This window comes from Manis javanica, chromosome 3 (genome assembly GCF_040802235.1).
Source record: "Manis javanica isolate MJ-LG chromosome 3, MJ_LKY, whole genome shotgun sequence".
In the NCBI taxonomy this organism is placed as follows: Eukaryota; Metazoa; Chordata; class Mammalia; order Pholidota; family Manidae; genus Manis; species Manis javanica.
Genome location: NC_133158.1, coordinates 134,846,364 through 134,918,452, shown reverse-complemented (window position 1 = coordinate 134,918,452; position 72,089 = coordinate 134,846,364). Strand labels below are relative to the sequence as shown.

The 72,089-nt window shown below is 38.2% G+C and overlaps 2 protein-coding genes across 2 annotated transcripts in view; both read left to right on the top strand.

Moving 5' to 3' along the window:
• SKIL (SKI like proto-oncogene) overlaps positions 1 to 23,293 on the top strand; it is a 29,094-nt gene extending 5,801 nt beyond the window's left edge. The window contains exons 3-7 of the mRNA XM_037003078.2: positions 12,956 to 13,053; positions 14,472 to 14,704; positions 17,545 to 17,786; positions 18,087 to 18,311; positions 18,963 to 23,293. Coding sequence (XP_036858973.2) covers positions 12,956 to 13,053; positions 14,472 to 14,704; positions 17,545 to 17,786; positions 18,087 to 18,311; positions 18,963 to 19,121 — 957 coding nt within the window. The 3' untranslated portion in view covers positions 19,122 to 23,293. The remainder of the gene's footprint in view (positions 1 to 12,955; positions 13,054 to 14,471; positions 14,705 to 17,544; positions 17,787 to 18,086; positions 18,312 to 18,962) is intronic.
• A 20,241-nt stretch (positions 23,294 to 43,534) lies between these two features.
• CLDN11 (claudin 11) lies at positions 43,535 to 58,453 on the top strand. Its single transcript, XM_017654614.3, has 3 exons — positions 43,535 to 44,024; positions 47,511 to 47,675; positions 57,183 to 58,453. The coding sequence occupies exons 1-3, from the start codon at positions 43,799 to 43,801 to the stop codon at positions 57,413 to 57,415; spliced, it is 624 nt and encodes a 207-aa protein (XP_017510103.1). The 5' UTR covers positions 43,535 to 43,798; the 3' UTR covers positions 57,416 to 58,453.
• Positions 58,454 to 72,089: the final 13,636 nt, after the last annotated feature.

Below are 72,089 nucleotides of genomic sequence, written 5' to 3'. Positions count from 1 at the left end.
CACATGCTTGTGGTTGTATAACTGGTAGGTGGTGGAATCAGGAGTTGAATGCCGTTCTTCTAACTTGAAGTCTAGTAATTTTCACTACTTTTCCCTACAGCAAACTTAGTAGCAGAAACTGAATTTTGAGAAACATTAACTTTTCTTATCAACCTACCTTTTAGTATAATGGCTCTTAAATGCTGTATTAACTTGCATATAGACCAAGGTATTTAACTGGTGAGAGGATGGCCTTGACTGGGGAACATTTTTCATTCTCCTGTGAGTCATTTGGTTGCCAAACAAATCAGATGACCCAGAGGAAGCTCATTTTAAAAAATCAGGATGGGCTTTTTTTTTTAAAGATACACTAAATATATTAATCCCTTATAAAGAGCCTTCTGTTTAGTGTGAATACTAATGTAATTTGACATGTTTATATAGTTAATGTAGGTGAAGTATTGTTTCTGGATTTTAAAAGATCCTGAAACTCAGTAGGCAGTTGTTTGAAATGCAGCAACTGTTAAATTATTTCTAAGGGTGGAAATTATATTAGTAATGATCACCAAACTGTTTGCATAGCTAATAGGTGTATTTTGCATAGTTAGTAGCTAATATTTAGATAGGAAAAATAATGGTGTTAGGTCAGTTCTAAGTAAAGAACTATTTTTTGTAGACTAAAGGCATGTTTTGAACTATTTCTTACTCAGGTCACCACAAGAAATACAACTGATTTTTAGTTCTGCCTCAATTGTTTTGCAAAATGATATTATCAAACAGTCTCTTCTTGTCATTTGAGTTTTCGGGACTTTTTATTAGAAAAATGGTTATTGTATTTTACAGTGTTCAAATGTGTGCAAGAATAGCATATTCTTGATTTTTTTCCAAATCTTCATTGGGTGTTATTTATTTGATCTAATTTTGATTTTGTTGATTATACATCTATTTACAGAAAGATGGTTGCTAAGCAATTTGATCATTTATAAATAAAATTTGAAGGGTGATGATTACTTAAGACTGTTTTTAAGCATATTAGAAAAGTCTATCTAGTCAGTTGATAAAGTAATTATAGGTGATTGTCTACTGTTAACAGCATATGGCTTACATTCTCCCCTAAGTTAATGATATATGCCCTTAAAAGTATATATATTTTTTAAATTAAAATTTAGATTTCTAACATTCAGACTTACTACTCTTGGGTAAGTAAAATAATACAGTGTTTTACTCTGCTTAGGAAAAAAAGCCCTGTAGGTTATCTGTGATGCAAATCAATGACCTAAAGGTAACAACCGAAAGTTTTCCTCGTGAAGCCTAGTAAACATTTCACAATTTTTAGTTTCGCCTTTTCCTTTCACATCACCATTTCTGCAGAGATCCTTGGAATAATAATAATAATACAAAAAATTTCTCTCTTCTTGTAAACTCTTAATACTTCTGTTTAGGAACAGTGTTTTTTTAGTACAAACCTAAGTATAAGGTAAGGAATACACACCAGAGAGGATAGGTGACTAGAGAGAGTAGTATTGGGGCAGAATGTGTTCCAGTAATAATTGTGGCAGATTTAATGGTAATTTTGTTACATCAGTGATGTACTTTGATTTTGTGATTAGCATAAATTTTGATCAAGTTAGAATAAAGTCAGAATGAGATGAAGTATTGTGCTAATATGAGGGACCAATATGAATATTTTTGTCTAGCTTTCTAAAACAAACTCTTTTCATGAATTCATAGACTTTTCTTGCTTTCCCCGAACATAGTTTGGTGCACAGTAACACCAAAGACACTTGGTGATACCTTTTTTTTAACTGAACAAAATTTTGTAAAATTTCATTACGTTTTAGAATATTTGGAGTTTTTTTTGAAAAATGATTTACCCTATAATAAATACATAATTTGCAAATAAACTGTTGAATAAGGTAACATCAAATAAGAGAGTAGATGTGAAAGCATTTTGCAAGTTAAGAGTCTAAAATGTGGAGTGGTGCTTCAGACTGTTACTGAACTGTTTACTAATACGTATTTGCGGATTTTTCCTTTCCCTAAACGTCTACTTGTCTTATCTAGAATTATGTGAAGGTATTTCTAAGACGAAGGTTTCAAATGTATCTCTTAGTTGTTTGCACACAGTAATTATACTAATTGGATATTTATTTACTTACTAAAATGAAGTATGCAAGAAGAAAGTGAAAAAGGTTTAAAATATTGAGTGAAATCTTCAGAATGGCTTTGGGAATAGTGCCCTCTTATGGTTTTGTAAATACAATTAAATAATTATAAATAATAGTAAATACAATTAAAAAGTTAAAACATTTAAAAATGTTAACACATTTTAAAAGGCTTATGATGAAAAACTTAGAAGTTCATCCTTTTGGTCTGAGAAATGGGAAAAAATTAAGAAACTTCAAGGAAGAGAAGGAAAAAGGTAGCCTGGAATTAGTGTTTCAGCCAACAGTGTTTTCAAATCTATGCATACATTATAACTTACGCTACTGGAAGAATGAGGAAGTAATCAATAGCTGGGTTAATTTGAATCCCTTAGAATTCTGGGAGTGGAAGTAATTGTGGAGCCAGAACTTTGTTCAGGTAGAGGTATAACTTATTTGGAAATAACTTTAGTAATGGCTGGAACCTTCATTTTGTCCACATATAGAAGTTTGTTCTATCGGTTTATGTATGTAAATAATAATCCAAGGATTTTATTAGACTGCAAAAAGCAAAAGGAATGTATATAATGAAACCATGAACCTTTTTAGGCTAATATTAATAAGCCTTGTTATGGTTTGCTTCAGTCATTAAAGTATTACAGCACCATGCTAGGTAGAAAGAGGAATGAATAAGAAAGATACAAAATAAACTTAAAACTCATTTTGATTTCTAGGCTTGGAAGTGGGTCACAGAATGCACGTAATGACTGGAGGGAGGCCCCCTAGGGCAGGACTCTATCTTGCAGTTTACAAATCTAGAATGTGTAGATGTTTAATAAAGGTTTGGATAACTGAATGAAAAATTTTAGTAGCCCTATAAAGAAAGTTACCAGTGATATTCAAGGAGGAAAACAGGTTTAGTTTTAAAGTAAAGCAGTATTTTGTTTCCATTTGTGGTATTGAATCTATTTTGAGATTTCAAGTAGCATTAAAAGTGCATATGTTATTTATCTTAATAGGGACAAGGAATAAAGTTTAAGGAGCTAACAACTGTTTTGGTAAATAATACTAGGCTTCTGTTACATGTTAAAAATGTTTTTTAGTGTGATTATGAAAGCAGTATGGTCCTGTTGTAGCAAATCCTTGAAAAGTGCAAAGAAGAAAACAATTTCCTCCTGATTTCAGCAAGAAGTGATAGTTATCCATGGTCCTTTGCATTTATAATGCTTTGTAAATCTGTACAGAAGCATCTATAGAGTGCACCAATGTTAATACCAGGTATAACTGAAATAATATTTTGGACCAATTTTAAGACAGTTCACTTACAGCAGATTGCAATTTGTCACCTCTGCAGCCTTTCCCATCTGGGGTTCCACAGGAGGAGAATTACACCCTACAGAAAATGATTTGAGTGTTGGTTTCATCAGTGCTCCCAAGGATGGTGTATATAGCTGACCCTTGAACAACATGGAGGTTAGGGGCACCAACCCCAGTAATATCAGAGATCCATGGATAACTTTGGACTCCACCAAAACTTCTGTTGACCAGATTACTGATAACATGAATAGCCAGTTAACATATTTTGTGTGCTGTGTGTATTAGAAACTGTACAATTAAAGTGTAAGCTAGAGAAAAGAAATATTTTTTCAAATCATCGTAGATTTCCAGAAATTTTCCCAGTGTACTTATTGGAAAATGTGTGTATAAGTGGACTCACACAGTGCAAATCCAAGTTGTTCAAGGGTCAACTGTAGTACCATTCTAAAGGCTTTGGAGAGAAGTTAATTAATTGTGTGTAGTGGATACCTGAGGGCATTTCTGCTTAATTCTTTTGAAAACCCTTTGAGAAGGGCCAGCAAGGTCATGAAATCAATTTAGTGGGTCACCAGCATTTTAAAATAGAGTAAAATAAAAAATAGAGTACATTGCACATAGTGAAATGAATCTACATTTTAATATTATCAATTTATATTAGTTGAAGGCCAAAATAATCCAGGATCACAATTTTTTAAAGCATATATACTGAAATGGGGTAGAAAAGCAAAGCATTAAATTTATACAGATTTAAAACTTTTGACAACAAAATATTTTAGTGAAAAGATGTGTATGACTTGGGTGTTTCCAAGTAATTGCAGTATTAAAGGGATTGGACACCATAGAATTCAGCATAAAAATTTTTATTTTTAAAAGTCTCAGGAATTAACAGGTTTTTTTATCAGTTCCTTTTCTTCAAGTTGTAAAGGGAGTGATAATCATACTTCTGATTCAACATGACTTTTTCCATGAAGGATTTAAGAGAATAGTTGCACATTTCAAGAATGAGTTTTCGCTTTCCCTGTGAGCATTTTTAAATACTTTAAATCTAAAATTGGCTTTTGAGGTAGATGGTATGATCTTTCAGCGTGGGGGAACAGCAACATTGCTCTACCTCCTGAAGATGGTCTCTTCTAAGTCAGTGAAAGTGTGTTAATCATTGTTTCAATTTGGCATTAGGTTGATTCTAATAATTACAAGAAAATGACCACAAGACTAAACCTCAAATTCTCTTAAGTAGCTCTTTGCTTTCTTGTAACACTATTCCTGTTTAGTTGTTGAAGCACTCATTCACAACATGTTGGAAGTATGGAGGAAACCTGATCCTGCACTGAGATACTCAGTTTCTTTCTCTTAAGAGTTGTTGGCAGCTGTCTGGTAGGGTGTCTTTTGTGTCCTTCTGAAATCATTTATTGACCACTTGAAGGTCTTAATATTACTATACACAGTAAAAAGACCCTGACAAGTATATTCACATTATACCTAAGGAGTTAGTGCTTAACTATGTATTAAGACATGTATTTAGTAAGGTTGCTGATGATTTATGTTGGGTTCATGCAAAGTAAAGTGTATTTAACTTGCATTATATTTTATAAATAAATATTTATTATGTATCTTGTGTAAGCACACCATTAGGAGAATACACTGTTAAACTTACCAAATATGCTAGCCCTTTATATGCTTGCTATCTTAATGAATAGCATAGTGTAAAAATGAATATCTTCTATAACACTTTCTACATTCTATTTTAAAAAATATTTTTTTTCCACATATTTTTTCAAAGATTTATTTCTGATTTTAGGGTGGGTTTGGGAAATCCCACCAATATTTTGGGGAATTGTCTAGATTTCTTCATCAGTGTGTGTCATTAGGATTTAAATATCATAATGTTAATACTGTAATTAAAAACTAGAATACCACCTAAAAAGCAAAGTTTATTATTGAAGATAAGTCTAAGAGTTTAAAAGGATTCGTTATTTTTTTTTAGTACAAATTGTAATGTTTTCATATGGATAATGCTGAGTGGGTAATTTTTTATCTAGAAAATGGTGACAAAAATGCTTATTGGTTTTTTTTGTAAATGAAATCAGCCTAGTTACTTGTCATTGTAATAGTAAGCATTGTACTACCAAAACACAATGGTTCTCTATTAGGAGATCTGATTATCAAAGGGTCATATACATGTAATACTGTAAGTTGAAATTTAGAAAAACTTTCATAAGTCATTTCTTAATTTTTACTTATTTAAAATTAACTCGCCTGTACATTTTGGGATTATATAAATTTTGCATTCATAGACATTATTTGTTGCTTCATGACTTAGAGAAAGAACCTTTGGAATGAATAATATGTCTGAAATTTTTCCTATGTGTTTCAGATGAGGATGCCATCTGTTCAGTTTGTGGTAGATAATGGTGAGGAAGTTGGGTGATAAAAGCATTTTAAAATGTTAAGGCTTTAACTTAACCTACTAAGCAATCTACTCCCCTCCTTTGCCAAGTAGTGTATTCTATTTAAATGTTTAATACACAAAGGGAGTAAATTATTCCTATATTGAAAGGTAAGACAAATGGCAATAGATGCTCATATCTTGGTACCTAATTTTTATTCCTGCTTAGTTGCATTACTGCTGTACCATTTAATTACATTGTTCTTTTTTTGAAGACCTAATTTTGTATGTTGTCACAAATGCAGAATAGATGAGAAAATCTGGCATGCCTGTGAATGTTCTGTTGTATAATGTGTGCTTTTCTTAATCGTTTCTAGCATGCAGTTAGGGTAATTTGTTATAAAGGTATTTATGGCTTACCACAGCATATTAAGTAAAATTCCAGCATTTTATCTTGGTAGTGTTGTGCATTTCCCCATCATTTATATTATTTAATTTATAGATCTGATCTCTGAAAATACATCTCAGAGACTGTTGGTTTGTCTTTGGTACTTAATGGAGTAGGATATTGAATGTGAAAAATACTATTTTGTGAGTTTCATAGTAACAAAAGTAACCTTATTAAAGGGCACCCTGGGATTTAATGACCTACATTATCATCCAGAATTCACTCCACAAATATTTATGGAGTCCCTGCTAATATATGCCAGGCATGGTGCTAGGTACTGAAAATACAGAAGTAAGACAGTTCTTGACCTCAAAGTGCTGTTAAGGACAGGCTGGATAGCCTCTTGTCAGGGATTTTGAATAGGGAATTGAGATTTTAGCTCTGAGACTCACTGGGTAATCCTTAAGGAGAGTTTCTTTAAAACCCCAGTCTGTGACTGTTAATGGGAATGCTGTGAGATGAGGCAACAAAGGACGTAAACTAGAGAGGCTGGATGTTTAAAAATAAATGAATGTGCTAGCAGTTATTTAAGGTGGCATCTGAAGTTTAGAGGCAGCATAGAAATAAAGATACACTGAGCTTGGATCATGAACAAAGAGTATAATTTACACAAATCAAGCTGTAGAGTTTTAGAATGAACTTGATCAAAGTTGAGTCAGATTTCAACTCAAGATCTTTGGCTGAAGTTTAGAATTTGCTATTCTGAAGATTTGAGATTCCACATATAAGTAATAGGAAAAGCTTTTTTTTTTTTTTTTTTGAGAGGGTATCTCATTTATTGATCAAATGGTTGTTAACAACAATAAAATTCTGTATGGGGGGGGTCAATGCTCAATGCACAATCATTAATCCATCTCAAGCCTAATTCTCGTCAGTCTCCAATCTTCTGAAGCATAATGAACAAGTTCTTACATGGTGAACAAGTTCTTACATAGTGAATAAATTCTTACATGGTGAACAGTACAAGGGCATTCATCACAGAAACTTTCGGTTTTGATCACGCATTATGAACTATAAACAATCAGGTCAAATATGAATATTCGTTTGATTTTTATACTTGATTTATATGTGGATCCCACATTTCTCCCTTTATTATTATTATTATTATTTTTTTTAATAAAATGCTGAAGTGGTAGGTAGATGCAAGATAAAGGTAGAAAACATAGTTTAGTGCTGTAAGAGGGCAAATGTAGATGATCAGGTGTGTGCCTATGGACTAAGTATTAATCCAAGCTAGACAAGGGCAGCAAAACATCCACGGATGCAGATTTCTCTCAAAACGGGGGGTGAGGTTCTGAGCCTCACCTCTGTTGATCCCCAATTTCTCACCTGATGGCCCCCCTGCGACTGTGCCTGTCTTAGGTTGTTCCTCCCTTGAGGAATCTTACCCGTCTCTGGCTAACCAGTCATCTTCTGGGGCCATACAGGGAAATGTAAAGTTGGTAAGTGAGAGAGAAGCCATATTGTTTGAAAAGGTTAGCTTTTTCTTCTTTGCAGATTTATGCCCTGTGGCTTCTATGCCCAGCACTTGTCTCGAGGTATCTTTACCACCTGGAGGAATTATGATACTCGGTAAATTCGATATGAGGCACGAATTCTATATAAGGGTTGTAATTAGGAAGGAAGAAGAAAAGCTATAGAGGTAGCATATGGAAGAAAACATGGGAGGATTGATTATTTCTTTGACATATCTTCTTGTAGAGTACCTTAAGTATGTATAGGTTTTAAACTACTAACTAACTTGTGCACACATATTAACATAATAGGAATACGGTGACATAAACAAAGCAAATCTATAATTACCATCCATAACTAGGCATTTGTGAAAATTTGTCTATGATATGATGGATATTGTCCAACTGTACTTGAACAGTCTGAGAGAAATCAGACAAAGCAACCCATTTCTGGGATCTGTTCACATCCCATATGTTCTTTTAACCGTAGATAGTCTATAGTCATAAGATTTTGGAGTGCTACACCTTGCACCCCTCCCAACTTCTGGTTGAGTTCCAACAGTACAGATCTGGTCAAATTCTTGTCTCACTGTATGCACATGCCAGCCTAGACATCTCCCTCCTCATTCCAATGGCAAGTCCAGGAAATGGTGGGGTGGACGCAGCCACAACCCCAGCATCACCCGGATCCCTGTGGAGGCTTTTTGATGATCATCCCCCGGCACAAGTCCTCCAGAGAGTGCTGATGCCGGAAGCTCCTCCTCATATCGAATCTTAGTTCATTTTCTGGGTAGCCAAGCTAGGCCTTGATCTTCTGCATAGAAACAAACAGACCCTTTGCTCACACTTTGACATGCCCTCTATACCACTGTGTAGAACTCATTGGAGGTCAGCACACAGGAACTGCCTTTTTTTTTTTTTTTTTTATTAAGAGAAAGGAATATTATCAGAAAAGAGTACCTCCATAGCTGATCATCTGACACCCTTTAAGTGATCAACATTAAGGATATTTAAAGCATGCGTTGATCTTTGATTTACCAATAGTTTTATCCTGTTAACGAGTAATCCCCCTTTTCTTTCTTTCTTTCTTTTTTTTTTTTTTTTTTAATTTTTAATCTACCCTTACATGAAGAATACTATGTTTACTATGCTCTCCTCTATATCAGGTCCCCCCTAACAACCACATTACGGTTACTGTCCATCAGCTTAGCAAAATGTGGTAGAGTCACTACTTGTCCTCTCTGTGTTGTGCAGCCCACCCTTCCCTTTCTCCCTCCCCGCCATGCATGCTAATCTTAATACCCTCCTTCTTCTCCCCCCCCCTTATCCCCCCCTGCCCACCCATCTTCCCCAGTTCCTTTCCCTTTGGTACCTGTTAGTCCATTTTTGGGTTCTGTAATTCCGCTGGTGTTTTGTTCCTTCAGTTTTTCCTTTGTTCTTATACTCCTCAGGTGAGTGAAATCATGTGGTATTTCTCTTTCTCCGCTTGGCTCATTTCACTGAGCATAATACTCTCCAGCTCCATCCATGTTGCTGCAAATGGTAGGATTTTTCCACTTCTTATGGCTGAGTAGTATTCCATTGTGTATATGTACCACATCTTCTTTATCCATTCATCTACCGGTGGACATTTAGGTTGCTTCCAATTCTTGGCTATTGTAAATAGTGCTGCGATAAACATAGGGGTGCATCTGTCTTTCTCAAACTTGATTGCTGCGTTCTTAGGGTAAATTCCTAGGAGTGGAATTCCTGGGTCAAATAGTAGGTCTGTTTTGAGCATTTTGATGAACCTCCAAACTGCTTTCCACAATGGTTGAACTAATTTACATTCCCACCAGCAGTGTAGGAGGGTTCCCCTTTCTCCACAGCCTCGCCAACGTTTGTTGTTGTTTGTCTTTTGGAGGACGGCAGCTATCCTTACTGGTGTGAGGTGATACCTCATTGTAGTTTTAATTTGCATTTCTCTGATAATTAGCGATGTGGAGCATCTTTTCATGTGTCTGTTGGCCATCTGTATTTCTTTTTTAGAGAACTGTTCAGTTCCTCTGCCCATTTTTTAATTGGGTTATTTGTTTTTTGTTTGTTGAGGCATGTGAGCTCTTTATATATTCTGGACGTCAAGCCTTTATCAGATCTGTCATTTTCAAATATATTCTCCCATACTGTAGGGTTCCTTTTTGTTCTGTTGATGGTGTCTTTCGCTGTACAGAAGCTTTTCAGCTTAATGTAGTCCCACTTGCTCATTTTTGCTGTTGTTTTCCTTGCCCGGGGAGATGTGTTCAAGAAGGAAAAGCTTTTGAATATGTAAATGAATTTTAGTAATTTTAATTTAAAAAAAATCTCGAAACAATTGATTTCTTGGGCACTATATCCAGATCTGTTTGCTATGCAAGTGATTAAAACAACTTTTTAAAATTTCTAAATAATGAGTTTAACAAATGACTTCTAGAAAAGAAATATTATTTCAAGCTGGTCTTATAGTTTATTGATGTGTAAGACTGAACTTATTTAATCTATGCTCATTAACACCTCTTTCATCATACAGTGTTGTGAAAAATGTGAGTATTTTAGATAGTAAGTTCCTCTTTTCAGCACTGTGTTTTTCAAAACTAACCTTTTTTGTGACTTCTGAAATGTCTTAGATTTCAGTCTTTCCAAGTAGTGTATAGTATGGTATATATGTGTAAATATAGACTAACTTAACCTGTGTCATGTTGACTCAAAACTTCTTAAACATCAAATATTATACTCTGTTGTGATGAGGGTAGGGGACAAATGAGATATATTAAATTATTTGCCCTGGCTTGTGATAGATTCTGAACTTAGAATATTTGATCAGGATTGTGAGATTTAAAAAAAATTCCACTTTTATATATAGACTAGAGGCCTTCCCTGAATGTACAACTCTTTAAATCCTTTCAAAATAATATTCTTTTCCCTATAATCTTCTGGTCTTGTTAGTCTTTCAAATTCCTTGTCCAGTAATTCTTAACAAATATCTTGATTTCCCACTGATACAAGTTATCACATTTTCATTTTTGGCTTTTAATTGACCTTAAGTCATCTCCTGCTTGATCAAGTGTGTGTGTACTGTGTGCTCCAAAACCTGCTTCTGTTCTCAGACTGTCTCGTTGGAGTAGACAGTGACTTTCCAGGCCTCTCCTGAGTTTCTTCATCCCCATTCATTTCCTCCACTAGCAGGATCTCCCTGATCAAACCATGGACGGTTTATGATTTGATTTTGCTTTCATCGTGACTGCTTAGCATCTGGAGATTCTTTCCATTCTATTTTATATAGTTTATTGGTTCTGAATTGGGCTAGTTTGGACATCAGGTGAAGTAGTTTTCCGAATCTTGGTGGGTATGCAGTGGCCGTCCCTGAGTGTGGTGGTTATGCATTATGGGTTAAGGGTATCATTCCCACCCACCTTGACTAGTAACTGAAGGGAGTGGACATCTTCAGAGGCAGGGTCAGAGGAACATATGGCTCTCCTTTTTGTCTCATTTTTCCTTTATCTCATTCCCAGTGCTATCCTCTCTCACTCCACTGGGTTTTTCTGTTAACTTATTTTTATTGTTCACCCAAACCATGTCTTCTTTCAGCTCCTCTCTCTCCTCCACCAGTGATTCTTGCCACTCTTTTCAGATAGTCTTTTCCCAAAAAAGCAGAATGTTTCCCAAACATATTCTCATAATAGGAAATAACATGTAGGGGAGACAAAGTATAAAGCAAACAAAAATAAGGGAGCATTTTGTAACCACACGTTCTTCTTTTTCTCAGTTTCTGAACCTCAGTTTTCTAATCTGTGAAATGGAGATCATGACACCTGCTTAATGAGGTATTTATTAGAATTAAGCAGAATGTGTAAGTTCTTGTCAGGTAGATACTCACTAAGTTAAGCCAGTTACCACCTTTTCCCTTAGTCACAGGTACAGATTATAAGGAAATACAGTTCACTGATAAGTGTTAGGAGACAAAGTGGTTTCAAGTTTAGTCTGGCAAAGGGTGTGTGTGTGTGTGTGTGTGCACATGCACCCAAGTTGTTAGTGATTAATACCTGTGAAACGAACGGGGTGGGGGCAAGATTGGGCAGAGGGGCGATAAAATTGTGCATACAGTCCCAACAGGCATGTTTTTGGGACTGTGGAGTGAATAATGTCCATCAGAGTTGTAACGGCTGCTCCGTTGAACTCCTGCTTCACCCATACCAGTCACCAACCACATCAGCAGCCAGGGAAACGCATGACCCAGATTGAAGAAGTTTCCTCACAAGCATGTGCTGATCAGTACTCTGCTGAATTCTTGATGTGGACTCTGCAAACCTATAGTGTTCTCTCCAGGCATCTTTCGCTGTCTTGCACCTTGATCTGCTTTACTCTTCCAGAATATTCAGCTTTGTTTCCTCAACTCAGGTTACTCTGTGAGGCTCTGCCTGGGTTCCCTTTTCTTTTGCTCTTTAACATTTCATCATACTTGTTTTATTACATATCTGTCTGTTTTTCCATCAGTCCACCCCTCCCCTAGTTTTATTTAGAAATAATTGACATATATCATTGTACAAGTTTTAGGCATACAGCATGATGGTTTGATTTACACATTGGGAAATGGTTACCCCATAGGTTCAGCTCACATCCATGCTAATGCAGTCTCTCTGGGTCTCAGAGGTACAGTGAAGTACTTCACCATCACCCCCATGTTCTTGGATTCTTTCAGTGGTATCTTGGTCTTGAATAAAAGTTAGTTCTTATGAAGGGGAGCAAAGTCAAGAATGACTTAGGTCACCATCTTGATGATATCACTCCTCTGGCAAATATTTATTGCCTTAGAATATTATCTGATATGCTAACATACTGTGAAGAAAGGGTATATTCTAACTGATTGTTGCAGCAAGAAGAAAAATCAGAGCTTAACTGATGCTGTACATTTGTGGAGTACAGTTATTTAAAATGGATTTTAAAAATAGATACCATAAGTATGAAATTTAAAAATCATTTCTGTTCATCCAGGTTAACATGCATACTGAAATTGTTCTTGTGATGGAATAGTCCATGTAGCAGTCTGCTTGAGTTTCTGATGACTAGACTTGGTACTTTAAGGAAAGACTGCTTTATTAGGTGACTCTTAAATGATGTAACTCTTCTTTATTAGTCAGGCCTTGTCAAGTTGGCACACAAAATTAGCCACATTGTCCTTTGATAAACTTTTTCCTTTTATATTTTTCTATAGATAGATGCACCATCAGGAATGGAATTACAGCCATGGTATCCTGTTATAAAGCAGGAAGGTGACCATGTTTCTCAGACACATTCATTTTTACACCCCAGGTGAGTGGGTATTAGCTCATTTGTTGGTTCATCCGTTCATTCAGCACCTGTGTTTGTCAGGCACTGTTCTAGGCACTAGGAGCTCATTGTTTAGTTTTAGGCTTTCTTGTTAATCAATGGAATGAATTATAAATTGTGTTGAATATTTGAGATAACATTCTTTTGGGGTTTCTAGGGTTTTTTTGTTTTTTTTTTTGTAGAAATAGGTTGTTTCCTTTCTGCCCTGAAGTAAAAAATTCAGCTTTGGTATTTTAAAAGGAAACTTTTTTGAAACAGAAGCTTTTAGGGTAATCAATCTCCTCAATATCATGTTTTTATATTTTACAAACTTTATATTAAGTCCTAGATTTATATCTGCTGCTGTAAATATATATTCCCTCTAAATGTGATGATGAAGAATCTCAGTCTTATTTACACTTGCTCAGTTCCTACCATTCCTATTGCATTTGAAGTAAATCTTGGGCAGTATTAGACCTGTCATCTTCTTAGCAAAATACTATGTTTTCCTCCTCAGAATTAATGTGACTGATAAAGAAGAACAACAGAGATGTCCAGTACAAAGAAATTGAAATATAAGAGGAGATTATTTAGAGTTTAGGGAATGAAGTGTTCTGTCAGTTAATGTTTGTATCTTTTGGCTAAAGGTTATGTAGATTAGAGTTTATAATATGGTTCTTAAATATTTAGCTCAGATTTGTTCCATGAGTCTCTCATAATCTACTGAACAATTTTATGTGAGCTTTGAGCAAAAAATTGGTAGTTATCTCTTTGATCTTAGTTTTATACAGTTTATTATTGATGTTTTATCAAATAGGAAATATTAAATTGTTTTAGGAAGATTGCTTGGGGCATTCAATACAAGGAGCATTCAGAGCACCTGTTCTCTCCTGAGAAGGGTGCTAGGCACTGGGAGCCCCTCATTGGGCCTATGGTGAATCAGCCCATAACCAGGCTTGGGACTGAATCAGCCTTGCCATAACAAAGAGCAAAGATTCCTTGCTTTGGGGGCATGGCAGACAAGAAAATGGTCTACCACAGTAGCGTATAGTCTGTTTTCTCTCTGGCATAAACCTTACTTTCCCAGGGCTGTTAAGCAGCTCTGTAAAGTGCTTCATGCTTTTAGTTCTCAGGTAGTTATGAGGGGAGAAGAAAAAACAGTCATTTTCTTTCCTAGTATCTTTTGAGTGGTTAGAAATTACTTTTTGCAGAATAATAAAAATTCATCATAATTTTGCTCCTGCTGCCTAAAGTACAGGCTTTTTTTTTTAAGAATTATTTTTTGTGACCCTTACTATCTGATTTGTTATGTTTTCTGTTTTGGTAAAAAAAATAAAATTGTTTTAACCATAGAAATAGAGAATGTATTTTGTTTTTACCTAATGCAATATGTGTCTTATTTTGCCTTTCTTTGTTTTCAGCTACTATTTGTACATGTGTGATAAAGTAGTTGCCCCAAATGTGTCCCTTGCTTCTGCTGTATCCCAGTCTAAAGAGGTCACAAAGACAGAGGCAAGTAGGGTCAGACTGAGACAGTTTGAGAAGCCTCACGGTAGTGGGAAACAACAAAAACCAGTGTCTTATCCAGATGTCTCACTGGAGGAACAGGAGAAAATGGATTTAAAAACAAGTGGAGAATTATGTAGCCATTTTGGTAAGTATTCAGAAGTCATCTTTTTAAAATCAGATACTTAATAAATACATTTATTCAGCATTTTCAGAGGGGATTTCTCTTTAAGAAAAATTTCCAGATTTCTCAGGCTTTTTTATCTTTAAAGAATACCACCTTTCAGAACTCCCAAGTAATTACTTAGAACCTCAGTTCTATACTATACTTCTGCTATACTTTTTAAGAACGGTGAATAGCTATAAAGCTATGAGATAGATATATAGGCTATAAGGCTTCTTAACTGCAATACTCTGAGTATTTTTTTTCCTTTCCTCCCTTTTCTTTGCTGTCAGTTTTCTTCAGAAGGTCCTTGTTTTTCTTTCTAATTTGCCATAAACTGAGAAACCATTTAACTGATAATGCTAAGACGTATATGTGAGAGTAGTTAGATACAGTACTTAGGGAAACTAGTCATGGAATAAGCAAGGATTGAAAACTCAGCTGTGAGAACCAGGCAGATGGCATAACTGCAGAATGCTGGCTGGACATCTAAAAAAAAAAAGCTGCTTAGTTACAGGCGACTGTGGACCAAACAAGCCATGTCTGCCCAAATGCTGCCTATATTACCTCCCCTTTCTAGCAGCACAGCTTTGCTTATGGCTTAGGCAAGTGAGAAGTTAATTCAGCTTCCTTGGAGCTATCGAAGAGTAATGTCATTTAACTGTTTACATAGATAGCTGTGATTCATGGAGAAAGGGGGTTAAATTTGAGGTTTCTAAAACAATTGTTTTTAGTTTTAAATATGGTAAACAATAATCAATAATGTACCATTATGCCCTATTTGTGTTTTATTTCCCAAATTAATTGAATCTAGTGAATTAAAAAATTGCTGAGATAATTCATATACCATGAAGTTTACCCTTTTAAATCCCCAGCCTCTATCCATTTTCTGTCTTTATGGGTTGCATGTTCTGAACATTTTATATAACACATATAATATGTGACCTTTTATTGTCTGGCTTCTTTCATTCAGTATACTATTTTCTCAGTTCATGTTGTAGCATGTGTTAGCACTTTCATCCTTTTTATGGTTTAATAATGTTCTATTGTATGGATGGATATACCACATTTTGCTTATCCATTCATCAGTTGGTGGACATTTGGATTGTGACCAGTTTTTTCTGTTTTGAGTAATGCTGCTCTGAATACTTAGGTACAAGTTTTAAAGTGGACATATGTTTTCAGTTCTCTTGGGTATATATTTAGAAGTGGTATTGCTGGGTCATACGGTAACTATGTTTAACATCTTGAGGGACTATGCAACTGTTTTCCAAAGGGACTGTACCATTTTCATTCCCAACAGGAGTTTATGAGGGTTCCAGTTTCTGCACATCTTTGCTAACACTTGTTATGGTCTGTATTTTGATTATAGCCATCCTAGTGGTTGTGAACTGGTATCTCATGGTTTCATTTTCACTTGTTCAATGACTAATATTGAGTGTCTGTTCTTTTTTTTTTGACATTGCATATCTTTGGAGAAATGTCTGTTCAGATTTCTTACCCATTTTTAAAATGGGTAATTTGTCTCTTTACTCTTGAGTTGTAAGAGTTCTTTACATACTGAATATTAGACCTTTACCAGATGTGTGATACACCATTCTGTCAGTTGTCTTGTTTTCTTGTTAATGCCCTTCGAAGCACAGAAATTTTAAATTCTGATGAAGTCCAATATTTTTTTTCCTTCCATTGCTTTAGATGTTAGGTCTAAATTAAACCATTGCCTAATCCAAGGTTACAAAGATTTACATATAAGTATTTTAGTTCTTAATATTTAGGTATTTGATCCATTTTGAGTTAATTTTTCTATACTGTATGAAGTTCAACATCATTCTTTGTATATGGATACACTTGTCTTAACACTACTGAAAATACTGTTCTCTCCTGATTGGATTGTCTTGGTGCTGTTATTGAAAACCAGTTGCCCATAAAAATGTAAAATGTAAAAATGTCTGGACTCAATGCTTATGCCAGTGCTATAGAGAGTTGATTTCTGTAGCTTTGTAATAAGCTTTGAAATTGAGGGTTGTGAATTCTCCAACTTTGTTATTTTTTTCCCAAGATTGTTTCGGCTATTCTGGATTCCTTGCATTTCTGTAGGAAGTTTTACATCAGCTTCTCAATTTGTCACAAATCCAGCTAGGATTTTGATAGGAATTGCATTGAAAAAGTAGCTCAATTTAGGGAACATTACCATTTATTGTTCCTCTAAGCTACTATTAACAAAAATGCCACAGACTGGGTGGCTTATACCATAGACATTTATTTTTTACAGTTCTGGAGGCTGAGAAGTATAAGACCAAGGTACCTAGCAGATTTGTTGTCTGGCAAGGCCCTGGTTCCTGGTCCATACATGGTGGTTGTCTTCTCACTGTGTCCTTACATGGTGGAAAGGACAGGAGCCCTTCTTTTAAAAGGGCATAGATCCCATCATGGGGGCTCCACCCATATGATCTAATTACCTCCTAAAGGCTCTACCTCCCAGTACCATCACATTGGGGGTTAGAATTTCAATATCTGAATTTTTGGGGTTACAAACATTCATGACACCATAGTAACAGTTCATAACACTCTTAACAATGTTAAGTCTTCTAATCCATGAACATGGGATACTTTTCCATTTATTTAATTATTTAATTTCTTTCAATGATGTTTCATAACTTTCATTGTACAAGTCTTATACAACACTTGTTAAATTTATTCCTAAGTATTTTATAATTTTTTGTTTCACTTTTATGTGGAATTGTTCATTTCATTTATGGGTTGTTCTAGTGAATTTTTAACAGAGTGATATTCATACTTTGTTACTTCATTTTTGCCTCTCAAAGATCCATCAATCTCAAATAATTCTACAAGTAAAAAGAAATCTGAGTCTACCACTTTCAACTTAGTCAGAGATACAAGCAAGGCAGTAATTGACCGTAATGCTGCAGCCTCATCTCCACTTCTTGTCAAAGATGTCATTTGTGAGGATGATAAGGGAAAAATCATGGAAGAAGTAATGAGAACTTACGTAAAACAACAGGAAAAACTGAACTCAATTTTGCAGAAGAAGCAACAACTTCAGATGGTAAAATTGTTATCTAAATGATAGCCCATTACGAAACAATACTATTGCATATTTTTGAGAAAAGTTAATAGAGATACTGCAAATGTATTTAAGATTATTCAGTTTTATACTCATAAGCAATTTTAATATACTTGAAAATTTTTAGAGAAAGTAGTTTCTCAAGATAATTATTTATATATAGACTGATATGACAGCTGAATTTTAGATATTTCCTGTCCTGGCTTTTTATTTTTTCTGAATTGAAATTTTTAACATGATGGAAATAAAGTAAAAACTGTATTGTGATTCTGTGTATTACAGGAAGTTGAAATGTTGAGTAGTTCAAAAGCTATGAAGGAACTCACTGAAGAACAGCAGAATTTACAGAAAGAGCTTGAATCTTTGCAGAATGAACATGCACAAAGAATGGAAGAATTTTATGTTGAACAGAAAGACTTAGAGAAAAAGCTAGAGCAGGTAATGAAGCAAAAATGTACCTGTGACTCAAATTTAGAAAAAGACAAAGAGGCTGAATATGCAGCACAGGTAAGAATGACTCAGTTTGTGTAATGTTGCCTTTTAAACTTTGAAATTTAAGCTGTTAACCTCCTCTATTAAAGAAATTACTTTTTGTCAAGCTTATTTCATTAGGCTAGATGTCAAAATAGATAATTCTATTAAACACAACTTTATGCTATATCATCCAAGATGAATTTTTTTACCTTATTTGCTTTATTTAAACTGTTACTGGATTTCTGTTAATTGCCTAAATTGCTTATCTCTGTCTTTCTGAATATCAGATGTTACATTATTTTAATGTATAGGGCTTTCAAATAAATTAATAAAATACACTGTTGTCCACTGTGTTCGAAGCAGTGAAGCAAAAATGAGTATCAGTTCACAACTTGGGGAAGGTGAACAAGTAAGTCTTAACATGAGTAGGTTGTGATGAGAAGTATACTAAAGCATAGGGTATATTGAAAGTGCTCTAGGTCTCCAGTTCTTTTGATTCTTTGTTTTTACCCCCAAGTTAATGTTATGTTAATGATTAACAGTATTAAATATTCAAGAGATTGTAGTGTGCATGAAATAGTTCATTTGTTAAAAAGTAATTTGAAAGGAGGTCTTTGTCATGATGTGAGGAAAGATTGGAAAAACAAACCTGAATGAAAACTGACAGTCTTTTAAATCACACAGTTGGCAGAACTGAGACAGAGATTGGACCATGCCGAGGCTGATAGGCAAGAACTCCAAGATGAGCTCAGACAGGAACGGGAGGCAAGACAGAAGTTAGAGATGATGATAAAAGATTTAAAGCTGCAAATTTTGAAATCATCAAAGACTGCTAAAGAATAGAAAACTTTAGAGAGATTCATCTGTGTATTTCCAATAGGGTTTATTTTTGTTTGATTGTTTGTTTTGGTTATTCAATTCTGAACGTGTTTGCATGAAGATAACTAGGCATTCTATCCATTTTTAGATCAGAGAAAGTGAATAGATTATATATTAGTACATAAATTTTCACATTTTCCAAATGAATGAAAATGTATGTTTCTTTGTATTTTTTCCAACCAGCTTAGTAACAATACTATATAATTTCAAGTTTTAGATAATCTGCCTATATTTCTAATGTAAATTTAGCAGTTGTATACTTTTAAAAGCTTCATTGTGTGATGAAAAATCATTATGGTTAATCTTGTTATCCATATTTCAGACTCAATTTTAGATACAGTGGTGGCTTCATGTTTCATATATATAAAGCTACACAAGAAGTTGAATCTCCATTTTTTTCATTAACACAATTTCCATTCTAAGTTGATACAGTAATACTGATACCTTATACTCATTATTAAATACAAAACTTGCTTTTATTTTGTTCCTTTGTGGAATGAGTTTCCACCAGTTCTCTTTTTAATGTCTCCTAAGAGTCATTTTTTCAAGAGAAATTTTATTTGAGATTATAGCACGCCCCATGGGCATGATGGGGAAGGATAACATGCTTTGTTACAAACTGCTGCTGAACAAAAGAAACAGTTGTGATTTGTTTTTTGGTTTAAATGTGGTAATATGTAAAATTTTCTTAATGCAGCAACTTGAGGGTATAAAATTAATAATTTTTGAACTTTTTGTTAATAGTGGTGTTAAAATGTTAATGTTCTTAAGAAAAACTGATATCATTGATGTACATCAGTTTCTATATAATCCATAATTCTCCTGTACAGTTTTTGTATCTAGTAATGGGTCTTACTGAAAATTATATAATAATGGGTTTGTTTTCCTTTAAGTTATAAAATATTAAACACCTTGAAGGTTATTTTGGACTTTTGTATGTGTAAATGTTAAGTCTTACAAATTTGCACGAATGGACCATTTTCAGTTACTACTTAATAATCAAAATCAGGAATTTATAGTCAACTGATAGTGTTTGATAGGTTAATATAGGGGAGTTTAGTTACCTGCTACTAAAAGGCTTTTAGATAATCTTTAGAAGACAAAGGAATAATATAGTTTGGGGGAGGAACGACATCATCTGCACTTTTTTTTTTTGCACAGAAAAATCTCATTCTTCAGTGACAGATTTTACATTAATTTTTTCCTTAAGAGATATTAGGTAAAATTCTTAGTAAACATTTTGTAAAGGAAGTTTCCTTAAGCTACTATTGACTTTATTATCCCATGAGTTTTATGTTTATGTTCTCATGTAAGGTGTATGAAATTATGTGAGAGCTAAATTTATTTTTGAAATAAATCTGTTAAAGTTAATGTTCTATACTATTCGGAGCATAGATGAAAGATATTCTAATGGTATGGAACTTCAAAAATCAATAGGTTATCATTTAACCAGTTATTTTCATGTTTTGCTTACTTACTGGTACTTAACATATCCTAAAAGAATTGTTGTACTTCCCAAAGTATAGTTTCTTTACCAGAGTATGACCTAATTGTCTATTTTCTGTATTTTACTGTGTTAACCCTGCAATTTGTTGATTCTTAGAATATCCTCAAGGAGGAATAAATGTTAAAATAACATACAGGAACACAGTTAAAAATGACATACCCTCCCAATACCTTGTATTCTGATTTGGAGAAAGAAAAATCACAAAGACATTTTATAATACATTTTCAATTTAGTTGTGAATTAGTTGTGTCACAGCTAAGCTTTTTGGAAGACAAACTCAAGCCCCTGTAATTTCATTTATTTTTCTAATTCACTCAAAATCTTTATACTTATGTTACTTAGTAAATGGTAAACTTAAGTTTCAACCCAAAACTTCTAAAATAAATTGCTTAATGTTTGAAATACATTATTTTAAAATTCTAAGCAGTGCTTAAATACCTTTAAATTGCCATAAACCCTTAATTGAGAATTGAGTAAAGAAATACTTTGTGGTTCTTCACTTAAGGAAAACTTGAAATCGTAGAGTCTTCATTTTCTGGGAGATACATTGATGTGCCATAGGTTTCTGTCTGACTTCCTGAAAATAGTTTTTTAGTCACTTGTAAATATTATACCTATTCTAGTTAGTAATTTTAAGTTAAACTGCACCACGTAGCTTGAAAATATAGAGATTTTGAAATACTTTAAAAGTGGCCTCTGCTAAAATATCCATATAAATGTATTCTTTGCATGCTCATTTTGTTTGTTGGTTACCAGCTTATACTTTGCTTTGGTGTTAGCTTTTGTGTGCCAGTTCATTAAGCCAGCAGATTTTTCCTCAGACTTTGTGATGTTATTTTAGGAAAAATACAAAAATATTTAAGAAAGCTGCATTAAAGTAATAGCCTATCAGAAGTGCTAGAGCATCTTTAGAAGGATGATAGATGATTTAGCTGATTGAGTGATGGGTAATGTTTAATTTGGGTGATGATAGTTTCTATACTCTATGAAAAAAAGGTACCACCAAATCTATAAAGGTACTAAATGTAAACCTGCTGTCACTGAGGAAGCTCTAAACTACCCTGATTTCATAAATGCAACTTGTAACAACATGAAAGGATTTGACTGATGATGTAAACTTGGATTGTGCTTTCTTTTATAAAGCATATTCATTTGAGTTTCTATGTCCATGAAAGTGAGGATGTTTTATGCTTTTTAAACTAGTTTTATAACATTTAATATATTGCCAGTTGAGATGTAAATCACTTGTACATATTGAATAAAAAACCAGTTACTAAAGTAGGTGAAATAGACTGAGTACAAAATCTGCAGGTTATCTATACTTTAGGAGTCATGAGAGAACAACCAGTTTATTTGCACATCTATGGCTTCTGTTTAAAGGAAAGTGAAATGATAAGGGAACTTGAGTAATATGAAACATGCTCAAGATTTTTCCCTAAAATTATTTGTAAAGCTGGTGCTGAAGGTTTTTGATCACCTTTAAAATTTTTCCTCAGTAACTGATACTAATTTTGATTGATTAGGGAAGAACCCTCATTTCTGTTTGCTCATGCATTTAATATGCATGACAGGACATTAAAAGTTAATATGAAAAGTGCTCATACTGTACATCAATTTCTGTGCTTGGAACTACTTGTTAATAGTTTTTATTGAAGCTGCCAGCAATAAGGGACACATTACTGCTGTATTATATATTGTGGGATTGAATAAACAAGACAATTTTTTTCTAGTAGAGAATACTTAAGAATTTCCATTATTGGAATAAATTTATATGGGTATTCTGTATTGCATCTTGTTTGAAAGGACAGTTTTTTTTTAAAGATCTTTCCAGTTTTAAATGGTTTCTAAAACTACATAATGCAATTTGGAGCCTGTTTCTTAAGTAATATAATTAAATATATAGTACTACTGTTTTTGAATTAGGAAGTGATCAAATGTAAAAACTTAAAAATTAAGCCCAGAAAACAAAATAGTGTATTAAGTTAGTGAATGTAAAAGAAATTTATGAGATTTTTTTCCTTCAATATAAATACCTCACTTGAAAATAAAGCACAGCATACTTAAAGTAGTTATAGTAGAAAAAAGTCCTACTAAAAGAATTGCTGAATCTAGGACAACTTTTGGGGAATTATAGTTTGGGAGAAATACAATGTACTTGCTTTTAACCATCCTGTTAGAAGTATTTGTTTATCCTAATAATTTTAAGCCAACAAACACAGTAGTCTTAAATTATTTCTGAATTTCTAACCTGTGAAGGCAGTAAATGAAATATCTGTTCTGCAACTGTTGAAACAAATTGTTGATGACATTGATAGTTCAACTTAAAATCTTGCCAATGATGTACAGTTTATGGTTAAATTGCTGTGGTTGGTTGCATTACATGACACAAAACTGTCCTCTACCTCACGTGAAATAAATATTTTATATGGTTTTACTATAAAACAAGACATCTGGTCACTTAGTTTACAAATTTTAAATTATATTTATTGAAACATGACATACTGTGCTCTTAGCTTATACCTCAATTGTATTTTGTGCTGTTTTCCATTTTCATGCCTTGTAAATAACTTGTATAGATTGTGGATTTAATTCCAAATAAAAACTTCTAATGCCAATGAAATAGATTCAAGCCATCTTAGTATCCTGTGTGAGCTCAATATTCTTGTCCCTCAAGATTGACATTTTCTCCTTTTGTTCCTTTAAAGTCTGTTACGCATCACACTAAGTGACTAACTTGAAATCTTTTATTTTAAAATGAGAAATTTTATGCAGTATTTCAGGAGATGAACATACTAGCATTTTGTGGTTATTGTATTTCATGAAACTTGGACTCCTTAACATCTTTCCCTTACCTCCCCCTCACCACCTCACCACACCCTGGCATTAATAGCTGCTACTGCATAACAAATCACTCCAAAATTTAACAGCTTAAGACAACCAGGTATCACAACAGTATCTGAGGGTCAGAAATCCAGGAGCAGTTTCGCTGAGTGTGATGGTTCAGGAGCTCTTAAAAGGGTACAGTTAGGATGTTACCTAGGGCTGAAGTCAGCTGAGCTTGACAAATGGAAGATTTTGGGCTATTGACAAGCACTACTGACAGGTGCTCAGTTGCTGTATGAACCTGTCCATGCTCTTCACAACATAGTAAATGGGTTTCCCCAAATGACTGACCCAAAAGAAAGAAAGGGATGCCACAATTTCTTTAATGACCTAGATGTGCACTATTTGTTAGAAGTGTCACTGTATGCAGCTGGTATACAATAGAAGGGGATTACACAAAAGTATGAATACCAGGAGGCAGGTGTCACTGGGGGCCATCTTAGAGTCTGGTTACCATACTCTCCCAGTTTTTTTAGGGGGCAAAATATATATACATAACATTTAGCATTTCAACCATTAGGTGTATGATTTTGTGGCATTAAATACATACACAATGTGTAATTATCACCAACATATCTAGAACTTTTTCATTATCTAAGACCTATTAAACAACTCACTATTCCCTGTCCTTCCAATGCTTGATGCCCTCTATTCTACGTTGTGTCTATGAATTTGTCTGTTTTAGGTACCTCATATAAGTGGAATCATAAAAGATACTTTTGTGCCTAATTTCACTTGTTTTCAAAGTATATCCATGTTGTAGCATGTGTCCAAATTAATTCTTTTTTATGGCTGAATACTATTCTATTATATACACATGCCACATTCTTGTTTATGCATTCATCTATTGATGGACATTGGGTTGTTTCCACACTTAGCTATTGTGAATAATGCTGCTGTGAATCATTGGTTTACAAGTACCTGGTTAACTCCCTGCTTTTAATTCCTTTGGGTATTTACCTGGAAGTGGAATTGCTGTATCATATGGTAATTCTATATATAACCTTTTGAGGAACCACCAAAATTTTTCATGATGGCTGCATTACTTCACATTACCACTAGGAATGCTCAAGTTTTCCAATTTTTCCATATCCTTACCAACACTATTTTCCATTTTATCGATTCTAGCCATCCTAGTTAAGTGTTATTTCATTGTGGTTTGATTTGCATTTCCCTGGTGACTAATAAGTATCTTTTCATGTGCTTATTGGTCATTTGTATACCTTATTTAGAGAAATGTCTCAAGTCCTTCACCCATTTTTAAATTGTTTTTTGTTGTTGAGTTTTATTAATCCCTTACCAGATACATGATTTATAAATATATTCTACCATTCTGTAGGTTGTCTTTAACTTTTAGTAGTGTCCTTTAATGCACAAAAGTTTTAAATTTTTGTTGGAGTCTAGTTTATTTTTCCTTTAGTCATATGCACTTTTAGTTTCATATACAAGAAATCATTGCTAAATTTAATGTCATGAAGATTTTCCCCTATGTTTCTTCTCAGAGTTATATCTTTAGTTCTTACATTTAGGTCTTCGGCCCATTTTGAGTTAATTTTGTAAATGGTATAAGGTAAGAATCCAATTTTATTCTTTTGCATATGGGTATCGAGTTCCCAGTATCACTTGTTGAAAACTGTCCTTCCCCACTGAGTGTTTTTTACACCTTTGTTGAAACTCATTGGCCATATATGTGAGTTTATTTCTGGGCTCTCTCTTTTATTCCATTGGTATGCATATCTGTCCTTATTCCAGTACCACACTGTTTTGATTGATCTAGCTTTATAGTAAGTTTTGAAATGAGGAAATGTGAGTCTTCCAAATTTGTTCTTTTTCAAGATTGCTTTGGCTATTTGGGGCCCTTTGAGATTATATATGAATTTTAGGATAAGTTTTCTATACAGGGAAAACACTAGTAGGGATTGCACTGAATCTGTGGATTACTTTGGATATAGTATTGTCACCTTAATAATACTAGGTTTGCCAATCTATGAACATGAGATGTCTTTCCATTTCTTTACACTTCTTCCATTAATTTTTTTCAGCAATGTTTTGTAGTTTTCAATGTACTAGTCTCCTTGGTTAAACTTAAGTATTTTGTTGTATTTGCTGTATTGTAAATTGAATTGTTTTCTTAATTTACATTTCAGATTGTTCATTGCTAGTGTGTAGAAAATGCAAATGATCTTTGTTGGTTTTGTGTCTTGGAACTTTGCTGAATTCATTTAGTAGCTCTGTGTGTGTGTGTGTGTGACCTTCAGGTTTTCTACATGTAAGATCACAGCTGTGAAAAGATAATTTTACTTCTTTCTTTCCAATTTGGATGCTTTTTATTTCTTTTTCTTGCTTAATTGCTCTAGCCAGAACCTTCAATACTGTGTTGAATAGAAGGGCAGAAAGCAGGCTCCCTTGTCTTTTCTTGATCTTAAAGGGAAAGCTTTCAGGGTTTTTCATATTTGGCTTTTTTTTTTTTATCATGTTGAAGAAGTTCCTTTTTATACTTAGCTTACTGAGTGGTTTTATCATGAAAGGGTGTTAAGTTTTGTCAAATACTTTGACTGCATCAATTGAAATAATCATGTTTTTTTCCCTTCATTCTATCACTGATGTATTACAGTGCTTAGTTTCTGTAAGTTGAGCAATATTTTACATTCTAAGAAATACCATTGTTCATGGTGTATAATCCTTTTAATGTGCTGTTATTTATTTAAAACATTTGATGTAATGTAAATTTAATATGTACATGTTAATTTGATGCATTTATGAATTGTATAATGCTGAATTCAGTTTGCTAGGATTTTGTTGAGGATTTTTGCATCAATATTCTTATGGGATATTGCTCTTTAGTTTTGTTTTTTTCTTTATAGTGTCTTTTGTCTTAGTATTAGGGTAATCCTGGCCTCATAGAATGCGTTAGGAAGTATTCTCTCTGCTTGTACTCTTTGGAAGAGTTTGCAAAGGATTAGTGTTAATTCCTTTTCCATTGCTTGGTAGAATTCACCAGTGGAGCCATCTGGTCCTAGAATTTTCTTTGTTGGAGGTTTCTGATTACTAATGAAATCTTACTAGATATAGGTTATTAGTTTTTCTATTTCTTCATGAGTTGCCTTTGGTAGATTGTATGTTTCTAGTAATTTATCCATTCCATCAATGTTAATTTGATGACATACAATTGCTCATGGTATTCTCTTAAAATCATTATTTTTGTAAAACAGGTAGAAATGTACCTACTTCCATTTCTGATTTTAGGAATTTGAGTTATTCTCTTATTTCCACTCTACTCTTTATTATTCTACTAGCTTTAGTTTGTTCATCTTTTTCTAGTTCAAGGTTTAAAGTTTGGTTATTAATTTGAGATCTTTCTTCCTTTTTTAATGGGTGTTTTTACAGCTATAAAGTCCATCTTAATACTGCTCTTGCACATACCATAAATTCTGTTTTCATTTTCATTTGTCTCAAGGTATTTTCTAAGTCCCCTTGTAATTTCTTCTTTGACTCATTGGTTCTTTAAGATTGAGTTGTTTAAATGAAAATAGAAATAAATTACACAAAGAAAACATAAAAGCCTATGAATACATGGAGGCTAAACAATATGCTTCTAAATAATCAGGATCAATGACAAAATTAAAACAAATCAAGCAATACACGGAGAAAATGAAAACAAAAACTCAACAGCCCGAAACCTGTGGAATGCAGCAAAGGTAGCTCTAAGAGGAAAGTATATAGCAGTACAGACTTGCCTTAGAAAACAGGAACAATCCCAAATAAACAGTCTAAACTCACAAATGAGAAAAAGAAGAACAAGTGAAGCCCAAAGTTAGTAGGAGGGACATAATAAAGATCAGAGCAGAAATAGAGAACAATAAAACAATAGAAAAAAATCAATGAAACCAGGAGCTGATTCTTTGAGAACAAAATAGATAAACCCCTAGCAAGACTTATCAACAGAAAAAGAGGGTGTACACACATAAACAGAATCAGATGAGAAAGGAAAAAATCACTACAAACACCACAGAAATGAAAAGAATTATTAGAAAACACTGAAAAATATGCCAATAAATTAGACAACCTAGAAGAAATAGACAATTTTCTTGAAAAATACAATCCTCCAGAACTGACCCAGGAAGAAAAGTGAGCAGACCAATTACCAGCAATGAAATATATAATTAGTAATAAAAAAAATTACCAAAACAAAACTCCATATCCAGATGGCTTCACAGCTGAATTCTACCAAACCTTTAAAAAAGAGCTGATACCATAAAACTCTTAGAAAAAAACAGGCAAAAATCTCATGGACATAAACATGAGCAACTTCATGAACATATTTCCCTGGGCAAGGGAAACAAAAGCAAAAATGGACAAGTGGGACTATGTCAAGCTGAAAAGCTTCTGTACACCAGTAGAACAAAAAGGCATCCTACAATATGGGAGAATATATTCATAAATGACAGATCTGATAAAGGGTTGACATCTAAAATATATAAAGAGCTCACACACCTCAACAAACAAAAAGCAAATAATCCAATTAAAAAATAGGCACAAGATCTGAACAGATACTTCTCTAAGGAAGAAATCAGATGGCCAACAGACACATGAAAAGATGCTCCACATTGCTAATCATCAGAGAAATGCAAATTAGAACCAAATTTAGATATCACCTCACACCAGTAAGGATCGCCACCATCCAAGACAAACAGCAAACGTTGGCAAGGATGTGGAGAAAGGAGAACCCTCCTACATTGCTGGTGGGAATGTAAATTAGTTCAGCCATTGTGGAAAGCAGTATGGAGGTTCCTCAAAAAACTCAAAATAGAAATACCATTTGAACTGGGATTTCCACTCCTAGGAATTTAGCCTAAGAATGCAGCAGCCTAGTTTGAAAAAGACATATGCACCCCTGTGTCTATTGCAGCACTATTTACAATAGCCAAGAAATAGAAGCAACCTAAATGTCCATCAGTAGATGAATGGATAAAGAAGATGTGGTACATATACACAATGGGCTATTATTCAGCCATAAGAAGAAAACAAATCCTACCATTTGCAACAACATGGATGGAGCTAGAGGGTATTATGCTCAGTGAAATAGCCAGACAGAGAAAGACAAGTACCAAATGATTTCACTCATATGTGGAGTATAAGAACAAAGAAAAAACTGAAGGAACAAAACAACAACAGAATCACAGAACCCAAGAATGGACTAAGAGTTACCAAAGGGAAAGGGACTGGGGAGGATGGGTGTGAAGGGAGGGATAAGGGGAAAAGGGGGCATTATGATTACCACACATAATGTAGGATGGGCAGGGCATGGGGAGGGTTGTACAAAACAGAGAAGACAAGTAGTGATTCTATAGCATCTTACTCTGCTGATGGACAGTGACTGTAATGGGGTATGTGGGGGTGGGGGGGAATTGGTGATGGGGGGAGTCTAGTAAGCATAATGTTCCTCATATAATTTTAGATTAATGATACAAAAAAAGAAAAGCTGATACCCATCCCTCTTAAAGTATTCCAAAAAGTAGAGGAGGAGGGAATACTTTCAAACTCATTCTGAGGCCAGTATCACTCGAATACCAAAACCAGACAAAGATACCACAAAAAAAGAAAATTATAGACCAATATCCCTGATGAACATAAATGCAAAAAAACTCAGTAAAAATATTAGCAAACCAAATTCAAAATACGTCAAAAAGATCATCCATCATAACCAAGTAGGATTTATTTCAGAGATGCTAGGATGGTACAATATTTGTAAATCAATTAATATCATAGATCACGTTAACAAAGGACAAAAAACACATGATCATCTCAATAGATGCTGAAAAAGCATTTGACAAAATTCAACATCCATTCATGATAAAACTCTTAACAAAATGGAATAAAGGTATATACCTCAACATAAGAAAGGCTATATATGATAAATGCACAGCCAACATCATACCTAATAGCAAAAAGCTGAAAGCTTTTCCTCTTAAGATCAGGAACAAGACAAGCATGCCCACTCATCACTTTTACTCACCATACTACTGGAGGTCCTAACTACGGCAATCAGACAACACTAAGAGATAAAAGTCATCCAAATTTATAAGGAAGAATTTAAACTGCAAGAGCTAAGGGATGAAGTCTGGAGGGAGATTACAGATGTGAAACAAACTCTGGAAGGATTTATAAGCAGAATGGATAAGATGCAAGAGGCCATTGATGGAATAGAAACTATTTGCAGATGACATGATATATTATTCATAGAAAACCCTAAAGACTCCACCAAAAAACTATTAGAACTAATAACTGAATTCAGCAAAGTTGTAGGGTACAAAATTAATACACAGAAATCTGTCACATTCCTATACACTATGAACTAGCAGAAAGAGAAATCAAGAAAACAACTCCACCTGCAATTGCATCAAAAAGAATAAAACACCTAGGAATAAACCTAACCAAGGAGGTGAAAGACCTTTTCTCTGAAAACAGTAAGACACTTATTAGAGAAATTAAAGGAGACATCACTAAATGGAAATCTATCCTGTGCTCATGGATAGGAAGAATTGATATTGTCAAAATGGCCATCCTGCCCAAAGCAATTTACAGATTAAATGTAATCCCTATCAAAATATGACCAGCATTCTTTAATGAAGTAGAACAAATAGTCCTAAAATTCATATGGAACCACAAAAGATGATGAATAGTCAAAGCAATCCTGAGAAAGAAGAACAAAGCTGAGATGATTACACTCCCTGACTTCAAGCTCTACTACAAAGGTACAGTAATCAAAACAATTTGCTACTGCCACAAGAACAGACCCAAAGATCAATGGAACAGAATATAGAGCTGAGATATAAACCCACACATCTATGGTCAATTAATACATGATAAAGGAGCCATGAATATACAGTGGGGGAAAGACTGCCTCTTCAACAACTGGTATGGCAAAACTGGACAGTTCCATCTAAGAGAATGAAACTAGATTATTGTCTAATGCCATACACAAAAGTAAACTTGAAATGAATCAAAGACCTGAATGTAAGTCATGAAACCATAAAACTCATAGAAGAAAACAAAGGCAAAAATCTCTTGAATATAAACATTAGCAACTTTTTCCTGAACACATCCCGGGAAAGGGAAACAAAATAAAAAATGAACAAGTGGACTAGGGGAGCCAAGATGGTGGTGTGAGTAGAGAAGCAGAAATCTCCTCCAAAAACCACATATATTTTTGAAAATACAGCAAATACAACTCTCCCTAAAAGAGAGACCAGAAGACACAGGACAACAGCCAGGCTACATCCACACCTGCAAGAACCCAGAGCCTCATGAAAGGGGGCTCTGCCATATCGGAGCAGTAGCCCAAGGCAGGCCACGCCCACAGCAACTGCGGAGCTAAACTACATAGCGACTGGGCAAGAACCAGAGGCCCACAAGCCGCTAGAGGTTGCTGTTCTCCCAGGAGAGGAAGGCCACAAACCAACAAGGGACATTCTCCCAGCCGTCACTTGCCCCAGCTCCGCAAACTATCTCTATCGCCATGAAAAGGCAAAATCTGAGACAGACAAAAATCACAGAGACAACACCTGAGAATGAGATAGACCTAACCAGTCTCCCTGAAAAAGAATTCAAAATAAAAATCATAAACATGCTGACAGAGCTGCAGAGAAATATGCAAGAGCTAAGGGATGAAGTCTGGAGGGAGATTACAGATGTGAAACAAACTCTGGAAGGATTTATAAGCAGAATGGATAAGATGCAAGAGGCCATTGATGGAATAGAAACCAGAGAACAGGAACGCATACAAGCTGATGCAGAGAGAGATAAAACAATCTCCAGGAATAAAACAATATTAAGAGAACTGTGTGACCAATCCAAAAGGAACAATATCTGCATTATAGGGGCACCAGAAGAAGAAGAGAGAGAAGGGATAGAAAGTGTCTTTGAAGAAATAATTGCTGAGAACTTCACCAAACTGGGGGAGGAAATAGTTGCCCAGACTATGGAAGTACACAGAACTCCCAACAGAAAGGACCCAAAGAGGACAACACCAAGACACATAATAATTAAAATGACAAAGATTAAGGACAAGGACAGAGTATTAAAGGCAGCGAGAGAGAAAAAAAAGGTCACCTACAAAGGAAAATCCATCAGGCTATCATCAGACTTCTCAACAGAAACCTTACAGGCCAGAAGAGGATGGCATGATATATTTAATGCAATGAAACAGAAGGGCCTTGAGCCAAGGATACTGTATCCAGCACGATTATCATTTAAATATGAAGGAGGAATTAAACAATTCCCAGACAAGCAAAAGTTGAGGGAATTTGCCTCCCACAAACCACCCCTACAGGGTATTTTAGAGGGACTGCTCTAGATGGGAGCACTCCTAAAAAGAGCACAGAACAAAACACCCAACATATGAAGAATGGAGGAGGGGGAATAAAAAGGGAGAGAAATAATCATCAGGCTGTGTTTATGATAGCTCAATAAGTGAGTTGAGTTAGACAGTAAGGTAGTAAAGAAGCTAACCTTGAACCTTTGGTAACCATGAATCTAAAGCCTGCAATGGCAATAAGTACATATTTTTCAATAATCAAACTAAATGTAAATGGACTGAATGCACCAATCAAAAAACACAGAGTAAGAGAATGGATAAAAAAGCAAGACCCATCTATATGCTGCTTACAAGAGACTCACCTCAAACCCAAAGACATGCACAGATTAAAAGTCAAGGGATGGAAAAAGATATTTCATGCAAACAATAGGGAGAAAAAAGCAGGTGTTGCAATACTAGTATCAGACAAAATAGACTTCAAAACAAAGAAAGTAACAAGAGATAAAGAAGGACACTACATAATGATAAAGGGCTCAGTCCAACAAGAGGATATAACCATTGTAAACATATATGCACCCAATACAGGAGCACCAATATATGTGAAACAAATATTAACAGAATTAAAGGAGGAAATAGAATGCAATGCATTCATTTTGGGAAACTTTATCACAGTACTCACTTCAAAGGACAGATCCACCAGACAGAAAATAAGTAAGGACACAGAGGCACTGAAGAACACACTAGAACAGATGGACCTAATGGACATCTATAGAACTCTATATCCAAAAGCAACAGGATACACATTCTTCTCAAGTGCACATGGAACATTCTCCAGAATAGACCACATACTAGGCCACAAAAAGAGCCTCAGTAAATTCCGAAAGATTGAAATCCTACCAACCAACTTTTCAGACCACAAAGGTATAAAACTAGAAATAAATTGTACAAAGAAAGCAAAAAGGCTCACAAACACATGGAGGCTTAACAACATGCTCCTAAATAATCAATGGATCAATGACCAAATTAAAATGGAGATCCAGCAATATATGGATACAAATGACAACAACACAAAACCCCAACTTCTGTGGGATGCAGCAAAAGCAGTCTTATGAGGAAAGTATATAGCAATCCAGGCATATTTAAAGAAGGAAGAACAATCCCAAATGAATAGTCTAATGTCACAATTACTGAAATTGGAAAAAGAAGAACAAATGAGGCCTAAGGTCAGCAGATGGAGGGACATAATAAAGATCAGAGAAGAAATAAATAAAATTGAGAAGAATAAAACAATAGAAAAAAATCAATGAAACCAAGAGCTGGTTCTTTGAGAAAATAAACAAAATAGATAAGCCTCTAGCCAGACTTATTAAGAGAAAAAGAGAGTCAACACACATCAACAGAATCAGAAACGAGAAAGGAAAAATCATGACAGACCCCACAGAAATACAAAGAATTATTAGAGACTACTATGAAAACCTATATGCTAACAAGCTGGAAAACCTAGAAGAAATGGACAACTTCCTAGAAAAATACAACCTTTCAAGACTGACCCAGAAAGAAACAGAAAATCTAAACAGACCAATTGCCAGCAACAAAATTGAAGCGGTAATCAAAAAACTACCCAAGAGCAAAACCCCCGGGCCAGATGGATTTACCACAGAGTTTTATCAGACGTACAGAGAAGACATAATACCCATTCTCCTTAAAGTTTTCCAAAAAATAGAAGAAGAGGGAATACTTCCAGACTCATTCTGTGAAGCCAATATCACCCTAATACCAAAACCAGGCAAAGACCCCACCAAAAAAGAAAACTAAAGACCAATATCCCTGATGAACATAGATGCAAGAATACTCAACAAAATATTAGCAAACTGAATTCAAAAATACATTAAAAGGATAGTACACCATGACCAAGTGGGATTCATCCCAGGGATGCAAGGATGGTACAACATTCGAAAATCCATCAACATCATCCACCACATCAACAAAAATAAGGGCAAAAACCACATGATCATCTCCATAGATGCTGAAAAAGCATTTGACAAAATTCAACATCCATTCATGATAAAAACTCTCAGCAAAATGGGAATAGAGGGCAAGTACCTCAACATAATAAAGGCCATATATGATAAACCCACAGCTAACATCATACTGAACAGCAAGAGGCTGAAAGCTTTTCCTCTGAGATCAGGAACAAGATAGGGATGCCCACTCTTCCCACTGTTCAACATAGTACTGGAGGTCCTAGCCATGGCAATCAGACAAAACAAAGAAAAAGATGGAATCCAGATTGGTAAAGAAGAAGTCAAATTGTCACTATTTGCAGATGACATGATATTGTACATAAAAAACCCTAAAGACTCCACTCCAAAACTACTAGAACTAATATCGGAATTCAGCAAAGTTGCAGGATACAAAATAATCACCCAGAAATCTGTGGCTTTCCTATACACCAACAGTGAACTAATAGAAAGAGAAATCAGGAAAACAATTCCATTCACAATAGCATCAAAAAGAATAAAATACCTAGGAATAAACCTAACCAAGGAAATGAAAGACCTATACCCTGAAAACTATAAGACACTCTTAAGAGAAATTAAAGAGGACACTAGGAAATAGAAACTCATCCAATGCTCCTGGCTGGGAAAAATTAATATCGTCAAAATGGCCATCCTGCCCAAAGCAATATACAGATTCGATGCAATCCCTATCAAATTACCAATAGCATTCTTCAGTGAACTGGAACAAATAGTTCAAAAATTCATATGGAACCACCAAAGACCCCGAATAGCCAAAGCAATCCTGAGAAGGAAGAATAAAGTGGGGGGGATCTTGCTCCCCAACTTCAAGCTTTACTACAAAGCCACAGTAATCAAGACAATTTGGTATTGGCACAAGAACAGAGCCATAGACCAGTGGAACAGAATAGAGACTCCAAACATTAACCGAAACGTATATGGCCAATTAATAATACGATAAAGGAGCCATGGACATACAATGGGAAAATGACAGTCTCTTCAGCAGATGGTGCTGGGAAAACTGGACAGCTACATGTAAGAGAATGAAACTGGATCACTGTCTAACCCCAAACCGAAAAGTAAATTTGAAATGGATCAAAGACCTGAATGTAAATCATGAAACCATAAAACTCTTAGAAAAAAACATAGGCAAAAATCTCATGGACATAAATATGAGTGACTTCTTCATGAACATATCTCCCCAAGGGAAACAAAAGCAAAAATGAACAAGTGGGACTATATCAAGCTGAAAAGCTTCTGTACAGCAAAGGACACCATCAATAGAACAAAAAGGTATCCTACAGTATGGGAAAATATATTAATAAATGACAGATCTAATAAAGTGCTGACATCCAAAATATATAAAGAGCTCACACACCTCAACAAAGAAAAAGCAAATAATCCAATTAAAAATGGGCAGAGGAGCTGAAAAGACAGTTCTCTAAAGAAGAAATTCAAATGACCAACAGACACATGAAAAGATGCTCCACATCACTTATCATCAGAGAAATGCAAATTAAAACCACAATGAGATATCACCTTACACCAGTAAGGATTGCCATCATGGAAAAGACAATCAACAACAAATGTTGGTGAGGTTATGGAGAAAGGGGAACCCTCCTACACTGCTGGTGGGAATGTGAATTAGTTCAACCATTGTGGAAAGCAGTATGGAGGTTCCTCAAAATGCTCAAAATAGACTTACCATTTGAACCAGGAATTCCACTCCTAGGAATTTACCCTAAGAATGCAGCACTCCAGTTTGAAAAAGACAGATACACCCCTATGTTTATTGCTGCACTATTTACAATAGCCAAGATATGGGAGCAACCTAAATGTCCATCAGTAGATGAATGGATAAAGAAGAGGTGGTAAATATACACAATGGAATATTACTCAGCCATAAGAAAAAAACAGATCCTACCATTTGCAACAACATGGATGGAGCTAGAGGGTATTCTGCTCAGTGAAATAAGCCAGGCAGAGAAAGACAAGTACCAAATGACCTCACTCATATGTGGAGTATAAGAACAAAGGAAAACTGAAGGAACAAAACAGCAGCAGAATCACAGAACCCAGGAATGAACTAATAGTTACCAAAGGGAAAGGGACTGGGGAGGATGGGTGGGAAGGGAGGGACAAGGGCGGGGAAAAAGAAAGGGGGAAAAAAAAATCATAGGGATAAAGGAAAATAGTACCAGCTGTGCTAAAGGATATATTAATTATCTTATCTGTGGTCATTAGTTCACAATCTTTGTGTAAGTATATATATAATTCATATGTATATCTCTATATAAGTTGTACACATTAAACATGTATATTTTATTTGCCAAAAAAAATGAACAAGTGGGACTACATCAAACTTAAAATCTTCTGTACAGCAAAGGACACCATCAGCAGAACAAAAAGGCATCCTACAGTATGGGAGAATATATTTGTAAAGGACTTATCTGATAACTGGTTAACACACAAAATATATAAAGAACTCATACATCTCAACACCCAGAAAACAACCAGATAAAAAATGGGTGGAGGACCTGGACAGACACTTCTCCAAAGAAGAAATACAAATGACCACAGGCACATCAGGGAAATGCAAATTAAAACCACAATGAGACATCACCTCAACACCAGTTAGAATGGCCACTATCCAAAAGACAAGAAATAACAAATGCTGGCAAGGTTGTGGAAAAATAGGAACCTTTTACACTCTTGATAGTACTGCAAATTGGTTCAGCAACTGTGGAAAGCAGTATGGAGGTTTCCTCAAAAAACTAAAAATAGGAATACCATTTGACCCAGTAATTCCACTCCTAGGAATTTGCCTGAAGATAACAAAATCTGTGATTCGAAAAGACATATGCACCCCTGTGTGTATCATCGCACTGTTTGCAATAGCTAAGATACACACCCCTGTGTGTATCATCGCACTGTTGCAATAGCTAAGGAAGCAGCCTAGGTGTCCATCAATAGGTGAATGGATAAAGAAGAGGTGGTATTTATACACAATGGAGTATTATTTGGCCATAAAAAGAAAAGAAATCCTGCTCAGTGAAATAAGCCAGGTGGAAAAGGACAGATACCATATGATTGCACTTACTTGTGGAATATTAAAAAAAAGCAAAACAGAAGAAACAAAACAGCAGTAGACTCATAGACACTGACAAGTGACTAGTGGTTACCAAGGGGGAAGGAGGAGAGGTAGGGGAGGGGGAGGGGGAACTGTTGGACCATTGTGATGTACATTTGATAAAATTAAAAAATATATATAAAAACAATAGAAGATGCTAAATAATTAAAAAATAAATCTGCTCACTGATCAGACAGATCACAGGTACAGTGGCCTTTCTGCCACTATTGGAAGTTTTTTAATACTGTGTCGATTGCTAGTATGAATGAAACAAAGTCCTGGTCTTTCTTCAGCTTGAGATCTTAAGAAAAGGAAGATGAATGGCAAAGGACCATAAAGTCACCAGACATTTTCATTTCATTATGTATTAATCTTGTTTCACCTGGATAACCTGTCTCTTTGATCTGGTTGTGTGCCTGTTAAAAATAAAGGGTGATGTCTTGCAAAAAAAAAAAAGGAAAAAAGAAAAAAGCCAGTTTCCAACTTTACAGCTACTTAAAAGTGACATTTAACAGTTTTCATTTTGAAATTCGTATTTTATAACGCTACTAATTGAACACTTACTTGAAATATAAATTGAAAAACAGTTTCATAATAATTTTTTAAACCTTTTAGAAGCTGGATCAAATAATATACATATTTTAAATCCTTTTGCTATATATTGCTGAATTATTTTTGAAAAAGTGATGTTTCAATTTTGGTATTTTGTAGTGTTTATTCTTTGTATTATTTTTATTGAACCACTTTTATATAGCATTAATGAGAGGCTGTGAGAGCCCTCTAGTGGTCAAGCTAATTTCTGAAAGAATATTATCATCAGTGGAATTAAAAAGGAATTGTATCTACTTGTTAAATCTTAATGGTAAAAAGAGGAGTGGTTAGGAATATTTTAGCTGTTAAAAAGGTCTTATCTTGTATTTAGAGAAGTGATGCTGTTTTCTTTCCTTTCAAATTCTTATTCATCTGCTATAAGATTATGGAATATTTTGAATTTCACTACTGTGTAATAAGAAGGCTAATAATATGTTGGTTTCAAACAGGTTTACAACCATTAACTATGAACTATTTTTGGTACAAAAGCTAATGTTTATCCAAGTGCTCACTATGTGTTAGGCTCTGCTCCAAGCATTTTACATATAGTAACACATTTAGTTTTCATGGCTATTATGAAATAATTACTGTTTGTAATAACATTTTACTGGCAGGAAATAGAATATTAGGTACTAAACTGAGTAACTTAACAAAAAGGTTGAATAACTTTCCCAAGGTCATGTAACTAGTAAGTGATGGAGCCAGGATTCCAACCCAGTGCCCTCAACTACCCTGTTCTAGATCTCCCTTGGGTCTTGGTGTCCACGAATGTTTCCATTCAGGATAATTACATAAAAGACAGTCTTCACTTATGTAAGAAACAAAGAAAACAATCGGTATGATTGAAACATAGGCTTCTCTTCTAGCCATGTTTTTATGAAACCGAGTAGTGTTGATAGCATAATTTATGATTTTACATTATGTATTGAGTGAATTTAATAAGAGGACCCATGATAGTTTTGCCACTTTATAATTCATACATTTTCAGTAAAAAACTTAAAGTTTGGCAAATGACTCTCTATTTTGATGTCCTAAGTAGCTAAATGGAAACACCTTCTCTTAATTTTGGGAAGAACTTAATGGTGTGGCTTGCTAATTTTCTTACTTTTCTTTTCACTACTTACATATTATATTTTTAGAAAATGAGATCTGGACTTTTACCGCTCTTCAGAACATATGATGTCATAGGTTGAATTAAACATGTTATCATTTATTCTAAAGTGTATTCTAAAACTTTTGGTGGTGAGGCAGATAAATAGAATTAACTGTTTGAAGGCAGAGGAGAGAAAACATTCTGGAAAGGTTTCAAACATACCACTCCAGGTGTAAGCTTTTCACTCTTGCTTTATCTTCAAATGGAAGGAGGGGAAGTTTGGAATAAAATGGCTTCTGAAGGAAGGGTATTTTAATTGCACCATGAAGGCTAATGAATGGGACCCTAAAAAGGCAATTTTCCCCATAGTCTGAATTTGAAATTCTACGTGAAGTAATTTGTGAAGGTGCTGCTCTTCTCTTGATGGAGGGACCTTGACTGAGGTCAACATCTCTAGGTAATCAGAGGTTTTCCCACTTGAGACCTGAGCAGTACCCTCCTTTCCAGTGCAGAAGGCTCTACTTAATCAAGGGCAGCAGGTGGGCACTGAGCCCACAAGGGGCCTTCACTCTGCCTCTTGCCTGTTACCTAGACCTGTTCTAATCCCCACCTCCTGGTTTCTTCTGCACCATGTCTTCAGAGTCTCATCTGCAATGGATTGAATATTTGTATCCTCTCAGATTCATGTTGAAACCTAATCTCCAGTGTGTTGGTTAGGCAGTGGGGCCTTTGAGAGGTGATTAGGTCATGAAGGTGAAGCCCTCATGAATGTGATTAGGGGCCTTATAAAAGAGATCTCAGAGAACTCCGTTGTCCCTCCTATCATGTGAGGACACAGTCAAAAGACTTCTCCAGACACAGAATCTGCCAGTAGGCATCTTGATCTTGGACTTCCAACTTCCAGAACTGTGAGAAATAAGTTTCTGTTGTCTATAAGCCACGCAGTCTATGGTACTCTGTTACAGCAGCCTGAATGAAATAAGACAGCATTCTAGTAAAACTTGGAGGTTTGCAAATTTTGCTTTGGAACCCTTCAATTCAGGTCCTTCAACAGATCCATACAGAGCACCTTTGTGTTTGCCAGACACTGTGTTGCACTCAGATTTCAGTGATCACTAGAATGGACAAAACCCCAAAATGCTCCCAGGGCATTTCATTTTTTTTAAGTCTATGTTTGGTACATTTGTTTACACCACGAATTCGACATGCAGTATTTGTAAAAATGTGTGTGTATGTAGAATTCTTATATTCTCAAATATTTAAATCCATCAGAGGAATTTATCCTTTAAAGAGGGGTCTTATTAAAAGTACTTTATTTTTAAATGAATAATCTCATCTAAGTAATTTCCTATATTTCAAGTTTGGTTTCCTAAAGAGATGTATATTTATTAATTTATAAAGAAAGTTTTCACAGAGAAATGCACATTCCATTTGGGCCTAATGGACACCTACCTGGAATGTAGGAAGTTGCTGGTAGTCATTGGAATCTTTACACAGAAAATGTTTTTACCAGCCATGCAATGATAAAAGGCAACCACTAGTATTCGCTGTGAGCACACTTCTTTGGTCCAAGCTTTGCTTTCCCTGTGGGCTTTTGAAGCTTACCAGCCAACACCATTTGCCCGTGCAATCTGCATTCGTGCTCTAACTGAATCATAAATTAGTTTGATGGACTATTTTAAGTGTAAATGGTAGAAGAACAATTAACCGGGATGTTTCCTTTGTTCAGTACACATCTGGGGTGTAGGGCACTGACTGGCTGTTTAATCCTCTGTATCTTTAAATATCTTAGATTAAGAAATTTATGCTCAGGCCATAGGAATGACTCTTCTTACATTTTTCGTAATGGAAAGAATATTGGATTTAGAGTCAGAAGACCTGGAATCAGATTCAGCTACATCTTACTAGTTCTGTTATACACGGTAGAAATGTGAAGAGCTGGCATGGGAAAGTTTCTGAGAAAAAGTAACTGAGAAGGCCTTTGTCTGGAGGGCTGGGGAACCACTGTTGATACTTTTCTGGGGTCACTGGATCCTGAGAGACTGACTCTCACAACTACAAGGGTACCTGGGACTGTGTTAGGCCTGAGATGTCTGTTTATTAAGTTATGCTGAGTGGGAAGTGAGATTCTAATCACAAGGATGGCTTGGCAAAGTACCAGCCAAAGAATGTGGATGATTTTAGGAAAAGCCCTTCAACTAAGAGAGCTTGAGGAGCTTCCCCACTATGCAGAGAGCCTCAATAAAGGGACCACAGCCTCAGAGTCTCTGGGCCACCATAGCATCTCCTGTGGATAGTAGAGGATTCTCACCGCGTCTCTCTGCTCCTTGGCTCCTGCTTCCTTGAGCTTCCTTCCCAGGGGGGCGTGCTCTCTCTGTATGTACGGCCAATTCATTCAAACAGGTTAGATTTTGCTGCCCTCAGTCAAATGGCCTTTAGTAAGTACATCTGTGCTGTGATTTGGACATTCATCTTAGGGTTTCTATCCCATTAATAACCTAATTAGTTTAGCTTTATGCTCTATCAATGGTAACATATTTCTAATTAATCTGTATTACCTATGAATAATACTAACAGTAGCTAACGTTTATCAGTGCCCATCAGTGCTGGGTACTCTGCTATGTGCTTTGTATAGTTCAGCCTCACTTAATCCTCACAATAACTCTATGGGGGCATCTGCTATTCCCACTTTATTGGAGAGTCACAAAGGTTAAGGGACCACCCAAGTGGTAAATTGGAATATGAACTCAAGAGATTTCCTCCCAAGATCTCAACAACTTGACAACTCTTTGTACCATTAAGTGTCTGAGTTCTGAAATCCGGCTTTACAAATGTCCCTGTGGTGTGACCTGTGTGTGATCAAGGCACTGTTAAATTCTGAGTGGTTGGACTTATTTTTTGTTAGAATGTCAAATGCTTATGGCATCACAAGAGTGCATATTTCATAGCTGCCTTTTCAATGAATTGATGTTGCTTGGGTTTTATATTTTATATTGTACTTAATAAAAAAGCTTTTAAAAAAATGTTATGAGAAAATATCTGAAAACAGCAGTTGATAGATTCTGATGATGATATGCTGCCAAACACAATGGCTTACTCAGAAAAGGGAACATATCACTATATAGTAGTTTCCACAGATCAAACTTTTATGAATGCAGTGTGCACACATCAAAGTGCAAAAGCACGAGTTCTGAATCATCATATTGCAATCATAGAGGCGTGGGTTTACTGAGGATTTAATTTGTACCAGATATTGTTTTAAGCTCTTTATGTAATTAACTCACATAACTCACATCACATAATTTGTACCAAATATTGTTTTAAGCTCTTTATGTAATTAACTCACAGAAGCATATGAGTAGGCAATATTTTCATCCCCATTTACAAATGAGAAAACTGAGGCCCAGAGAGGCAGAGTGACTAGATCCCCACAGCTGGTAAGTGGTCCAGCCTGACCTGCATTCTCAGCCACTATGCTCTCCTGGTTGGTAATTGTGGCTCTTAAACTTGACACTGTCATCTATTCTAGAGGACTTGATTTCTTTCAGGTCTCCTCCAGGCCAGTCTTCCCTAGAAGACATGGTGATTTGCCCTGACACCTAGCAGAGATATGGAAGAGTTTAGTACCTATGATTTATGATCCATATTTTAGATTTAGACTCTTGAGTAGCAAGTTTTGTGCTTGCCGAAATCCTCATCTGTAAACCCCATGACTGTTGACAGAGGGATATAATAAGCCAAATGTCAAAGGGAGTTAAAACTGTTTAATGTAAACATAACACAAGGAGGACTTCTCACATGATAAAAAAGTGTATATAATAGGTCTTATTTAAAAGCACAGAGAGAAGGTGGCTTAATGATGTGGATGAAGGTGATGGTGACAGCTCACACTTGTGCAGCACCTGCTCCAGGCTAGGTAGTGTGCTCACTGGAGTACAGATAATAACTTATTTACAGTAAATGACCCGTAGCAGTCATCCTAGCTTTTAATGACAAAAATGGGACACTTGAGCCCTTTAGGAATTTTCAGAAAGTGATAATCAGGACAGGTTCCCAGGAATGGTAAGTGAGGAGGGGTAAGGTGGGTCCACGGAGGCTACGTCTTCTTAACTGTGTGAACTTGGGCAACTTACTTCTCTCATGCTGTTTCTTCATGCCAATTATTTGTAAACAATTGTTCCTACCACAAAGGGTTTTTATAAAAATTAAATGAGATAATACATAAATACATGCACAGAACACACGACACTGCAGGATAAATGTGAATTTGCTACTGTTGTAGTCACCATTTTTATGACCATGGCCTCCTCTGACATTTTCTTTCTACTAGCAACTCTGATATGCTGAAGGCTTCGCGTCTGTTCCTTAAGGCAATTCTCAGGTCATCAGTTACAATCCTGGGCCGCGGAGAAACTGTACCCGGAACCCTTGCACCGCCCTTGTACCTGGTACCACAACTGCACCACGGTCCCTGCTCTTAGCACGGACGCAGGAGCAAACTGACGTGGGCTGGAGCGAAGCGGAGACCCAGAGACGGAGATAAGAGAGTGGCAGCAAAAGAGAAATAATTCGCAGCAAAATAGAACTCGCGCCTGACGCAGGGGACCCCTTGTCACTCACCATTGTTGGACCTGGATCGAATTATTTCACTTTCCAAAACTGAGCGCGCGACTCCCCGCGGGGCAGGAGGCCGAGATGCATCCCCTAGCCCCAATCCCGCTCCCCACTCCGCCTCCCGCCCACCCATTCCGACCCCGCTCCACGATTGGTTGACTAGACCCCGGGCCGTCGCCGATTGGCGCTCGCCGGCCAGTCTACGGGGTTTAAAGAGGGGGGCGGGGGTGCGCTGCCCAGCTGCTCAGCTGTCCCCGCCGCGTGCCTGTCTCTGTGTCTGTCGCTGTGCCCACTGTGCGCCCGTCGCGCCGTCGGAGCTGGGCTCGCAGCCTTGTGGGGTCTGCCGTCTCCTCCCGCGTCCCGCACCGGGCCGTGGCCGGCCAGCTGCTCGTGAGCGCGCGAGAGCGAGGACCAGGCGGGCGCCGTCCATCCCAGTGCCCGGGCACAGCTAGCGAGGAGCGAGGCGCGGGGACGACGGGGAGGCCACGATGGTGGCAACATGCCTGCAGGTAGTGGGCTTCGTCACGAGCTTCGTGGGTTGGATCGGCATCATCGTTACCACGTCCACCAATGACTGGGTGGTGACCTGTGGTTACACCATCCCCACCTGCCGCAAGCTGGACGAACTGGGCTCCAAGGGGCTGTGGGCCGACTGCGTCATGGCCACGGGGCTGTACCACTGCAAGCCTCTGGTAGACATCCTCATTCTACCGGGTAAGGACCCCTGCCTTGCTAGAGGCTGCTGGTAAAACCTTATCCTCGGGGCAGACCGGAGAGGCGGCATTAGATGGCGTTCGGAGAAATATTTTGGGAGCTTGAAGACCTTTGGGCACCTTCAGTCCCAACTGGTAGAGGAATTAGACAGCCCTAAACTTAGAAGTATTCATCCTCAGTTTTCTTACCTAGAATTTGGGATGATAGACGTGGCCACTGGACTATTCACCCTGACAAGTTTATGAGCTGAGACACAGACACACAGTCTGAGCTCCGTCCGTGTGAATTACTGTCGCACCACCTGCCCCATGCTCCCACTGTCGAGTGATCAAAAGTAGTTTTTTCCTGGCCCGGCATCCTTCCGCAGGCGCCACGCTCGCAGAGGGCAGAAAGAAAGAGAAATGCAAGCATTCCAGCGATCCGAACGCGCGCAGGCTGTTTCCAGGTCCTTGTGGGCAGAGTGAAGCCTGCTGGCCAAGTTAGGGCCCTGCTAGCTCGGCTCGGTCGGGGCCCGAGACCTATTTTATTTCCCGTACCTCTTGACCCCGCAGTGGGGGGCGTCGGCCCGCCGGCCCGCTGGCCCGCCGGCTCGCTGTGACCCCCTCGCGGTCTCCGCGCCGTCCGGTCGGATAGGTGAGAGCGGGCGCCCCTCCGAGGGCTGACTTCCCCTGGGAGCAGGCACGCCGCAGCGGACCGCCCGCTCCCCTCCAGCAGTGTCTCAGAGTGGAGAGGGGAGGGAATTGCCTGGCCTCTATCCGCCCCGACGCCAGCTGGGGACGCCATCTTCATTTGCTGCCCCGTTGAAAAATTCTGGGCCACAGTTTCAAGTCAGATTTAAGTCTCGAGTCAGTTGGGGTGACCGGCGTGGTTGTGGCGCACCCTCCGGTTTTCTGTTCCGAATCTCTGTCCTGCCCTGCGGGTGTATCCCAGCCCTGACCTGTCGTCTGCCATTGCCTCCTGAACCTCTAGCCTTTGAGGATGGCACACGTTTAAAGGCCTATCAGGGTTTCATTTACAAGCAGAGTAACTGGGCCCAGAGGCTTCTGGCCTTGTGCCTTCTTCCAGCTGAACCTTTGGCTCCCGGAGGCTGTGTTCCCCACTTAGGCCTCCCCTCAAGTGCCTCCTATTGCCCAGCGCTTGTAGTCGGAATCAGTGTCTCCTTCCTCCTTCCTGCTCTGGTATTTTATTCTCATCCCCTTCAGGGTGCATTTGGACTTTCTTTGTTCATTGTTTGTGAGCCAAGTTCTACCACATCCTAAATTCCTCAAGGATATAGATGGCTTCCTGTCCTCTTTGCATTTTCCCCTGACCTGGGCATTGCCAGTGGCACAAGCAGGTACCTGCCATGCAGTCAGTCCTGCCCTTCACTCTCTTTTCCTCCATTTTGTACTCTCAGCATGACAGAGGCAGGGGGAACCCAGCTCTGAGCCCATCTTCAGTTAACGCGGGCCTTGGTAGATCTGGGTCAGATTCCGGGATCCAGTATTCACAATCTAGCTGATTTAGTACAAAAAAAAGTTACTAACCTCTATGAACCCTTCTCGCTTCTTTTAAAAATTAAAATCAAACCAACCACCTATCTCTCAGAATTGAGAGTAAATGAGATGAGAAATGTAAACCTCCTTTGATGCAGTAAATGCTCCATAAATGGTAGCTAAGTATTTTATTAAAAGCTGGGCATGGTATTAGTAGGAATCTTTGCAGCATAGCATTGCTCTCTTCCCCTGAAGTTAAGTTTACTGAGCATTCAGGGCCAAGTGGTTTATTTTCAGAAAACACAGACCATCCCCCAGAAAAGTACATTTTAGAAAGACCTAATCCTAATCCGTGCTTTGGGTGGAGACAGAGACAGATCTGTCTCCACCTTTTGATTTTCAGACCTGGCTTCAGCACCTAGCAAGTGTACAGCTTGCACATGGGCTTCAGAGCCTTAGTCGTTAGTTGACTGTCCGCTCTGTGTCAGCTGTGGCTCTCCTACAAGCCACAGGTGCACGCAGCTGTGGTCTGAGGTCCAGCCTCACATGTCCTGTGGCTCCTGTCTGGGTGGGTCTCCAAGTCAGTAGATACTTGACTGATTATTGATCATCCTTAATTCTGAAGAAGCTGAGAAGGGCCATGATTGGAAGAGTGCACTTGTGGAGTCTGAATTCTAGCAAAACATGTTTTGTTAAGAGACGGGGTTGCAGTTGGGTCTCGGTGCACAAGGCAGGCTTGCCAGATTTGGTGTGAAGGTGTTGGCATGTGAGGCAGAAGTTGGTGCTTATTTTTGGCTTTGCTATTAACTCTGCCCACCTCTGCCAACCACTAGCTCTGATTCCCTCTGAGGAGAACAGGGAAAGGAATAGATACATCTTTTTTTTTTTTTTGAGGAGGTAGAGTGTTTTAATGAGAAACAACACATTTAAGTCTGCCATATTCTCCCAATGTATTATCAGATTTATTTTACATAAGTATTGCATAAAGTGTAATCTGTTTCTTATTAAAGTTGTTGCCTAGCATTTTATTTGACAGAATAAAGTTTGGGTAGTTTTACTCCACTCTTAAAATTCAACTCCTATGTTCCTTCATTCATAATTGTATGTTTACATCATTTGCTGCGGGTACCATATTAACTCCATGCAGAGCAAGGCAGGTGTCTGTCTTCTAGGAATCCCCAGGGCTGGAGAGATGCCTTTATGACAGTAACAGACCATAGTGGAGGCATGCCTGGGGTGCTGGGGGTGAGGCAGGTGGACGATAGAGCCTGACCATCCATGGTATGTGGGATTCATGAGCACGGCAGCCTCTGGGGAGATGTCAAGGGAGGAAGTGTGAGTCTTAGTTTATGTAGGCCCACACACTATTTATATAAAACATGAATTAAAATTATATAGTTAGGGACAAAAATCACCTAGTCCACCTGGAGATAAAAGTGCTGTGCCGACACAGAGTGGTAATGCCAGTAATAATAAGCTGAACTTTTTTGAGTACTTAGCATGAATTAACTAATTTAATCTTAGTTGAATTCTTTAGAGACATGTAGGTATTATTGTTACTTTTACTTTAGAGATGAGCAAAGTGTAAAGACCCAGTAGCTCATTTACTTGCCCAAGGACACACAGGTAGAGCATGTCAACAGCAGGCTGGGATCAGCACAGACCATCACAGAAGACATCTTGGGAGACTTGAGTTTCAATCTGAATCTTTCCCAAGGTGATATAATAATGTAATTGAGACTTTGGCCCCTCTATCCTGGAAGTGCGATGAGTGGTCTAAATCAGGGATCCCCATTCAGTCTCTTTAGCCCTCAATTTCCCCATTTTGTCACTGAGTCACTTTAAAAGTGGAACATGTGACATGATCTTGGACAACATTTAACACATTCTAAATCTTGGAATGGGGCAAGAGGGAGGAAGGCGGATGGTGCTGAATTCCCACGAGGCAGGGTTCAGCAGCCAAGGGGACCCATGGTCTAACTAACCCACTCTGTCTGTGCTCCTGTTGCAGGCTACGTGCAGGCTTGCCGAGCCCTGATGATTGCCTCCTCGGTCCTGGGTCTGCCGGCCATCCTCCTTCTGCTGACGGTTCTCCCTTGCATCCGAATGGGCCACGAGCCTGGTGTGGCCAAGTACAGGCGGGCCCAGCTGGCTGGTGTAATGCTCATTCTGCTGGGTAAGACAGCTTTCTATACAGCACCCCAACTCTGCGTTCACCCAGTGAATCTCAGATTTTGCTGTTGCTTCAAGTTCAAGAGCCATACAAAAGGAAGCCAAGGGATTCATTCCACTGGGGAGAAGACAGCCACAATGTGTCATGATCAGCTTACACAGAGGGATAAGTAGTGCCTGTGGGCATCACTGAACATGACAATAACAAAAAAGAAAAGGGTTTTGAGGGTGCACCTAACAGAGAGGCCAGAGGAGAGTCACTCAGTGGCTCCCCCACTCAGGCAGCAGGATGGGATCCCTTTGGGAAACGCCTTACCCAAGTCCCACAGCAGATCAATCCAGGCGGAGTTTCTCAGTGTCAGGCCAGGCAAAGATACTTCTTGAAATCTTCTCAGGTGAGTCTTATGTGCAGCCAAGGGAGAGAACTTCAGTTAGTATGTAAAGCAGACGAGAGAAAGAAGAGAGCAAGAGAAAAGTAATATGTTGAAGGTAGTAGCTGATGTGTTATGACCTCATCTTTGATTCAGTAAGCACTGAGTACCTGTTGAGTGCCAGGCACCATGGGAGGCACTGGGGATGTTGGGAAAAAGAGGCAGTTTCTGATTTGAGGGTGCTTGGATGTCTCCATGGAGTGTGGTGTGTGCTCATCTAAGAATGGTATGCAGGCTGTGCACATACAGAGGAAGGCCCCAGACCAGAAGAGTTTCTCAGAGCAGAGGACCCTGGCGATGAGTTCTAGAGGTGAGGAGAAGGGGGTCAGGTCACTGGTTGAAGGGAGGGAACAGCCCAGGCCAAGGAAATGGCATGTGCTTCTTCAGTTTTCCTGATTACTTCTGCACACAGAGGGCTTGATTTAACAGTTTAGGGGAGGGTCCTTCTAGCTCTGCTCTCTTCAGTGATTTCATGTCTCTCTCTCTTTTTTTCTTGAAAGCTAATCTCATCAGCACATTCAAATCTTAATGGAAGACATGAATTTTAAGAATTTATTAAGCAGCTCTTATTTCCAAGTGTACTGATATATCAGTGAGGAGAAACTGGTCTGCATATGGGTAAGACATACAGTCAGGCTCTTCTGGGGCAAGGAATTTCCATCCTCCAACTGTTCCCAGGCCATATGCTTGAGGGTAAGGGTAAGGGGTCAGTGTTCTGTATGGGTCAATATCACTTAGTGACGCTCACTCCTGGTGACACCAGTGAACTGAGGGGACATGAGAGGGAGGAGCACCATTTCCCAAGATTGCAAAGGGATGGAGATTTTCAGGGCTTGTGAAGCCACAGAGAATTCAGAAGAGTTGTGTGTGTGTGTGTGTGTGTGTGTGACAATGAAATGTGAGAAGGCCACTGCAATTTCCAGAGAATTTGGATATGGACATTTTGATTCCGGCCACAAAGAATTTGTGTGGGCGTGCAACATGAAGCACACAATCAGTGTTAGACGAATCAGTGCTTCATCCAACTCACGGAGTCCTCTCTTTTAAGTGTCTTTGGCAGTCATATCTCTGTATATGAATTCCTTTCCAGCAGGCAGAACAGAGCTCTCCTGCAAGTGAACTGGTGGGTGGGCTCCAGGTGGAACCTTTCTCAGCCCAGACCTCTGCCATGGCTGCCTGCTTTCCTTCTGTTCTCACAGAAACACCAGGGGCTTTCTCTTGCTCTGAGGATGCCCAAGCCAAAGAATGGGTGTTGTGTTAGGTAGTCATTCTTAGAAATTCTGGCCTTTCTTACAGGAGTCGCAGAATATCCACTAGTAAGAGAATACTTTAAAAAAACAAACCCCAACCCTGTGGAAAATATATCAAAGTATGTTTAGACAAGTTGATTTTTAAAAAACCTCTAAAAACAACTGAATTGTCCAGTTGAATAACAAGTGTTATGTAAAAAATAACAGTGAGTTGTTTGAAACTTCCTAGCTGGATTAAAGTTTCTCTTTGTCTTTTCTCCTAAGTTTGTGGATGTAGATGGAATGATAGAGAGCAAAGTGAGGTGGGGCCGGGCAGTGGTGTGAGTTCTCAGTGCCTGTTTGCTGCCCAGGGGAACGGGAGGAGGGTGGAGGAGTGCCCTGACACCCCCACCGCTGCCCCAGGGCTGCCCGGTCCTGGCCACTCCCTGTTAGGATGGGACCAGGGCACTACTCCTTGCCCTCTGGTGGCACGTTTCCAGTGTTACCCGCTTCCTGTCTAATTGCCCCAGGCGGGATTTATTTCTCAGTAGGTGGCCTCCTGCCTTTGGGCTGGGTGTTGTTTAGACTGAACGCACCCGACTCATTCACAGCTGGAAATCTAAAGCTCCTTGTCTCAAGCATGGCACCTGCCGGCCTCCTCTGGGTCTTCTCCCCACATAGCCGAGTACCTCCTTTCCCTGCTGGCAGCGGGTGGGGGGAGCAAAAGCACATGAAAGCTCCCTTTGTGTTGCTCTGGAGTGGCTTCTACAAGTCCTGGGAGAAGCCAGTGCTGAGCTCCTGCTGGGTCCTGGGGTCACCGATGGTCCTCCAGCTGTGGTGAGGTCGCTGACCAAAGGAGGCCAAGCAGCCCTGGGACTTGGGGGCCTGGAAACTGGAAACAGTGTTGAAACTAATCTTGATATGGAAACTGTAAGCACTATTCATTAAAACCAATTTTCCTGACCCTGACAATCTTTAATTATTTTTCTGAAACCTTAAATTTTGATGTCTTTTGTACAACAGCTTTGTCTTCTCAGCAGTCTAAATTTAATGGTGTGAAGATTTGGCTCCTGCAATGGGGAAAGGGATCAAAGCCCAGTGTAGCACGCGTCTCAGATTGGGGATACATCCAGGCAAATCTGATCTGTGTCTGTTCAAGAGCCCCTGACAAGGCAGGAGGTGCCTATGCCCTGAGTTGCTTTACTTGATCATTTGGAGTCAGAACAACTATACCGAATTTCAGATCTACTACAGTGCTGCTGTACTTAATGCAGTTACTTAATGTCTTGGAGTTCTTATATAAAATGTGGACAACAATGCTTACTTCTGAGGTTGGTAAGAATAGACACACGCAAGTTTATTCAGCATTGGGTTTGGCACGTAGTAAGTGTTCAACAAATGGTTGCTATTATCTTTGCTGTTGTTGGTTAGAGGAAATAGAGAGCTAACCCAGAGGGCAACTGGGCATTCTATCGCTCCTCTCTAATTTCTGCAGGGCCGTCTCCACACATGGAACTGGTAAGGACAGACAATGAGCTGTTCTTGGAAACATTAGGCTGCATCCTGGTCTAATGGAAATATTCCCTTTGTTTACTTTGTAGAAACCAGAGTGGAGGGTTCAGTAGTTAGAAGTTTTTGTATATTTCATTATTAAAAAGCCACATTAAGCTACCGAACTGAAAACACTCCAGCTTAGTTCTGATTCAGTCTACTCTTCACCTTGCTGTAAGTTAGAAAGCTCTTGCTTTGGATGTTTCTTGTGGAGGTTGGGTGGGGAATGAACGAGAGGAAATGTGTTCCTTCCTAAGTGGAATCTTTTCATCTTCTTTTCTCCGTTTTAAATAATATAGCCCTAGGATCCCTATTTATGTTGGAAAAAAGTTGTTTTAACTTGGAACTCACAGTTTAATAATGAAATGGCAGTAAAATAAAGGGTGTGTGCAGGTGAGACAAGTTGAGCTTGTCATGTGCACAGAATCAGATGTTCTACAGGGTAAGGTAATCCCCGGGGTATGGAATAAACAGTGATGTCCTTAATCCTGAGGGTTTTAGGAGAATAGTTGGAAAAACTCTTCCTTCAAACTCATTAGCATTATACAAACAAGTCCCTGATTTAAATCAAATTTCATATGGGTAGTGGAAAGGATGTGGCATCTTAGTATGGTTGTGGCTTAAAATGACCTTATCAGTATAACTGGAAGAATGAACTGTTTTATGAGGTCTCTCCCATCTCTAAATTCTATGATTAAAAAACATTATTAGCAAGTAACCATGAGACTGGCTTTTTGAAAAAAGGTTATGGGAAAAAAAGATAATGATGTGTGGAGTTGCAATAAAAGGAAAAATGTGGAAAACAGGCCAGGAAAATAATGTACTCACATGTTCCATTTACTTGATGATTGTTGTAAATGTTAGATAGTCATAAAAGTCATTGTAAGAGGCATAGGTCTTTTGGCAGCTGCTTTCTTAAGTCAAAATTTAGAGATGGACAAATAAAAAAAGAAAAGCTAAAATTTTTCTCTTTTCAAATGATAAGGAACCAGTGAATAAATATGATTCCAACCAACAGCTTATTAGAAATTTCATTACTTGTTTTCTTGAATTCACAGGTACAAAGCTAAAGCTAATTGCTCTTTCGATTATGTGTTATAATAGTGTTGACTGTAGAAGACAGTGTTCAGTGCATTGTAAAATGTTTCAGTGAAGGGGGATTTAAAAAATGTCTTTATTGTGGAAAATTTCAAATATATATAAAAGTAGAAAGAATAGTACAATGAACCCCTATGAACCCAAACTTATTCTTAATAATGATCAACTCACCGCCAGTCAGCTTCATCTATGTACAACTTTTCTTCTGGTCCCCAGATTTTTTTTGAAGTAAATCTTTGACATAACATTAAGGAAGATTTTTTTCCCCTGTATTACTAAATATAAGTCAGAGTAATTTAAGTGATTTACAATGAAATTATTACTTTGTGCTAGATATGATGCATTTCAAAGTCCTTTCAGTGCTTAGTTCTAAAAATCACAAAGTGCCTGAAAACAAGTGTTCAGGGGAGCCAGGAGAAATGGCAGCATCTGGTGCTCGCCTGTCTTTCTGGGCCTCTTTGTCTGTCAGTTTTTCTAAGTTATTACTTCCAAAGCCAAACACACCATCCCAGTTTTATTTGACTTCATCACACTTAACTTCATATGTTAACATGTGTTATATAATCCCTAAAGAAATTTAAAGCTACATTGCTTTAAATTTGCCTTTTCAATTTTTTTCTATGTTTGGCAACATCAAGATCATTGTTAACTTTTAATAAAATTATTCTATCAGTTAAAAACACATTGTGTTTATTATTTGAAACTTATCAAAAGAGGCAGACAGTTTTATTCTATGAAGAGCAAGGAACTCTACTCATGAGAGGACCACTTCCAGGAGGTTCTGTATCTGCATAGAGAAGCTTCCTTCTCTCCTTCTCTCCTTCTTTTGTTTTCTTAGCTAAGAATGTTTCCAGTTTTCTCTTTCTACTCCCTTGCAAATGGTAGATCTCCCTCACCTCCAAATTGTGCAGTCAACTATTGCGTCTTCTGAAGGAAGAAGAGGAGAAACTGAATGAAAAATCAATGTTAAAATTTCCATCTTGTTGTTAAAGACTTAATTTAAAAATAAGTTCTGTTGACATAAAAAGAAAAGCAATTCCTTTTACCTTTCTACGGTTTTCTTTGCTTTTTAAGTAACTGACTTTTTAAGAAGAACATTTTCTTAATTTTCTCCAATAATGGAGAGAATGATTACAAACTGTGTGTGTGTGTGTGTGTGTGTGTGTGTGTGTGTGCACCTGCAAATCAAAATAAATCTAGCAGAGCTTCTTTAACTTTAAGAAAACCAAAAATGATTGCCAGTTCTATTGATATTTCACATCTTTTAGTTAAGTAGTGATTTGACTTGCAATTTTAACTTTACTGATTAAAACATCCCCTTCCTCTTCAAACCATGCTGAAATTAAGTAAATTCTCCTTTTTTAGTTTCTGAACATTCTTCTTTGTGAGTTCAATGGAAGGTCACTGCTCCCAGTGAACCTCTCATTTCCCTTCATGTTGTGTGGCGGTCTGTCATCTTCCAGTGGTTTTGATGTGGTTCATCTTTGAGAGCCGCAGGAATTCCACCCAGAGTTCATTTATCTACTAGGAAATTAAGAGCCTGCTGGTCCTCATTTGTCTTGTTCTGTGTGGATTACAAAGGAAGGAGATCTTTAATGAAGTAAATCATGAGCTTGTAACTTTAAGTGTGTTAAAGTCACATTAAGATTTTATGATTTTTGGAAAGGTAATACTCCCTAAATCTTTTGTTTAATACTCCCTAAATCTACACAGCAACTGTTTCATTTTTACTTGCGAGTTTACACCTCCAGATAAAAACTAAGCTCAAAAGGCCCTCTCATCTTATGGGTGTACCAACGCGATTTCTTATGAAAACCTGAAAAGTGCTGCTCTCATTTTCAGTACCTACAGCTTTTCTGTTTGTCTACAAAATAATGCTAATTCCCCAAAGACAAAAAAAAAAAAGATTTTGGAAGTGGAAGTCAGTTTTGGTGTGTTTGAAGTGGAAAGTAGACTTGAAATGAGAGTAGCTCTCATCTGTCCATCCACCCATTCACTCATCCAGTCCTGTAATTCATTATTTAAATGTTTAGACATTTTTCTGATTTTTACTTTTTCTGGTGAATTGTATTAGAAGAAAATCTAACAAAATCCTTGAAACACTCAAAATCAAGACTGATGATTACTTTTGGAATATTGAGCTGGATTCTTTTCCTATGTGAAGATAACCTTGTTTTATTACTTTGCTTAGGAAAAGAGGGTAAATTAAATGAAATTAGAGGCAATTTCTTATCCTAGTCTGTAAAATCTAAACCAAATCTGAAAGTTAAGTTAGGTTTATATGAAAATGTAGGGAATGCTTTTTGTGTGTCTTTGTGTGTTTTATGTGTAAATACAATGTAATTGAAAAATATCAAACTTAATTTGAACCATAAGATGTTTTGAAACCATTTAATTGTATACAGGAAAGATTGGTTGGATTGAACCAAATCAGTTGTTTGGGAATCAGATCTTTCTTTTTCCCCTACAGAATTTAGCTATTCACTACTCACTTTTCCCCTATAGTCAGACTTGGGTGTTTGGAAGCCCTTGCTAGCGTGCTGATTTTGCACCTAGCAGAACGAATGCCCACTTTTGGGGTAAGGGGTGTGTAGCTGGATTGTGTATTGATATGAAGAATCTAAAGCAGTTCTCTTTGGGTGAAACACTCCAGAAGTTTCTGTCCCTTGTTCCAATAGAGAAAAAGGCTTTCCTCTGTGCTCCACTAAAAGTATGACTATGACAATAGCCATACAATTCTTCAAGAGTGCTGGCTTCAGAATCTGTGGCCAGAGGAAAAGAAAGAAAAAGACTTTTTTCCCATATCTCAGGTGTCCAGAGCCCTGGTCTGGGAAGGGAAGATTTGATTAACACTGGTCTTCTTGAGAACATTCTATTCACAGAAGGAAAAATACATCTTCTCATGGTATCTCATATAAAATATTACAGAAACTGGCATGATTGCACTTACTCTTTCAGAAAAAGGAACCATTAACTTATGGATAGATATCAGCTTCTTAGAAAATTTATATAAACTACTTGAATGTGTGAATAGTTCATAGTTAGTGGAGTGAGTGTAGGCTGTTAGAAAGCTAATTTGAGCAATCCAAAGCCCCCAGATTCAGTTTTTTCCCTTTAACTTCCACTTGGGATCTACACTTTTTAAGGATAGGACATCTATTTATGTGTGTCTGTGCCCAGCTCGTGGGGATGGGCCTAGTCTCCTGTCAATAAAAACCTGTGTTACAAGCTACACAAATGCAATGAGGTAGTTTAAAAGGTATTTCAAAATGGGTAAGACTTATTTAAATCTTTTCATCAATTTAAAACTAATGTATGGGGCTGTTAGATTTGAGTGCTTAGGTTAAAGAAAAATGATATTTCTTCTCTGTGGGCATAGAGGTAAGTGAGACAAATCACTCAGTATGAGAATGAATCAGAAAAAGCTGGCTTGGTTGACAGTGACATGGCAGGCAGCAGACATTGTAATGCCCTGTCTTGACTTTATCGAAGGCTTTATGGCTAATGATTGAAACCCCAGTATTACTGTTCTTACTTTTTGGTCTGTGATCTTTAATGTGCCATCTCAACTTCAGGCTTTTCCTAAAATTTCTATTTTGCTTGTAGTGGGAGAAATTAGATGATACCAAAGTAAGTTATGGAGTGACATTGTCTAGAGCCGTGTTGTTTTGGTATAGTAGCCATTAGCTGAATGAGGCCATTTAAAAATAAGTAAATTAAAATACAAAAATACAAAATTTGTTTTTTCAGCCTCTCTAGTTTTGTGAGGAATGTTCAGTAACCCCTGTACTTTCTGATTGCCCTATTTGATGGTGCAGATGTAGGGTTTTTTTTTTTTGGTATCATTAATGCACAATTACATGAGCAACATTATGGTTACTAGATTCCCCCCATCATCAAGTCCCCCCCACATACCCCATTACCGTCACTGTCCATCAGCATAGTAAGATGCTATAGAATCACTACTTATCTTCTCTGTGCTATGCTGCCTTCCCCGTGCCCTGCCCCCCACATTATGTGTGCTAATTGTAATGCCCCCTTTTCCCACTTATCCCTCCCTTCCCACCCATCCTCCTTAGTCCCTTTCCTTTGGTAACTGTTAGTCCATTCTTGGGTTCTGTGATTCTGCTGCTGTTTTGTTCCTTCAGTTTTCTCTTTGTTCTTATACTCCATATATAAGTGAAATCATTTGATACTTGTCTTTCTCTGCCTGACTTATTTCACTGAACATAATACCCCCTAGCTCCATTGCAGATGTAGGTTTAAGAAAAATTTTTAAGTCTTCATAGGCTCCTGTTTGCCCTTATTTTGTTATTCTGTTTAGGAGGACTAGAAGAACTACATGATATAGAGGATATTTCTTATCTTAATCTTTAAAATCAAAACCAGATCTGAAATTTAGACTGGTTGGTGTAAGATCACAAAGTTCTACCATTGGGACCCATCACAACAAATATCATCACCATAAAACCCTTAAATGGGTAAATTCTTTTACTCTGAGAACTGTTCTTTCATATGTTGAGATGTTGTGATTGTGAACAGCACAAAACAAGCTCAGACTCTTAGCTGATACTCCACTGATTCTAGCATTATTCACAGCAACGAAATTTTCATACCTTCTTCAGGTCTTTGTAATGTGAATTGACTAAATGGAAAAGATAGAGTGAAAGCCATCTTGTTTCTCATTTCTGAATAGATCATTCAGCTGGTAGACATAGGGCACATACTATGTGCTTCCGGCTGAGCTACACATCAACTTTACAAATATAAGTAAGACATGGCTCCTGCCTGCAAGGGGCTCAGAACTTGGAATGGGACATAGACCTGTAAAGAGATAATTATAATACAATTAGGTAAGTGTAACAATAGAATAATAACTATAGATATATAAGTAAACACAAATACATATTTTTTGGACTTAAATGATTTATTTCCAGGTTTTTACATTGGAGTTCTTTTGTGTCTGCCACCTGTTGAAAAAACAAGGAGCTTGCAGTTTGACACAAGGTTTTGATTAGCTTATTCTATAGCTGTAAACCTTTAGGTTCAGATTGCTGAGGGAGTAGAGCTGTGAGTATCCAGTGTTTGGAGTCGGTTGGAAGCCAGAGATGTGTGTGTGTGTAGCGAAGGGGGCCTGCCTGCTGCGCCTGCATGTGCTGTGCGATGCACATGCCCAGTCACAGCCTCTCCATGTCTCCCCAGCTCTCTGTGCCATGGTCGCCACCATCTGGTTTCCTGTGTGCGCCCACCGTGAGACCACCATCGTGAGCTTTGGCTACTCCCTGTACGCGGGCTGGATTGGTGCTGTGCTGTGCCTCGTGGGTGGCTGTGTCATCGTCTGCTGCTCTGGAGATGCCCAGTCATTTGGTGAAAACCGTTTCTACTACTCTTCCGGCTCCAGCTCTCCCACTCATGCTAAGAGTGCCCATGTGTAAGAGAGCTGCCGGTTTGCCCAGAGGTGCTGGAGACGCTGGCCCATGACTCTAGGTTTGCTTGCCACAGTCAGGGAAGCCCACTCCTCTGCCAGGCTCCAAAGCCAAAGGTCTAGAAAAGCATCCTGTCTGGCGTTTTGTAGTCTTAACACCCACCTCCCCTTTTGTTGCCTTAAAAGAAATCTTTAGCTCAGATAATGCCCACACAACTTCCTCAAGGTTTTGCCCACACACACACACACACACACACACACACACACACACACACACACATACATATTTGTTTTTCTCTCTCTCTTTACATTTTAAGTATCTTGCAAACATTGCTGAGTTGGGTGTGTGGAGAGAAATAAAAGACACTTTTCAAACCGTTACAGATGACAATGGGACCCTCATTAAGAAGCCTTTCTGTTCCCTCCCTCCTCTTCAGCTCCAAGGTCATTTGGTTATAAGTGATAGAAAAAGATAGAATTGGGGACATAGGGTGGGGGAGGGGGAGAATCGTGGAACTTTACCCCCATGGGAAGGTTTCCGTTTTGTAAGTAAGGGGTGGGGATCTTTTTTAGTTTGTGATTTTACATTTATCTGTACATACTTTTTCGAGACCGATAATTTTTATAACCATGGTTTTCCTGAAATTCTCAATTCATCAGTATGAAGGAAATGAACCAAATAAACTTTAATTATATGATAAATAACAGTACAAGTGAGTATAACTCTGCCATTCCACAAAACATTTTTGATTTCCAGGTATGTATGATGTGGTTTTTAATCCTACACTTGCATATGCTTCAACTTAACACATTTTTAAAGCTTTTTTCCGACTTTCTATCTCTATTTTCATTCTGTTAGCCATCTTGAAGTGATACTGTTTAACATAAATTGTACTGTTGAATTTGGCTTTACGGGTGTAAACACTGAGGTGTATCAGTATCTGAGACCCCCAAACTCTCCAAACATTGATGGTGCATTTTGTTCTTTCAGTGAAATCTGTGCAATAAAATAACAGACTGTCTGCAAAACTGGCCTTTAATATTCTGTTGTGTCCTGAAGTACTATCTACTGATTTTTAAAAATTTCATTAATTTCTATTAGTAATTTATAGGGAGCCTGATCGTGATTTAAGAACAAGTCATTCTGCACTTCCCTGAATAATTACAAAGTTATCTTTTATGCACTATATCGTGGTGATAATGTGTGGTCATAAACGTGTCAATAACCTAGATGCTCTCTAGGTTTCTTACACAGTGATGTAATGGTATCTAAAATCAAATGGAAGTGGGCAGCAACCTGAAACGAACTTCTAAGCATTACATAGTCGAACTCCTTTATCTCCTCTGAACATATAACAAAGGAATTGGCCAGTTCTAAAGGGACATAGAAAATGAACCCGGTTTACTGGATATTTAAGCATTACTATCTAATAAATGTACTTCTTTCAAACATAGGCATATAGATGTTCGACAAAGACACACACATTGAGCTGATTTTTTGTTTGCTTTCCATTCTAGAAACTCTGTCAATTTATGAGTCGCTTTGAAAAAACAGATTACAGTCTACTTTGGCAGTATTTTTCCAAAAATACTAACTTCATCAGCTGATATTATAATAATTGGCAAACACTTCCTCTTCGGAAATACCCATTTAGGCTAAACATTTTTGTAGATATTTGCCTACATTAGGAGATTATAACCTGGTGGAAACTATTTCTAAATTACTTTTGCAGAAAAGAGAACTTGCATGTTGACCAAAATATTTGCTTAGTTATGATATGGTTTTCGTAAGAACACATGTCACGTGATTATACTGGAGGCCCTGCCCTTGTCTCATAAGAATGTGCAGGGTGTGACAGCTGTGACCATGAATGGGGCAGTAGGCATGCAGGGCATGTGAAGAGCAAGCCTCACGTCCTACATACCCTCTCCTCACAGCTATTGGCTTGAGTCAGTGTGTCCTCAAGTGTTCTCCTCTCCCCTTGAAGATGTGTGTGCCCACCCCCCCACCTCTTCCTTGAGGCTGCTGCTCGCTTTTACACTTGAGGAGCTGTGCTACGTCAGTCCCACTTTTCCTTGCAGCAGAAGAAACACCCCAAACGTCCCCTAGCCAGTCATTGCCTGCTTAGTTACAGAATCCTATTCTGTAGGTCACAATGCCAATGTTGGGTTTTATTGTCAGTGCTAGGGAGGGAGGGAGGGAGGAAGGGAGGGGTAGCAATTCCTTCGGAACAGCCTGTTAAATAGAAATATAATATAGCCACATATGCAATTTAAACTTTTCAAGGAGCCACATTAAAAAGCTAAAAAAACACATGAAATTAATTTTAATATATTCTATTTAATCCAATGCATCCAAATTATCATTTTTATATGCCATCAGTTATTAATGGGATATCCTTCTGTTTTATGTCCTTCTGTTTGTATGAAGTCTTGGGATCGCAGCGTGTATTTGTACTTACAGCATGCCTCTATTTGTAATAGCCGCACTCTAAGGGCTCAGAGGCCACGTGGGGCCGGAGGCTCCTGAGGTAGACAGCACAGCCATAGAACAGATTCTGCTTCAGTAATCATCGACAGGGAGTCCATCTGGATGATTTTGCCTGTGCTCACGAGGGCTCCATCAGAACCTGGAAGTTCAGTGAAAACAGTTGTCATCCAGGGGAAGACAATGCCCCCTAGTCACAGGTGAAATAGCTGATCCCTATTGTTTAAATGAGGAAAATGAGATTAGAGAGTTTAGGGTAATTTGTTAAGGTGAGAGCCACTATATAGAGCTCAGACTGGATTAGGTCTGTCTGATGCTAAAGCCCTCATTCTCTCACAGAAGCCTCACCACTAAGAAGACAGGTAAAGTGCACATTTTCTAGCTTCACTCCTAGAGATGTACTCAGTAGATCTGGGTCTGTACCAAGAGTCTGTGTTTTTACTGTGCACTGCTGCCCTCTCCTCTCCCCCAGTTCTGATGAGATGGTCCTCACGCCATGCATGGAGAAACACTGAAGGGAAGGGCTTCTTCCTCATGCCTTTCTGACGGGCAGCTGGTCCCCTCTCTGATGGTCCTCAGTGGGGAGATGGCTTGGAGAGTAACATCCAGCTTCTTCCCACTCTTTGGCCTATTCTGAAAAGGCCACATCCACAGGGGATCTTTGGTTCGAAATGAACCAGTTCTACTCTTGCTTTCCAAGAATCTGATAGCAACCAAATTAGAGAATGTTTCAAGGAAATCTCTGAATGTACGCATGCAAGTTACAGCCACAGCAACAAAAAAGAGAGGACTGTATACTGAACAAATATAAGTGACATGCTTATGCTGAATTGGTTTGGGATGACAATAGAACAAGGTTTGCTTGTATCTTGCCCTGTGGGCTGTGTTTTTTTTTTAAAGATTTCAAGTCTGCGTGTGTTTCTCTATACAATGTACACAATGTGAACTAGAGCATCTTAAATGTTTGGCAGGACATTCATGCTCATGACATCACATGCCAGGAGGACAGGGAGGCCACTGTAGGGCTGGCCCCAGGGCGAGGCAGCATCAGTACTGCCATTGAGATGTCCCTACAAAAGAGTGTGTGACAGCCAGATGTGCGCTTAATGGGGACTGAAACAGAATTGTGAGTGGAACGTTGGCACATGCTGCTTATGGCTTGAATAGCAGCTCTTGAGGAACCTCTGTTTCTCTACTTCCCGCAGCATCTTGGAGCTCTGGCTTTGTGGCCCTGTGGCTGGGGGAGGGGGCGGAGACGGAGGGACTTGTCACTGCTCCACGCCCCATTGTTGGAACAAAAAACGTGCAAGTGTTAAGCTCTTTCTAGAGGATGGTGGAAGGTCAAGAACTGCTTATGCCTTACATCACAAGAGCAAAGAGGTCCTGGGTGTCACAGTCTGGGGCCTTAATTAAAATGGTTATAACTCTTATGTTGAATATATATTACTTCATTTCGTAAACTGTAATGTCGGTACAAATCACCAGTGGATGTTGTTAAAGTGTAGATTCTAATTCAGCAGGCCTTGGGCGGGGCCTGGGATTCTGCATAGCTACCAAGCTCTCAAGGGATGCTGATGAGGCTGGTCTAGACTCAGACCTGGAGTCTAATATACTCATTAGAGGAAATGTAACATGGTAGAAAAATACAAATAAAATAAAAAATTACCTGTCTTTTCATCATTTGAGTAGTTTCTTTAATCTTGATCATTATTTAATTTTAAAACTAAAATCTAACATACTTGACATATAGCTTATAACTTGATTTTTAAAAAGTTGCTATATAGAGAACATTTTCTTGTTTGACTAAGTGTTTTCTAAGCTGTTCAATCTCTGCATAATCTTCCTTTGTTAGGATATACTGTAATTTTACTCGGAGTTCCCAAGACTGTCTTGGCTAACTTGGTTTCTTTCTCATTTCTTCTAAGTAATTTTGCCATAAACATTCTTAAAGGTAATATCTACACATGCACATGATGCCCTCATTATAAGTTCCCAGAAAGGAATTGTTAGATCACATATTCCAGACAGTGTTTTAAGAACAGTTGATTTTTTTTGATAGGTGCCTGGCTCCTCCCAGCTCTTATACTAGAATGAAGTATATTAGTTTAATAGACTGTTCTTTTAAAATTATTTGAAATATTTAAAATTTAGTTATGTTCATTTGGAATTTCATAAATAGATACTTGTGATAAATGGTTAATGAAAAAATTCCCAAAGCAGTTAAGATAGGAGAAAAGTGTAAAGAAGGGGGACTTGTGGTCTGAAGTTTTCAGCCTGTTCTACATTACTGTTCCGCTTTAGTTGACTCTGGTCTGTAGCTGGTCCAAATAATATGAATCTCCAGGAGACCTTGTGGTGGGCACCCTGACCCCAGTAGCCCCTGGGTGGGAGGGGGAAGCCCAAGGGAGTATTGTTAGTTAAATTGTTGTTCTTTATTTTGTTTCCTCCTCCCATAATCTACAAGCATAACTATTGAGACAAAAACAAAGCAGGGTAAATAAATTCGTTGCTCTTTTCCCAAGCCTTCCAGACATGAATCTCGTGCTTATGTTAGAAAATTTACCTGGGTTCTCTGGCTGCCTGCTTTTGTTTATTTATGTTTCAACAAAGGGTCAGCAAAAATTCACATACAAGACAGCCTCCAGAAGCATGAGATGGTTCAGGACAGCTGGGATGGCAGCGTCTGAGCCACAGGGCAGCCAGAGCCCTGTGCAGGCTTCTTTTGGCTCTGCTTTGGCTTCCATGAGCAAAACAGCCTTCCCAGGACACAAGGAGGAGACCTTCCTCGTGCATCCCAGCCCACGGGCTGGCGTGCAGGTGCTGCTCTTCCCTTCAGTTCTGGGCTATGCCAAACCCTTCCTCCCTCACCTAGGCCTTTCCGGAACCAGAACACAGCTTAGATTTGCCTTAGTTACAGAGCATCTAAGCAAGGATTTCAAGCCATTCCATCCACTCCATATGTATGGTATGGGGGTCACCAGCATAAGATTCTTTCAACAAAATGCAGATTTGTAGCTCCTACCCCAGACTCAGGGAGACAGTGTTTGGGGTGAAGCCTGGGAATCTGCATTTTAAATGATTCCCCTGGTGATTTTGATTTTCCCTAAAGTTTGAGAACAAGAGGGTTCAGTGAATGAGTACTGAAAGAGACCGTTACAGAAAGACTACCTGGCCAGATGAGAAAACTAGAAGCCAGAAAGCTCAGGTGATTTGCCCTAGGCCATATTGCTAAAGAATCATTTCCCTTTCTCCAGGACTATAAAATGACTGGGCTGTGGTTTGGGGGAACTGCTCTTTCTTTGAACTAGCCATTCCACCATTCCTTCAGGATGAGAGCTTCCTTTGTCTTACCTGACCCTTACTCCCTGGTCTTGGGGTGAGCACCTGACTCATGTTGGGCCAATCATCATACCTCACTGTCCTGAGAGGACAGGGATGGGCCCAGTGGCCAGTACTTCATTCAAACTGGAGCCCTTTCTTTCTTGGAGCTGTGGGTCAGAGCATTCTTCTCTGATGGCAAAACTGGGAAGATGTGAGCCTGGGAGCTCTTAGCAGTGAGCTGTGGTTCTTCAGCCTTGTGGAAAAAGTGAGCCTGGAAAAAATGTAGCCAAATGCAGAGGAAAGCAGAGGCAAAAAAAAAAAAAAAACAGAGAAAGGGCTTAATGGTATATGGGGGCCAAATTCCACTCTTTCTGAGACCAGCTTTACAAATGCTCTTTGGTTATACAACCCGTATAACCAAAGTCATAATCCCAGTTGCCCCTTTGTTTTTCCTAATCGAGTTTCATCAGCTGCAACCCAGAGGATTCTGACTCGGTAGAATCTTGCTGGAGACACAGTTCCCACAGCGCCCATGTCAGTTTTCTCCTCCTTCTCGGAGGTAACGTGCCTTCTCTCTCACTAGCTGCACGTTTGGAATGGGACTGTGACCCTCCTCTGACACAACGATCAGACAGATGTGTAAACCCAAGTCAGGCCAATTAAACTCTCTCTGGGAACTTTTCAATCTGTAAAATGAATGAATGAAAAGAAGAGCCCTTTCTTCTCCAGTCAGGAGAGCTTCCTGTGTCCATGGCACCTGTCAGCCTTGTGAAGAGGCTTATCTGTAGGAAGGGAGACACAGGAGAGAAACAGCAGAGCCCAAGAACACTCAGATTGCTAGTTCTTGGTGACGCTGGAGCCAGTACTGTCATTTTCGATTAAGGCTAGTCTGAACTGGAGTGCTCTAATAGAGAGCCCCCGGCAATATGTGATTCAGACCTTGAGCCTGAGGCCGTTTCATGTTTGGGCTGCTGCTTATGGTAAATTTACGCAAGGCAGAAGGCTGAGGTTTCGTTACTAATGTTTATCTTACCTGAAAACCATAGACACCCTCCTCACTGCCACCACTGTTCTCCCTCCGCATCCCCTGTCACCTCCATTATACTAGCTGTTAAGTCAGAATTCAGAAAACACTAACCACCTCAGGCTTGCAAACAGAGAGGTTTTAATACAGGGAATTGCTTGCAGATAATGAAACAGCTGGAAAGCCAGACAGCATGGTGAGGTGAGCCACTGCCAGGAGTGGGAGAAACCATGGGACTAGAGCCCAGAAATGGGAGCCATTTGGTGGGAGCTGGGCCCAGGTGGGGCTGCCTGGTGAGTGTTGAGACCACCGAGGGAGGGGCTGTCCTGGGGGATCCGGCACCAGGGAGGAGACTCAGCCTCTTTGAAGAAGCCACCGGAAGCAGAGCAAAAAAGAAATAGCAACCACCCGTCAGTCTTCTGCCATTGTCTCCCTTGGGCAGAACTAGCCAGAAGTCAAGCAGGGGTCAAGGGAACCTGGGAAATGTAGACAGAGAGAGAGGAATCAGAGAAGGGCAGCAAACGGTCCTCAGAACACATGGCTAGTGAAGTCTGACTATGGCAGAGCGGATCCAAGGATTAGGGCGCCTCAAAATCTGGAAGCTGCTACAGGAGGCGGGTGGGGTAAGCATTCTCTGAGAGCCCCCCTATACGTACCTCATAAATGAGTACTAGCCTTTTTTAGGGCACTGATTCAAAATTGATTCCTACATCTGCCTTCCTCATCGGAACTGGTCATGCTTTTGGTAGCTCTCAGGATGTCCTACAGGTTTCCTGCCCAGGTTCAGAGACAAACCTGCTTCTCCTACGGGCTCCCTGGCACTAAAACAGAACTTGATTCTGGAGCATACTGTTTCCCATTGATGCTATCCTGCTTGAACACCCAGGGGCCCTTTCTCCTGCCCATTCTGTTTCTTTACTGTCTCAAAACCACATTGTCTCCTTCCTGGATAACTGCTCTCTCTCCTTTTACTCCACCTTCTGCTTCACACCAATACACTAATCTCAACATGTGTTTCTCTGGCTTGACATCCTTTGATGGGCACAGGTACACTGGATAAAGTACCAGGGCCTTAGTTTGGCATGCAATGCTTTGCAATATGCCCCTAACTTACCTGGTCTTGAGTAAAAATATTTAGATAATGGTCTTTGGTTATGAGTATGAGACACATACTCTGGCTAGATAAAATAAAAAAAGGGATTTTTTTCAGGGCAGGAAGGAAAGCAGGATTTTTGGAGAACAGAACAAATTTTCAGGAAAACCAAGCCAAGGGACAAGCACAAGGACAGTTGTACCAGAGGTCCTTTGCTAGATGAAGAAACTCCAATTATGTTTAGTTTTTTTGTCACTTAGCTTAAGATTCAAACACCAGCAAAGGAGCCTTGAATTGCCTGGGAGTCATATGTCTGCCCCTGAGCCAACCACTGACACTGGGGAAATTGGGGCAGGCCTGGGTAATGTGCCCCATTTGTGTTTCTTTTCCTTGGGGTAAGAAAGAGGATGGTTCCCTCAAAGTAAGGTAGCTAAGGTGCTCTTACCAAGAAAATGCTTAAAAGACCCAAAATAACACATGTCCATCACTCTTACAATATCTAATCATTTAGTTCAATCATTAAACTTCTTTTGCATTGGCTGGTCCTGCCCCATGATCTCATCTGGAAAATCTTTGGGAGGCAATCAGTCATCAATAAACAAGGGGTATTTTATAGGAACAATCTCATGGAGGATTAATTAATATGAATTTTAAACTCTCTCTCTAACGTTATTTACATTTTTAGTATATCTATAAAGCTATTATTAATTAAAATAGCTCCCTCAATTTTGCTCAGGTTAGAGCAGAATTCTGAATTCTGTTGTAGGCCATCAGAGTATGACACCAGTTACATAATTCATGGATGTGCTGTGTTTTTAGATCTGGAACTCCTTAGAGCTTATTGATATTTTATTAAGATTTGAAATCTTGCTTATTATTTGAAAATTCACAAGCTCTTAGAACTTTGGTCATCTTAAAATGGATTTTAAGGGCATCTGCTAAAATGATTTTATGCATTTATTCATTCACTGATTCATTTGTTAATGTGTTAGCCATGTATTAGCCAACAGATATAAAAAAGAAGCACAAAGGCAGTCCCAGACCTCAAAGAACTCAGTTTAGTGGCATGGTCAGCGACATCGTGAATAATGATTCTGTTAGCATCTTACCACTGCCATCTTTAATCAAGTTTAGGAAGTTACACCCTGGCTGAGAGGGGAAAATAAATTACCAACAGAAGCCTTTTAGTGCAGAGATTAAGGATAAGAGTTTACTGAATATTTGATATATAAGGCATATTGACTAGGTCTTCTGGCGACCTTGCACCTTTTTTATGGGTGTGGAGAGTCAGCCAATTCCTAAATAGCCTGAAGTCTATTGACTTATTTATGCTCAGAACAGTGACGATGGGCAGAGAAGTTCCTGCTGAGACCTTCTGCACAGGAGCACACTGTTTCTTCTTAGGGCTGAAATGTAGTTGAAGGCATCGATCACCTATTGTCTGAATGACTTAAAAACTCCCTCTCCAGGCTTGCAATAGGTGCAACAGAAACATAGCGGAAGCAGGGGACACTGACAGGTACATAAAATTCATGACCTGGTACTGTGAGCAGAGTAAAGTGGAGGCTTGAAGAATCGACCCCCATGCTGGGGTCTGTAGGTGGTCTGAGGGTGTTGAACTGTTCCTAAGACAAATATGAAAAGCAGGGTTTCTTTTCATAGTTGATTATAAAAGAGGCAATAAAAACAAAAATCTAGGCATTTATCGAGGGACTAATATAGACAACACACTATCACATGAGTCATTTCATAAAGTCCATTGCACAAGCTCTGAATGTTTGGCAGTCCAAAGTCTTAGCCTATGGTGGGGGTTCTTCCTCACAAGGTCTCCAAAGACCCCAGATCTCTCCAGCTCACTGCTTCAACAACCCTAGGAGGTAGCTCTTGAACTCACAGTCCAAGGTGGCAGCATCTACATGGAGAGATCATCAAGGAGAGGGGGCAAAAGCCCAGGCCCACTGTCTCCTAGAATAGTTCTCTGATGCTGCTAAAGGAATCTGCCTGCAGCAAGTCACATGACCACACCTAGCTGCAGGAGAGGCTGGGAAATTTATCAGTGTTAGCTACATAATTTGCAGGGCCCAGTGTAAAGTAAAAATGAGCTCTTTTTACAAATAGCAGGAAAAAAGTGTTAGTAATGATACAAAAACATGAAACTTTTTCCTTTTCTTGCGGTCTCTTTTGAATTATCATGGCAGTTGTTTGGTTTGTTGTGCTATTTAATGATGTTTTAAGTAAAGAAAAATTAAAATTTTAAACTAAATGAATTCTATTACTCTTCCTATTGTATAATGTCTGTTTTAAATGCAAATATAAGAGTGGTTCACTTTCATGCAAAAACACCAAAACTCCACAATTTGTGTTTGGTAGCTCATACACATATTTGTATTTAATTCTTATTAGAACAGGGTAAACATCACACAAAATGAACTCATTTGCTTTTTATTTGACTCATTGATATGCACACATTCTACCAACACTCTTTATCTTCTGCTTACTAATGAATGAGTAAGGAAGGACTGAACTGGAAAGAACTGTAAGTTGTCCTATTGTTCTCTTCCTTTTATTGCATCATTTTCAGTGTAAAGTAGCTGGCTAATACAGGCAATTAACACAAAGATGTGATAGGGTTCCTTGGTCATTTGTGTTTCTTAGAACTCCATTGCCACCTTTCTATATTTGAAACAAGTTGTGGTTTGCATTGTAAGTGTGGCCTCTGGGGACTGTGAATGTACCTTCTTATTGAGTATCTTAGTCTGTTTGGGCTCCTCTAGCAAAATACCATGGCCTGGGCAGTTTATAAACAACAGAAATTTATATGTCACAGTTCTGGAGCCTGGAAGTCCAAGATCAAGGTGCCAGTATGGTTATATTCTGGTGAGGGCCCTTCTCCTGGTTCATACATGGTGGCCTCCTTCTGTGTCCTCACACAGTGGAAGGGGTGAAGAAGGTCTGTCGGTCCCCCTTTATGAAAGCATGAATACTACTCATGAGGGCTCCCCCCTTATGATGTAAGTAGCTGCCTAAGGCCCCACCTCCTGATACCATCACTTGCAGGGGTTAGGACTTCAACATATGAATTTTGGGGAAACACAAACATTCAGACCATGGCACTGTGTCATAGACATAATACACACTTACCTTTGAACTTGCTTTGAGTGTTGCTGAATTCCCATACATCATGGGTCCACTGGAATTTTGTGCTCATGGGACATCATGAACACTATATGTGATGATATTAAGAAATGGTGTACATGTGTACTGCATGCATTTCCTCTGTTCACTTATTTGCTCTATTGTCCCACTAGACTCAACTTACAAAACACGGTTTCAGTGATAAATTATTAAGAAATTCAAGATGGCAATAGCAGAGAATTAAACCAAGTGCACAGTCCCTCTGCTGGTGGAGCCTATGAGACTACATATTTCACATGTCCATGAAGCTGACCCCAACCTTCATTTTAGCTATGCAGCCAGCTAAAATTTCTATTAAGTCTGCAAGAAGAGAATGGCTTTGACAGAAACTTATAACAAATGTCATACCTTCTAACAATTCTGTGAAGAGAGCACTATCTTAGTCAGTTCAGACTGCTATAACAAATACCACAGACTGGGTAGCTTAAACAATAAACATTTAATTGTCACAGTGCTGGAGGCTGGGAAGTCTCGGAGCAAGGTGTCAGCAGATCCGGTGTCTGGTGAGGACTCTCTTCCTGGTTTGCAGATGGCTGTCTTCCTGTTCTCTCATGGTGGGAAGAGAGAGAACTCTAGTCTTTCTTCCTCTTCCACCCTCATGATGTCATCTAAACACAGTTACCCCCGAAGGGCCTCACCTCCAAATATCTCTGCACTGGGGATTTGGGCTTCAACATGTGAATTTTGGGGAACACACAAACATTCAGTCCTTTTAGCTATTAGCATCATCCCTTTTTTCCATGTGAAGAAACTGGGGCTCAGGGAGATGAAGTAATGAGCCAAGGCCACAGAGCTAGTAAATATCAAGGTCAGAATTTGAACCCAAGTCCTCTAATGCTAAGGCCAGTTCTCATTCTGCTCTAGCACACTTGGCATTTATGAAATGCAACTAAATTATGTTTAATAAAATACAGTGGAATGAAAATGGTAAAAATATGTATCTTTATCACAGGATATTAATAAGAAGCATACATTTTACTTAAAAGAGTAATATAGAGTGCACCATATATGTATTTGTTCTTTAATTCTTAGAATTTCATGAATTCGAAATTACTGTATACCCATTTTACAGATGAGAAAACAGGCATAGAGAGGTTAAGCAAATTGCCTTAAGTTCCAGAGCCAGGATTATAACTCTTGCAGTCTGACTGTAAAGGCTGAAGTATTAACTGATACTCTAGCCTTCAAGTGGAATTTATTCTCTAAGAAAGTAGAATAAACTACTATGGAAAGCCATTTAATGAAAGGATAGATTCAAAATTAACACAATATTCTTTAACATAAATATTTTCCCAACTAAAAAATGTTAGTTTTGGGGTAGGGTTAAATTCTGGACCCATTAGTTTTCAAAACAAATATTCTTAGAAAATGATCCTTTATCTGTTGTCAATCATAAAATAAAGGCAGCTTGAGCTTCTTTATAGAATAAGGGATATTGGATATTTGCATTTCTGGAAAGAGAAAATGTAGACTCGTTCTCCACCACTCCACAAATGAATTTTCAGGAAATAAGGGGAATTAGCTACTAAAGGGAGTAAACAGTCTTGGAGGCTTTGAAGTCCTAATGAATGACAGAGATCATAATCTATACGTAAAAAGTAAAGTCACAGGGGAGTCCCTTTTGCTAGGTTTGGGCCACTGTGGTCACTACTTGTTAACGATTCCCAGTGTTGTTCAAGTGGGGGATGGGCAATGTTCAGATTGGGTCTGGTTTTCAAACAAATGCCAAAAGGAGTGTGTACACTATTTTTAGCAAATAAATCAGTGGGCTGGAAAACCCTCAAAATATTAATTGTGCAATAAGGCCTCCTTAGGAAAACAATGCTATGATTTTTGCAGAATGCTCTTTTGAAATTAACTAGTTTGGGCTTAAAATTTGAAATAAAAGCAAACGACACTCTATGTCAGGAGATGTTTCTGAGCTACTTTCAATCCCGCAAGAGTCCCTGGATGGGACAGAAGGTTCTTGATTTTGTTAAAAGAATATATTTGGCTTCAAGATGGAAGAGAGAGAGCCAGGGTTCTGATATCTTAATCATGCACTTTCCCTCCTAAGCCGAAGGAGGGTGGGCAATGCCAAGACCTGGGAGGCTATCAAAGACTCCCTCTGTGTATTAGCTTTTGGAATTTACAGCTGATGCCATGATAAGAACAACAGAACCACGTTGTGTGTCAGGCCGCAGTAGTTGGAGAGAGGCCTGATGGAGAGAGGAATGGGGTTCCTGCCTTCCTTGGGGTCCACTTACAGAGCCTGGAGTTTTCCCCGAGCAAACCTAAGTTTCATTTAATAACCCCTTAGAGAGTTATTTGCCACGAATGCATCTGAACCCTCCTTGAACCCACTTATGCTTCAACTAGCACCGTGTCTCTTGGAGTTAACTAGTTCCATATGTTTACCACCCGTGGTGAGAACAGTTATCCCTGTTTGTCCTCTAATTGTCTCCTGTGAGCTGGTTGTTCTGTGTCATCCGTAGTTCAGTTGGTGGCCGCCAAATTTGCTCCTTTTCATAGGTCAATAAACTGATCTCAGCACCTGAGAACGATCAGGTTTTGAGATGCAAGATCTGCGGAAGAAGATTGGGTAAACATTCTGCAGCAATTGAAGATCTGGGCACAGCAACAAGTGCACTCGCTTCAAATGCATCCATCTTCTCATCTGGTAAATGGAAACAAAAGTGCTACAAAATTTGAGAGAAGAAAACATAACATGTGTTGTTCTCATTTTTAAAACATTATATTGCTATATGATGATAAGTGATAAAAATGCCTCTGATTTCCCTCTATGTTCTTTTCATTAACCGGCTGGGCACTTGCTAGAAACAGAATTTCATCATATTCATGAATTCAAATTAGCATGTTCTTAGGAAGTTGCTAGAATGTGCCTTTGTTTGGTCAAGTGAATTTATTTAATGATTAGAACTTGCAAGTTTGCCAGGAAATGCCACTCAAATTTCAAAATTTAATTCCTCTCTAATACATTTTCTTAGCTGGACATAGAGTTCCATATTATCTTATGCCCAGTGGTGTAGTTTAAATTCTAGGACACCAAAATTTTTAGAAAGGATTTTTTCCCCCATCTGATTATTACAAAATAGGCAGACCAGGCCTACGTAAGAGGTTTTGTATTTTCCTCCTTCTTGTGTCATCCATTATATTCTATGCACAGGATTCATGGGTACTTTCTGTGTCTCTGCTATTAAGTCTCAGAAGATTTTCATTCTGTAAACTTTTACTAACTGTCTCCTCTGTCTCTAAATGTACATATGTATGCTTATTTACTTATCTCTGTAGATGAACTGTTTTAATGTATTAAGTACAGTGTAAAATATATACAAAAATATTGAAAGAATGGGAAAAAATGAAATGACATTTAAATTTTATTTCTTATTATTTACTAATGATACAAACTCTTTTCTTGTCCTTATATTAGTAATAATATAGTAATAAGAGCAATGAGTTTGAATCTACTTCATTATTTAATACTGGGATAAAAATATTGAAAAATCAGAATCTCAGTTCAGTTACTTTTACTACTTGGTTTTAATAATTGCTTTGGCTAAAAA

Bases quoted from the DNA above. Each gene is read 5' to 3' on its own strand.
- CLDN11 (XM_017654614.3), top strand. From the start codon at position 43,799: ATGGTGGCAACATGCCTGCAGGTAGTGGGCTTCGTCACGAGCTTCGTG. The intron at 44,025-47,510 runs GTAAGGACCCCT...CTCCTGTTGCAG, and splicing joins AGACATCCTCATTCTACCGG to GCTACGTGCAGGCTTGCCGA. The intron at 47,676-57,182 runs GTAAGACAGCTT...ATGTCTCCCCAG, and splicing joins TGTAATGCTCATTCTGCTGG to CTCTCTGTGCCATGGTCGCC.